The sequence below is a fragment of the Quercus lobata genome, chromosome 1 (assembly GCF_001633185.2).
Source record: "Quercus lobata isolate SW786 chromosome 1, ValleyOak3.0 Primary Assembly, whole genome shotgun sequence".
NCBI classification, from domain to species: Eukaryota; Viridiplantae; Streptophyta; class Magnoliopsida; order Fagales; family Fagaceae; genus Quercus; species Quercus lobata.
This window is the reverse complement of record NC_044904.1, coordinates 37,748,872-37,820,960: the sequence shown is the minus strand read 5'-3', so window position 1 is coordinate 37,820,960 and position 72,089 is coordinate 37,748,872. Positions and strand designations below refer to the sequence as shown.

At 34.6% G+C, this 72,089-nt stretch overlaps 5 protein-coding genes and 1 pseudogene across 5 annotated transcripts; 1 reads left to right on the top strand and 5 right to left on the bottom strand.

The window, feature by feature from the left end:
* Positions 1-3,909: 3,909 nt before the first annotated feature.
* On the bottom strand, positions 3,910-5,298 carry LOC115952931 (UDP-glycosyltransferase 71K1-like). The gene has a single exon (XM_031070338.1). It carries the CDS (start codon positions 5,296-5,298, stop codon positions 3,910-3,912), a length of 1,389 nt encoding a protein of 462 aa, XP_030926198.1.
* A 15,552-nt stretch (positions 5,299-20,850) lies between these two features.
* On the top strand, positions 20,851-26,781 carry LOC115989420 (centromere/kinetochore protein zw10 homolog). Its single transcript, XM_031113097.1, has 14 exons — positions 20,851-21,586; positions 21,841-21,978; positions 22,199-22,372; positions 22,593-22,754; positions 23,006-23,239; positions 23,326-23,475; positions 23,821-23,913; positions 24,266-24,361; positions 24,547-24,675; positions 24,798-24,875; positions 24,981-25,139; positions 25,228-25,375; positions 25,492-25,574; positions 26,314-26,781. Exons 1-14 carry the CDS (start codon positions 21,014-21,016, stop codon positions 26,416-26,418), a joined length of 2,322 nt encoding a protein of 773 aa, XP_030968957.1. The 5' UTR covers positions 20,851-21,013; the 3' UTR covers positions 26,419-26,781.
* A 1,494-nt stretch (positions 26,782-28,275) lies between these two features.
* Positions 28,276-30,014, bottom strand: LOC115989410 (UDP-glycosyltransferase 71K1-like). The gene has a single exon (XM_031113087.1). It carries the CDS (start codon positions 29,838-29,840, stop codon positions 28,440-28,442), a length of 1,401 nt encoding a protein of 466 aa, XP_030968947.1. The 5' UTR covers positions 29,841-30,014; the 3' UTR covers positions 28,276-28,439.
* A 5,925-nt stretch (positions 30,015-35,939) lies between these two features.
* On the bottom strand, positions 35,940-36,709 carry LOC115952858 (pleckstrin homology domain-containing protein 1-like). The gene has a single exon (XM_031070221.1). The coding sequence runs from the start codon at positions 36,576-36,578 to the stop codon at positions 36,144-36,146; it is 435 nt and encodes a 144-aa protein (XP_030926081.1). The 5' UTR covers positions 36,579-36,709; the 3' UTR covers positions 35,940-36,143.
* A 1,841-nt stretch (positions 36,710-38,550) lies between these two features.
* On the bottom strand, positions 38,551-41,728 carry LOC115989401 (probable NAD(P)H dehydrogenase (quinone) FQR1-like 3). Its single transcript, XM_031113078.1, has 5 exons — positions 41,505-41,728; positions 40,040-40,134; positions 39,754-39,847; positions 39,373-39,638; positions 38,551-38,903 (listed from the first exon to the last, which is right to left on the bottom strand). The coding sequence occupies exons 2-5, from the start codon at positions 40,063-40,065 to the stop codon at positions 38,660-38,662; spliced, it is 630 nt and encodes a 209-aa protein (XP_030968938.1). The 5' UTR covers positions 40,066-40,134; positions 41,505-41,728; the 3' UTR covers positions 38,551-38,659.
* Positions 41,729-44,927: 3,199 nt separating this feature from the next.
* LOC115953475 lies at positions 44,928-47,119 on the bottom strand (annotated as a pseudogene).
* Between the last annotated feature and the right edge of the window lie 24,970 nt (positions 47,120-72,089).

The following is a 72,089-nucleotide window of genomic DNA, read 5'->3' as shown; positions in this document are numbered from 1 at the left end:
GTTCAGAGATTTTTATGCTTATTGCTGTAGATTTGTTAGTTCAGAGATGCTTTTTTCTTTTTGTAAGAAACAAACACACAGACCAAGGAGAGAGAAAATGACTCTAACACAAAAGCACACTACAACCCTACTCAAAAACTATGATAATTTTTAAGGGTAAGTGAAACAAGTTATACTACAGACAACACTTTCTTAAATAATGTGGGATAATTACCCATTCTTTTTTTTTTTTCTTTTTTGAGAAACAAACACACGGACATAAAGGAGAGAGAAATTGATTCTAACACAAAGGCAAAGAGATGCTAATGCAGGATATTAATACTTGTATAACAAATCCTCAGATGGTTATACACAATACACTTATACCCACTTTCATTTCTCACTTCTCATTCTACCTCCAATATTTTTTTCAATAATCTAAATTGATTCAATTTATTGGGTCTGTGAGAAATCAACCTCTAATTCAGAGAGTAACTCACTGGTGAACTCCAGCAGCGGATGTGCAATTGATTTATGGGACAAAGGATTGAGTGTTTCAGGTTCATGGGCTGCCACAAATCGGCAATGGAAGTGTTATAGGTATGCCCTTTAACTATAGTTTTGGAGGAATCACTTAATTATTGTTAGATTTTCGTTTTTTGATGTAAAATTTTTAAATACAAAGAGCAATTTATATATTTTTTTCACCAATGAGTTAATGGTGGAGATGTGTTCCAGTCTACCAATACTGATGCCGCAATAGTTATGAAGTTATTTCTTCTCAAGTGATGAAGGGAGGACTTTAGCGAAAAAAGGAAAGAGAGAAAGCATTGGAGGAACCACAACTAAAATTGTGACAATGCAATAATAGAGAAGTTTTGTTGAATCTATGACTATATCTATTAATAGTGTTTGGGGGTTGTCATCCACCACATCACGGAATGATCTAGCAGCACTACATGTTTTTTTTTCCCCTGCTGGGGTATTGTTGAAAGCATGGGTTTGGGTTGTAATGCACGTGATAAGTCTTCACGTGTGAAGAGATTTAGGAAGTTTCTATTAACCATATAAAAGTGCTTTGACACTGTTTGCACTGTATAAATACTGTAGCGGCAACAGTGGTTACGTGAGTTTTTTTTTTAAAAAAAATTTAGTTAACCGGTAGTTACAGTTCCTAAAGTTTTTTTTTTTTTTTTTTTTTTTTTTTTTTTTTTTTTATTTATGTAAGTTGATACATATATTGTTATATTGACGCAACAAATTTTACAATACTTTCACAATTATTGACCGGCACTATAGCTACAGTTCTAAAGGTTTTTTTTTTTTCAATAATCCGTTTGTGTTTTTTTTTTAAATATTTATGTAAGCTGGTATATAAATTGTTATACTGACATAACAAATTTCACAATATTTTTACAATTATTGACGTGTCAATTTCTAACAAGTCGAAATAAAATAATAAAATATGAGACTATAACCAACCACAATTAAAAATAAATGTTTTGAGAAAATGTTACAACACTTATTGTGCAGTGCATTTGCTTTATTCAACCGGCACTGTAGTTACAGTGCCTAATTTTTTTATTTTTTAGTAATCGGTTTATGTTTTTTTTTCCTTTTAAATATTTATGTAAGCTGATATATATATATATATATATATTGTTATACTAACACAACAAATTTCACAATATTTTCACAATTATTGACGTATCAATTTCTTACAAGTCGAAATAAAATAATAAAATATGAGACTGTGACCAACCACAACTAATAATAAATGTTTTGAGAATATGTCACAACACTTATTGTGCAGTGCTTTTGGTTTATTCAATTGACACGGTACATTTTTTTTTTTTCAATGATCGGTTTGTGTTTTTTTTTTCTTTTAAATAATTATGTAAGCTGATATATATATTGTTATATTGACACAACAAATTTCATAATAATTTCACAATTATTGACGTGTCAATTTCTTACAAGTGAAAATAAAATAACAAAATATGAGACTGTGACCAACCACAACTAAAAATAATCGGATTCAATTTGTGATAGTGCATCAGGGCCATGAAAACTTGATTTAATGATAACTTTCAATCTGATGGTCTGATTAGGGCTTATGATCAGTCGATTTGATCATTACAACATCAAGATCATTTTGGTGAAATACGATTGAGGATCTAATGGCTAGAATCAAGATGCATATTCCCAAGGTGAAATTACCCTTTTACCCTCCATGTGAGGTAAATTGTGGGTCGCAAAATGGGATGTCAACACATACCAATTTTTAGTTTTCAAGTAATGTTGCTGAATAATCTTTTTATAAATAAGTTGAAAATTGTAGAGCCCATTGACAAGACTAAATTTTTTTTTTTCTCTCACTGACCTACCGCTATGTGTTTTCATATTTTAAAATATGTTATTTGAAACATAATACCAAACACATTTTTTACATTATAAGTATTTTAAACACGTGTTTTCACAACACTTTTTAAACTATAATTTTCACATCCTTATGAACAACAGTACTTGAACATCTCTCCTAAACAGGTCTCTAGTCTCCCTAGACTCAGAGCAATTGCAGCACTGCGAACCTGTAGAAGTTTTTTTTGGGGGGCTAAATGGTAAATATTTATTCAAGAAGAAGCAAGGAGATCTCTCAGTCACGTTGAGAGAGAGAATCCTTGTTACAGCAAAAAGAAAGCTTCTGGAGGGCAGCAAACTTGACTGAGGAATGAGCCACATAGTTTGTTTCCCTATTCGCCCAGTTAAAAGAAACAGCAAGAAAACATAGCAACCACTTTTATCCCAAGTTCCTGTGATTGGAGATTTTATTACCCACTTTGTAATGTCAGCTCTGTTGGTAATAGAAATCAGCTCTGGGCGTAATACCCAAAAGGTTCCAAACCAAATTGCCTGGAAATATCACATTGGAAAAAGGTATGCGGACTAGTTTCACATGACATAGAGGCAAGCTGGTGTCGATTTCTCCTACTCTTTGTGCAATGTTCTGCATGATCGGCAGACTATTTGAGCATAACCTTCAAATGAATATCTTGGTTCCTCCGTGAAGCTTCAGGCCCCACAGTTTTTGCCAATTGACATCATTATTCAGTATTGTCCTGCTCTCTTGGTTTGTCTTGTATGCTGACTTGCCCTAAGGATTCTTTATCCATATCAGCTAGGCTTGCTTTATGAATTATGATCCTTTTAACTGCTTCCACCGATTCTTCATCAAATAGTTATTTCAACCTCCCAATTTCCCACAATTTGGTTGCAAGATGAACAAGACTTTAAACCATCAAGAGATTCATTATGATGCCAAAAAAAATATTCAAATAATTTCTCTAGTAAGCTTGAAACGATTTTGATGGGAAATGTGTGCTATTAGATGGTTGCAGAATCATGAGCTATTACAAAGAACTTAAACAGAATCTGATATGTTTAGCTATGAACTTAAATATACAATGAGCTAATTGCTTCCTGCTCAATTTCACCACACTAAAAACTAATGAAGAGTACTCCACACTTTCAGTTTATGTTTTATGTCTGTTCTTTCTTATCTATTTCCTGTTTCCTACCTTCTCTTCTTCCTCCATTCTTTTCTAACATTAACAAATATTGGTTCATATCACAGACATAAATACTCAAATTATTGAATCAGATTCCAATCTAAACCAGGGAGCAAAGCACTGGTGATGAAAAGGACTGCAATCCATGCAAATGGTTTTGAGACATTTGTTGAACAAAGGGCAATTTCAGCCACAAAGTACAAAAAAAACAAGCACAACTCAACAAGTTAAGGAATTAGGGATATAAATTGCACAATCAATATTTACACAACCCAAGCTAACTGGTAAAGTCATGCATAGTCCAAGGCAATGTCAACAAGAATAAGAAATTAACCCAAAATACAGTCATGCATAGTCCATGTCAATTGCTGCCTATCATATCCTTAATTAGTTGTCCAAAAGATCTGAACGAAGATCCACCATCCATCACTGCTTTTCTGGCCGTGTCTCCCATCTCTTTCACCTTCTTCCTAACCTCATTATCACTCATCACACGTCTTACAGCTCTCTTAATCTCATCAGCCGTCACAAGATCACGACCATTCCTATAATCCAACCCCAGCTCCACTGCTAACCCCAACTCCTTCACCATCCTAAATGCATTGAGCTGTTGCTCAGCAAATATAGGCAATGTTAGAATAGGCACACCATGCCACAAACTCTCCAATATGGAGTTCCATCCACAATGAGACACAAACCCTCCTATTGCTTTATGAGCCAAGACCTCCACCTGTGGTGCCCACCCTCTACATATCATCCCCTTCCCTTTGATCCGATCCAAGAAACCTTCTGGCATGGAGGTGGATGTCCTTAAGGACCACAAGAACCTATGCCCACTGCTCTCAAGTCCAAGAGCCATCTCTTTCACTTGGGTTGAACCAAAGCTCCCCATGCTTCCAAAGCATAGAAACACCACTGATAATGGAGGTTGGGCATCAAGCCATTTCATGATGCTCTCCCGCTGAGCCCAATTCAGAGCAGGGTTATGCTGATCCTTGAGATCAAGCACCGGTCCAATGGGGTAGACTGGAGGGGTTTGGCCATCGTCCAAAAATGAATCAAGAGCATATTGCTCCAACTCTGTGAAGGTATTCACTATAATTCCCTTCGTTTCTCTGAACCTTTGAGCTAGCTTCATATAAGCAGTATAGCCATTATACTTTTTAAATAGAACTAAAGGCAGAACACTTGAAGGTACTGGGATGAAAATGCCTGGGATTAACGACTCAGGATCTGACTTCCTAAATTCAGTGCCTATTTGGTTATGACGAGTTGGAAGATAGAGCATAAGACCAAGAAATCCTGCGTTGGTTGTTAAGAACAAATAAGATGGGACACTGAGTTCTCTGCCCACATCAATCATGGACAAGCAGAAAAAGTCAAGAACCAAACCGACAACTTGGGATGAACCTGAGTTGTTAGAATTTGAGGATACAATAATGTCTGTCACAATATTTTTGACGTTGGGTATGTTTTTTTCTATGAAGAGAGCGAAGAAGTTTTCAGATGAGGTGGATGCATCATCTGATAATGGAGGACGGTCTACTTCTATGATTTGTATTCGAGGTTGTGAAGCAGCGACTGATCTGGTGTATGCATCTGTAGTGGCAGTATTAAAGGGGAACTTCATGGAAAGGATTGTGATGAAAAGTCTATCATCATGATCAATTAAGCGTTTTGCAAATTCAAGGGTCGACACCAGGTGACTAATTCCTGGCACTGGGATGAAGATCAGCTCTGCTTTCTTCATCTTTTCTCTTTGATCCTTGTTTTCCCTACCAACTCCCTCTTTTCTTTTTGTGGTGGGGGGTTTTGTAAAATATTTTTTTCTTGGCTATAATACTGATGTTTTCAATTATGACAATGTCTCTCTGGTCTTATCTTTTTGGTTCTAAGGAAAGACAAAGTAATTGTTCTAGGTTCTTGGTGCTTCTTAGTTGTGTCCAACTTGAAGATTATTGCTATAGTCTAATTTAGGGATGTTGTTCGGTAAAGAAAGTCATTCGTACCGAGTTCTACTCCGCACGAATCAACTTTTAAGGACAACGTTATTCGCGCAATTTTATAAATTTTGAGATCTTTGTAAACTCTTTTTTATTTTCCGTTATTGCTAAATTTTAAACTTTATATTATTGAATCAATACTTGTTTATATACTTTCTCCCAAAAAAAAAAAAAAAAAACAAAGAACTTGTTTATATAGCTACATTTTTTTTTATTGTAATTTACCATTTTCTATGTTTGTAAATTCCTAAATAGAATTTATTAATAATATATTTGTTACAAATTTTGTAGAGAGAAATTATGTAGAGCAGATGAGAGTGATTACCATGTGTAGCGGTTCCAAGAGCCTTCTCAATTGGGTTTGCAATTTCATTCAATTTTGCTTTAAGACAATTTGAAGATTTAAGTAGTTTCAAAAATGTTGTGGAAAAAGAGGGTATACTATTTATGTAAGATTTATATAGTAAAATATGTATAATATTGTATCCATTTGTATAAAACTATACAATATTATTATACACATTTGTTTAGTGTATAGTGTAAACTAATAATTTTTTAATTATTTGGGAGTGATTCTAAAATATATAAAAATAAAATTTATTTGGGAATATTTTGGTGGCAAAGCCTTCACAATGAGGTTTTTTTTTTTTTTTTTAATTACTATTCACCTTAAAATGGTACCCCCACAGATGTGATTTTCAACACCAAATGCAAAGGAAATACTAAAAAAGTTAAAATTTTGGAGATAAAAGCCAAATTCAGTTCTTATAATTATATAAAAAACATGTCAGATATGTATAAGTCATATGAGTGGATCCCTCTATCATCATCATATCAGTGGGTTCCAATTAGCTCAATTGGTAAAGCCTTTGATAGTTGTATAAGAAATCTGGGGTTCAATCCATGCGTACATCAAAAACTGATTAGTGTCTTGGTTTGATGATAAAGAGCTATCATCAGGAGTAGATGCCATAGGTTTTAACTCTCTCAAAAAAAAAAAAAAAATCATCATATCGAACGGCCGATACGTACATGAGGGGAAATTAATATAAAAAGAATAGAACTAAGCAACAGTAACTTCTTTTAGTAGAACTTTACTATAGCAAGTATCTTAAATTTTTAACAAATAGGAACTCGGATAAAGGTTGGTTTTTGTGGTTTAGTCTTTTAAAATAATTTTTTGGGTGTTTTAGACAACCCAATGCTAATGCTAAAGGATCACAATGTAGTTTCTCATGACCAGTTATAATATTTTTAGAGCACTAGTATCAACCCTTCTAAAAATTTTAGCATATGACATATCAAAATGTTACTTTATCTATTATAACACACTATCTTACAACTCACATTGCATCACATCTCCTATTTTTTTCACTTTTTTTTTTTCTTTTCATTTTACTCTCTCTCTCTCTCTCTCTCTCTCTCTCTCTCTCTCAACAGCCACACCCCCACAAAAACGTTTCTAAACCCCTTGAGCTATACCAATTCCTCCTCTCTCATTCACCCGCCTCTCTCTTTAGTTTCGCTAGCATGGGTAGCAGACGTAGTGTGAGTGAGTGGAGCCCAAACCAACAAAGAAGACAACCCGAACAAGTTTGCTTTGCTAATTTCTTTGCTTTTTCTTATATGGGTATTCGACTTTGGTGGTTTTTTTTTTTGTGTATAACTCTGTTTTGGTGCGTGTTTTAGTCGAATTCAAGGATTTTATCACGTGAGTCTCTTGGTTTTTATGTATTTAAGTGATTTTGTTATAGGGGTTTTTTTAATTTCGATTGTAATTCATGTGGATGTATGATTGATGTTGTTACTTTTTGTGGCGGTGGGTTGTAGGAGAGAGAAGAGAAGACATAGAAGAGAGAAAGAAGACAAAGAGAAGATAGAGAGATGAATTGAAAAAATGACTAAAAATTTTAGAACATTTTTCCATACCATCTCAAATCTAGAACATCACTATAGTCTAATGCTAAATTTTTTTTAGATTTGACACACCTGATGTAGGTAGGTTTTTTGTGTTTAGTGCGCTAAGGGTCTATTTAGGATCCTCTTATTTTGCTGAAACTAAAAACTTTTTACTGAAAGTACTATAGATAGAGGTAAAAATTAGTTGAAATAATACAGCGGCACCATGAATAGTACCCAAAAGTGCAGTGGGGCTCATAAATAGTAAGAAAAATAAGCTGAATAGTAAAATAAACTGTTTTTTTAATTTAGAGCCAAACAAACACTAAATGCTAAAATATTAACATGTAGCACACCTAATGCTAATGCTTTTAGGGGCTTTGTAGCAGGTGAGAAGAATTACAATATAAAAGCATTTACAGTAACCTTTACACAACTTTAGCTAAATTAATACAAAAAAAAAAAAAAACTCTAATTTTGCTATTTTAACAACGAAGCATCAATACTTATTTCTCCACTCTATTTAAATATTATTGTTTCTTTCATCTCCACATCCATTCACAGCAATGCCAACACCGACCCCATAGATCCACCTCAATACTCTTTCCAATCAACAACAGACAAAGAACGGACAGTTGTCAGTATTGTATTTTGTATGTCATAGATTTGTGTGCCAAACCCCCCAAAAAAATATCATATTTTTACTTCGGGATAGTGAGAATGTCTAGAACAACGTGGTTTATCTTGTTTGAGCATCAGATCGCTCGAATTACTGAGCCAAGTCAAAACATAAACTTATATAAGAATTGAAATTCTCTTTAGAAGAATATATCACCATATTTCTTCCTACAATCTCTTCTAGTTATATTTTTAAATCCACCTCTCTCTCTCTCTCTCTCTCTCTCTCTCTCCTTGTAACTTTCAATTATACTTTCCTCCAAGCTTGCATCTTAAAGTTTTGTTGTAAATATTTCAAAGTTCAAGAATATTTCCAAATTTCATATTTAGTACTGTGGTCAAATTCACATTTCTCTCCACACACCATACACAAACATATTTATTGTTGCACTTTGTTAGATCTCTTCTAGTTGATACTAGAATCAAGTTCTTCAAACACAATTTTTGTCTGTTTGGCAGAATGCAAAAAAAAAAAAAAAATGTGTGTAAGCCTTTAAAAAAAAAAAAAAAGGAATTAACAATATATATGGATCATTATCTTAAATAAGAGAGAGAAACTTGAAGTTTAATCTCAATGAATTACAATTCCAAAAATAAAAAATAAAAACAAAAACAAAACAAACTCAATCAATTATGATGTAACGGGCTCAAGCAAACTTTAGCCCGTTAAGCCTGGTGTCACAATAGGAGAGTCCACACCAAACATGGTAAGTTAGCAATATTGACCTTTAAGGAAAGCTAACCCCACGAAAACTAATAAAGTCAATAAGACAATCAAAGACAATGCATATTACCACCATGCACCATTGGCGCGATGATTACTCCATAAGTATAAGTACTTGTGGGGTGTAGGATTTAAGGGTCGGGATTCAAATCTCTAAGAGAGCTTCACACACATATATACTTATATTAGGTTAGAGTAGAATTTATATCTTGTATTAAATTTTTTTTTTTAAAGACAATTCATATTAAAGGAGAAAGAGATCATTCTCTTATATAGGAGAGAGAGAGAGAGAGAGAGAGAGAGAGAGAGAGCACAACTTTTTTTTTTTTGATGGAACCGAAATTTTTATTGAACAGAGAAACCAAAAAACAAACAAAGGCTAGCTCAGCCTTTCCTTCTTAATTACAGAAGCAAAACAAAGAGGACAGCTACCCCAATCAAAAGAACCAAAAAAATTACAAGCAAGAGACCATTTAGCTAGGGAATGAGCTGCCATATTAGCTAGCCTAGGAACCCAGACGACAGATGCATTAGAATAAGAAACAAGAAGAGACTTCAAGTCCGCTAAGATAGAAGCAATTCTCCAAGGCGGGGGTAAAATCAGCTCATGAATAGCATCATGACAAATCTTAGAGTCTGTCTCAATAATAACATTGTCAGCTTCCAACTTTACAGCCAAAGAGATAGCCCATCTCACCGCTTCAACCTCCGCCTGGAGAGGGAAGGTGGTTTTCGCTTTTTGAGAACAAGCAAAAACCAAGTCCCCTCTCCAGTCTCTAGCCACCAAAGCTAAGGAAGAATGAAATGGACCAATAGCTGCATCAACATTAATTTTAACAAATAGAGGCCTTGGAGGGGCCCAAGATTGCAAAGGATGAGAGATATTTACAAAATCAGAAGCAATCAGTCTAGAGTTTTTGAATTCCATAAATAACTTCCCAACTCTAGCTATTAGATCATCACAACTCAATGGAAGGTCTTCAAAAATGACTTGGTTTCTCAACTTCCAAATTCCATCACAAAGAATGGCCCCAAATAATAAAAGCTCATCCTTTTGACAGAGCTGGTTTGGAAACGTGGATGAACACAAAAAATGAATAAAATCCACTTCTGAAGAGAAACCAAAAGAATCCATTCTCAGTCCCCATTTACTACTAAACCAAACTGCCTTAGCAACTGGACAAAGAGCAAAAAGATGAAGGGAGGTTTCAGTTTCCATCTTACAGAGGGGACAATAAGCATTAGCAGCATCAACAAACCTGCTTAGTTTATCTTTGGTGGGCAAGCAACCCGCAGCAATCCTCCAAATCATCATTTTGTGTCTCTCATGGAGTTTAGCATTCCAAATACAGTTCCAAACGGGGTCAATATTGTGATGCACTGTTTCCTGGCAACTCCAATAAGCCGACTTCACTGACAATTCCCCTGAGCTTGTGCAAGTCCATGCCCACTGATCTTTGTAACTAGTCGGAAAAATAGGAATTTTCAAAATAAGATCAACTATGGAGTTTTCAAACCACCAATTTAGTTTATGAACATCCCAACCAGAAAAATCAGAATTAAAAAATTGAGAAACTAAGAGAATACCATTTGGGTCAACACCATTCTTTGGAGTAGGAATGAACCCGTGAAGCTCTGGTACCCAAGGATCCTCCCAAATCCTTATGGAATTACCATCCCCCACCAACATGCAAGCTGCTTTAGCTATGAGCTGCTTAACACCAGCCAAACTTTTCCAAACCGGTGAAGCATTACCCAGGAAGCAGTGGTTTAACCAATTGTGTCTAACCTTATATTTTGCCTTTAAAACATTAACACACAAACAGTTCTTGTCCAACAATATCCACCAGGCTAATTTGGAAAGCATGGCTTGATTGAAATCCCAAAAGTTCCTAAAACCCAAACCACCATCCTTTTGGGATCTACATAAAGTAGACCAAGCAATAGGAGTCCAGAAGTGACCTGACTCCGTTTTGGGGTTCCACCAGAATCTACGAACCACTGAATCTAGGTGATCGCATAACTTCCTGGGGAATTGCAAGGCAGCCATAGTGTATGTCGGAATAGATTGCGCCACAGATTTAATTAAAGTTGCTCTCCCAGCCCATGACAAATTCCTACCCTTCCAGCTACTCAACTTGCTCTCTAGTCTTTCTTTCACCAACTTGAGGTCATTGGACCTGTTCTTGGATAAAAACAGGGGAACTCCAAGATAAGTGGTACTTTGAGGAAGAGAATTCAGACCCCAGCAGCCTTTTACTTGGTGTAAAAAATTAATACTAACTCCTCTTGATGGAAAAACACCAGATTTTTCTATGCTAATACACTGGCCAGACCAAGAACAATATTTTTCCAAACATTTCTTTAGACTAACTAGCTCAGAATGCTTTGCTTTGCAGAAAATAATCACAACAAAGTCTTGAGATAGGGGGAGCTGTGCTGGCCACTTTAATTGCTGAGATATTTTTCCGATCAACTTCTCTGTTAATAAGTCTCATAAGAATCTCGCTTCCAAGAATGAAAAGATATGGCGATAGTGGATCGCCTTGCCTTAAGCCACGGCCAGGATTAAAACTTTGACAGACTCCACCATTTAGTAAAAGAGAATATTGGACTGTGGAGATACATTGATAGATGAGGTTGGAAAACTTATCATTGAAGCCCAAAGCCTTGAGAATCTTCATAAGAAAGCTCCACTCCATCCTATCATAGGCCTTTTGAAAGTCTAGCTTCACTCCTAAATAGCCCTTCCTCTTCCTAGTCTACTTGAAGCTGTGAACAATCTCTTGAGCAAGCACCACATTTTCAGTAATACTTCTGTTAGGAACAAAAGCTACTTGAGCAGGATCCACTATCTTATTCAGTAAAGGTCTCATTCTATTCACCAAAATCTTGGATATTACCTTATAACAAACATTACAAAGGCCTATTGGACGGAATTGATTAAAATTGCAAGCTCCTGGTTTCTTTGGAATAAGAGAAATGAAGGTCCGATTAAGATTCCTTAATAGCCAGCCATCTCTAAAAAAACTTTGAGTTGCAAGCACCACTTGATCACCAACAATATCCTAGTAGTGTTTATAAAACAAAGCTGGGAAACCATCAGGGCCAGGAGCCTTTAGAGACTTCATTCCAAAAATCACCTTTCGAATTTCTTCCCTAGAAGGAATTCTGCAAAGCTCTCGATTTTCTTCCTCAGATATGCAAGGGCCAATTAAATTCTCCAGGTCTCTAGGAACTTGGGGTTCACTGGTTCGATACAGAGTCTTAAAATTTTCCTCAAAATAACTCTGGATGTCAGACCTGTTAGTTATCCAAGATCCGTCCTCCAATTTGATTTCCTCTATGCGATTCCTTCTCCTCCGAATAAGAGTGGAAAGGTGAAAGAATCTCAAGTTTCGATCACCCTCTTTCAACCAAAATTCTCTAAACTTCTGCTTCAATCTTAGTTCATCCCTCAACAACCAATCATCTAATTCAAGACTAAGTGCAGCTTCCAATTCTAAATTTTCTTTTGTGGGGGGTTTTTGTTGAATTCCAGCAATGTTAGCTTGAAGCAACTTAATTCTCTCCCTAACAATGCCGAAAACCTCCTTATTCCGTTTCTTTAAGTCCTTCTTTGTCTTTTCCAACTTATTTACAAGACGGAAACTGTGAGATCCCTCTACATCAAATTGCCAAGCATTATCAACCACAACTCTACTACTATCTTGCTTCGTCCACATTGCTTCGAATCTGAAGGGGTGATTCAAAGTTTCAGACTCAAAATGAGTATCCAACAATATTGGGTTATGATCAGAATTCAAATTACACAAGTGCTTGACTCCGGCTTTAGGGAAAAGTAATTGCCATTCTTGATTACAAAGACACTGATCCAATCTCTCCTTAATATTTGCCAAACCCTCACGTCTGTTAGACCAAGTAAAGGAAGGCCCAGTAAAGCCAAGATCAATAGCACTAGTGTTTGACATGAAGTCTTTGAGGCAATTATCAGAGCTACCAGAAGTTGATCGACCCCCTCTTTTCTCATCCATTCTTTTTATACAATTTAGGTCCCCAATGATTACCCAAGGTCTAGAAAAGGAGAGCACCATGTTCTCTATCATCCTCCAAAAATTCATTTTCTTACTACTCTTGCAAGGCCCATAAACAGCAAATAATAACCAAGGGGAATTAGGAGGATCAGAATAAACAAGAGCAGCAATTAGGTTCAAGTCTGAATAAACCACTTCTAAATCAACACCTAGCCTCCAAAACAAAGCTAAACCACCAGAACGCCCACTAGGCTCCACACAATGAAAATCAACATATTTCAATTTAGAATTTATCATACCTATTCTTGGAGTTTTTGATTTAGTTTCCGACAGGAAGACTACCTCCGGAGTGGACTCACGGATCAGCTCCTTGATGGCTCGAACTGTCGAGGCTCTACCAGCACCCCGACAGTTCCATGCAAGGGTCCTCATGGCGAACTTGGGGGCATGATAAGGCCCGCCTCCTCGGCCGTCTGAAGAGCAGTGACAGAGTTATCTTCATCCTTCTGTACTAAAGAACAGTTGAGATTTCCAGAATTACTTCCTTTACCTTGCTTGAACTTAGCTTGAGCAGTAGCTTTGGCTCTAGCTTGGTCTTTTAGAGCGATTCTTTTAGGAGATTGTCGATGTGGTTATCTTGTTGGGATGGAGGTGGGGGTGGTATGTACAAGAGGGTTTATGCTAGATGGTTGAGGGGAAATTAATGTAGTGGTTTGTGAGGGTATGAGAGTAGCCGAGAACTTAGTTTTTTTGTTTACAGAGTTAGGGGTATTGGGTGGGCTTAATGAATTGAGTTTCCTTTTGGAACGTTCTGAATCTTTATGGGACTGGGTTTGATTTGGAGTTTGTGGATCATTTGTCATGGGGTTGGTAGTGGTTTGTGAGAGAGAGAGCACAACTTGAAGTTTAATCTAAATGAATTATGATTCCAAAAAATATAAAAATCTCAATCAACTATGATGTAATAGGCTCATGCAAACTTTAGCCCATTAAGCCTGGTGTCACTCTACGAGGGTCCACACCAACACGGTAAGTTAGCAATATTGACCGTTAAGGAAATTTAACCCCACGAAACCTAATAAAGTCAATAAGACAATCAAAGACAGGAGAAAGATAGAAAATGTAAACTTAGATAAGAACTGAAATTCTCTTTAGAAGAAGATACCAATACCACCATATTTCTCATATAATCTGTTATAGCCTTTCATCTTGAATCCACTTCTTTCTCTCCCTCTCCTTAGAGCATTCACATTGGAGGTGTTATTTTAGCACCCAAAAAACTAAAAACCATGCTTTATTTGATTAGATAAACTTAAAAAATAAAAAATAAAAAAATTTAGCAATTTGCTACAATAAATTGCTAGTAGTAGCAAGTCATTTTAGTAGCAACTTATTGTAGAAAGCTGCTACAGTTTTTTTTTTTTTTGAGTTTTTAATTCTCTCTCTCTCTCTCATCATTTGACTCCCACTTTCTCTATCTTCTCTCTCACTAGTCTTATCAGTCATCAAATATCCCTGCTCTCTCTCAAGTCTCTGTCTCCTTCCAACTCTCTCATTGCCTCTTTCTTGGGTTGATTTTAGGTTTCATGGGTGTGAGCAACCACAACCCCAGCCCACCAATTTTTCTCAAATTGGGCCTAACTCACATGAACGGGTGGAATCGTGATGTTCAAAATATCGAATTCATTGTATAATGTACTTCCCCCTAGATTGAGGGTTTTACATGGAGTCGCCACTTATTTAATTAAATGGAAAAATAAGAAAACCCTATCTATAAAAAGTGCTTCTATTGTACTAATATATATATGACAATTTACATCAATTTTGTAACAAGAATTTACAATACTTTTTGGTCCTAGATACAATCTAAGAAAATAAATTACATTGCTTTTGTAAGGACACGATTTTTAACGACTCAAGGATGACGTTGGGTTCGTGTGTAAAGGGCCCGAACAATATGATTTGTAGAGAGTGGGTTTGGAAAGGCCTGCCCTTGAGCGCTAGGCAGCGGTCTGGTCCTGGTTTCACGAGAGCTAATACAAAGGTAGGTTTGGACAGTATGACTAAGCCTTACATCGATATGGTTTGAGAGGTTTGGCTCCTCGGAATTAGTCCGAGGAGCATTACATTCTCACCATTCTTCCTCCTTTTTTTTCTCTTCCTCCTTTCCCTTTTATACTAGTATTCGCTTCCCGTCCTTTATCTACGTGTCCGTTTTTCCTTGTTTGGGGCAATTGCTCGTCCTATCAATCCTCACGTCAGAGTGGTTGGGAAAAGCTGGATAGCATGGTATGGAGTATGGGCTTGTCAGGTGCTGGGCTCCACATTATGGTGTTGGCAGCTTTCTCCTGCGTACTACTTTTGTACTAAGTTTGTCCTTTTCTTCATGCATTTTTATGAGGTGTTGAGTGTGAGATTGTCCTCAGCCACATCCTTGGGCCTTCAAGGAACTTTCATTGTGCGTCCTCGGCAGTAGGGCTCCTCGGCCTGGGCTTTGGGCCCTTAATTGTGAAGTGGGCCGAGATTCCAAATTTTAGGCCCTACAGCTTTATTTCCTAGTTACATTGTTAAAAATGTAAAATTGCATAGACAAGAGCCTATTCTAGAACCTTGATCTTAGTTCGGAGGCTAATTTATGAGATGGGAAGGGATTAAGCACCTATCTCACCTAGTAAAAACTAGTCTCCTAGGTTAAGGTGGCTAATATCATGTCATGTCAAACAAATGCAAACAATATATCATATAAACATGTTAATTTGCATGAATTGTAAACAAACATGTGTTGGGGAATTTAATGTAAAGAGAAACAAAAAGCAAAATATGTTAGATAACAATGTAAGGTTGCGTTTGGCTCTATGTAAATCGAATTCTGAGTGTAAAACAAATGCAGGGGAAAATGAATTCCCGTAAGGAAAATGAAATCTAGGTATTTGGTTCTGCAATGGAAAATAGTCCAAAAAACGATTTTCGGTGTTTGGTAACATTCTAAAAATGCTATTTTCCTACAAATTTTTCACATTTTCTTAGTCATTTTCTCAGCTTCCAAATAAATTTTATAACAGAAAATTTCAAAATATACACTTTAACACAACCAAAAATCAAAATAAAAACATTTATTCACAACATATACATGATATACTTGATGAGAAGGGGAAGAAAGAGTGACAGATTGAGGGAAAGAGAGATAGATCGAGAAAGAGAGAGATCAAAGTGGATGGAGGACGGCGACGGCCAGATCGGGTGGGTTTGGGGGTGGAATGGAGTGGGCTGGTGGTCGGTGGCGGCCAGATTGACGACGTTGAGTAAGAGGGAGAAGAAGAGTTGAGGAAGAAGAGAGAAAAAAGAGGAAGCTTGGCTAGAACGATCTCGGCGATGGGGGTGGCACGATCTGAGCTTGGTCGGAGCTTGGCTGGGTGGCGGTGGGGGTGGCACAATCTGCTCTCTCTTCTCTCTCTCTCTCTCTCTCTCTCTCTCTCTCTCTCTCTCTCTCTCTCTCTCTCTCTCTCTTTGGGTGTGTAGTCTGGAAATTCATTGAAGGTAAAATAAGAGCGTATTCGATTTTACAGCCAAAGGGGGTCTTTTACAGTCAAAGTGTAAAGCAATTTCTGTTTGACCATATTTTCCGTTGGAGCCAAACACACACAAGAGTGTAAAAAATTTTCCTAAACTAGTTTTCACCTGTAACAAACGCAGCCTAAATGTAGAAAAAACATGAAAATAATGGCATGTTCATACAAGAAATTAATGTAAACAAATAATTTCTAGTCTAGACATGTTCATCTAAGCATTTAAAGGAAAACAAAAATTGTCATGTTATTTATCATCAATATAATTGCAAAGAAAAAATATATAGTTTTAGGCATACCAATCATCCAAGCAATTATGAGAAGAACAAAGAAAATCACCCTGACATGTTCATCTAAGCATTATAGAGAAAATTATAATATTATTTAAACATGTTTGTCTAAGCATTTTAAAAAAGAGAGTAAAACAACTACCTAAACATGTTCATCTAAGCGTTTAAGTGAAAATTACGCATTAGCCTAGAAGTGTTCATCTAAGCTTGTAAAAGAAACATCGATGAGATATCTAGACATGTTTATCTAAGTATATCACTGAGAATTTAGAAAATTCAAATGTCACGTGTCATAGGGTTAGGGAATGTTATTAAATTAATTTCATGTGGAAATATATTGTATTACAAGAGACCAATTCAACATGTACATCTGTTAAAAATCAACATGTGTCATGAGAACAATTTCAACATATAGAGGAAAGATCAAAGATCTAGCATACAAAAGGAATTTGAGTATTTAGCATGTGATGAAGAACTAAAATTCGAACATGTTGGAGGAAAAAAAGAAAGTCAAACATATAATAGCAAACAAAAATTTGAGCATATGACTAAGAATGAATCCATCTATCATGTTGAAAGCAAATGAAGATGTTGGGGCATGTGGTCACAAAAAAATATTCTAAGCACAATTAATGATTTAATCATGGAGAACTACAAAGATTAGGGCATTTCATAGCAAACAACAATCTAAGTTTATGAAGAAAACCCAAATATTAAGCATGTGGTAACAGAGCACCAAAACTACATGTGTGAAAGATAATAAACATTAAGCATGTGAGACATCATGAGATGGTATTGAAAATTACATCAAGAGATTATGTAGAATATGAGAAGACGCGTAATTGTAAGAGAGAAACATAACATCATGAATGAAAGATATGAAACATTATACAAGAATAAAAAAAGATAACCATGTATTAAAACGTAAGCATGACTCCACGAAATTAAGAACATGAAGGACAAGATAAGTCAAGAATTTTAATGTTAAAATTAGCCCAAACACATAATTGAAAATTAAAGACAGATAATAGCATTATAAACAAGAATGGAATTGAAATAGGGAAATAGTCACTAAAAGACTAGAGAGAAATCAAGAAGTACTAAGCCATAGCCAAAGTAAGAACAGGAACTATTTAATGGCTTTTCCTTATTGCTATCTCCATAGTTTCTTAGAGGGATGGATGATTAATGCATGAAAAATAAAGAAGATAGCATAAACAAGAGCAGAAGCTTAACAAAGAAGAAATAATAAACTAGTGCAGAATTTAAAGAACATAATTAACTACTTACCAGCATAAGACACAAATTAAAGGGGGAAATGATCACTTAGGGCTAAGGAGAAAGCACGGAAGTACTAGAATACAATCCAAGTAAGAACAATGGTTGCACAACAACTTTTCTTTTCTGCTTTCTCACTAGCTCTCTAGAGGGAATGGGTTGCCAAAATTGAAGAGGTCTTCTCTATTTATAGAGGAAGTGATGGCTTTGCTTTAAAACAAAGTTGTTAGCTTTCATCTAAAGCTAAGGGAAGGGATAAGCTTATTTAGATAAGCTGGAACAGATTTGGAGTTGATCTCCATTTGAAATTTGTAAGAAAGTTGCAGATGATGCTGAACTTGTGTTATCTTTTGCACCTGTTTAGTGTTTTGGCTATAACTTTCTGCTCAAAATTCCACTTGATTCGAGATTAGTTTCTTTTGAAAGGAAATTTAATTATCTACAACTCTTCCAGAAATAGAGAAAGCCAAATTTCAATGTTTCTTGGGCCAAAAATGTGATTCAAGTTGCTACTGAAAAATCGTAACGTTTTTCGAGCATTTTTTGAAGGGAAATCAGATTAATACCGAGAGCATTTTTTGAAGAGAAATCATATTAATACTGATCGGTACTATTCAGATTCAAATTAATACCAATAAGTATTATTCAGATTAAAATTAATACTGATCGGTACTAATAATTTTTCAATTAATACCAATTGGTACTAATAATAAAACTCAAATTACCGATCAGTAATAATTGGATTTCACCAAAACTTTGTTTTATTGAAATTTTTCATGAAATTGACTTCTCCAACATATCTTTTTACTGTGCAAAATATCCAACTTGTTTTCCAAAAGATTAGATAAGGTGCCAGAAAGGTATTTATCACAATCTAATTTAAATCTCAAATTTATTATCTATTGTAAAATGTGCATATAAAAAACCCTTTTTTCTCTTTGTTTATTAAAAAAAAAAACTAAAATCCAATCAAAATTTACACTTAATTTTAAATTAATTGTTCTTGGAACCAATCAAAATTAAGTGTTTAAAATCAAACATGATTGGGGTCTATTGTGTAGGTGCACCACAATCATTGAAAATTATTTTGATGAAAACTTTTGATTGGATAGTCCGATCGAGGCCCATGACATATCATTGTGACCATTAGGGTGTCAAGATTTGTTTTATATCATAAATTTGAATATGTAATCGTTGAATTATGATTATGCCCTTGGTGCAAAATTACTATTTTGCCCTTAATATCAATTAAATGTAAGTTGTAAAAATGAGTGTCTACAATGGGTTGATTTTGGCTTTTGGTTAAGTTGTGGTGGCAGGTGGTGGGTTTGCATGGTGATGATTTTGGGTAATACTTGTTGGTGTGCTTGTATGGTGGTGATTTTGGGTGAATACTTGTTGGTGGGTTGGTGATTTATTTGAGTTTTTGTTGGAAAATTTGTGGTGGATAGCTTGGTTTTGCTAGTTTCATGCGGTGATTTGTGGTGGGTTTGGTGATTAGATTTTGTTTTTTTTTTTTTGGTTTTCTGATTATATTTTGTTTCTAATAATGATTACTGTGTGTTTTTATTATTTTGGGACAAAATATACTTGCGGTGGCGGTGGTGGTGAGTTATGGGGTGGTACTGGGTTTTATTTATTTATTTATTTTTTTATGGTTGTTGTTTGCTTGAGGAAGATGGAGATGAAGAGAGAGAAAGAGACAAAGAAGAAAAGAGAGAAATGAATAAATAAATGAGTAGTATTGGTTGTGATGTGAAAAATAAGAGATAGGATGTAGGGCGAGTTGTAAAATGGTGTGTTAAAGATCTGAGTGCTCTAATAAATTTTGATTATACTTACCTCCTAACTTGGTGTGGTGGTCACTCTACAAGTATAAATGTTTGTGAGGTGTGGGGAGTAAGGGCTGGGGTTCAAGTCTCTAAGAGGAAACTTCACACACATATACACTTAGATTCTGCTAGAATAGAAATTCTATCTTGTATCAAACAAAAAAAAAAGTTTTATCGTAAATATTTCAAAGTTCAATGATATTTCCAAATTTAAAATGCAGTATTGTGTCTCACAAGAAGACATAGTTTTTGTCTATGAAACTTGCCTTATTTTTGAATATAAGTAGTATATTAGGGACACTTTTCAAATAGTCACTCATACAGAAGTGCCTGTAGCTAGACGTATAATCCTGTAATCTATTTTCTTTTAAATAAAATTCCTCTTTGCATCACCCAAAAAACAAATGCAGTACCATGTTTTATGTACTAGCTTATTTTATATTTTATCCTTTATATTGGAGTGCTAAAGTTCCCAAAATGCTATTTTAGCACCTCCAAACTTGGGATGACAATTTAATCCCGTCTCACCTACTCTTAATATATAGGTTTTACCCGCCCCCATAGCAAATGGAGCAGCGATGGGGATTAACATTTTCTCCCATACCCACCCCATTTATATGTAAACAATCAAAAAAAAAAAAAAAATTAGAGATTTGTTTTATAAGGTATAATATGTGCTTTTAGCCTTCAAACTTTAAATTTATGCTTTTTTTTTTTTATGTTATATTATTGAATTTATATTTTTATGTTTTAAGATTTAAATTGTTTATATATATCTTTAATTATTTTAATGTTTGAATTGTTTTTGTATTTCTTAATACTTGAAATGTACCAGTATTATTATGCTTTGAGAATATTTTGTATTCTTAGAAGTTAGAACTTTTGTTTTTTTTTTTTTTTTTTTTTTTTTTAATGTTTTGTGAGTTTTAATATCACATATATAAAAAATCCGCCCCATACCTATCCCGCTATCATTCCAACCCGAACATCAAAGGGGTTTTAAATGTAAATTGAAACTAGCAGTAGTAGCAATTACTGTATCAACTTTTTTTAAAAATTTATCAATTCTCTCTCACATCTCAGGCGTGTGTAGCTCTTTTCTCTCTGTCGCGCCTGAATCCTCCTCCATCACCACAACCACAACCACAACCACAGCCACAAATGGAGGCACTCTTCGACTCAATCAATGTCCGCGATCTCCTCTCTGCCCGCGACCTCAGCGACCCATCTTCCCCGCTATCCGCACCGGATCTGCGTCTCCTCACCCAGCGTCTCGAATCCCACTCTCTCCAAATCAAATCCAAGGTCCAATCCTACATCCTCTCCCACCACGAACACTTCGCCAACCTCTTCTCCCTCTGCAACGACGCCGTTTCCCAGTCCGATTCCATCTCCGCCAACGTCGCCGATCTCTTGCGTTTTATCTCATCCGACCGTCCCGTCGATGTTGAGATTCGCGACCTCATCGACGAGGTCAATGCCAAGGTGAAGGAATCGAGGACACAGAGGGAATTGCTCGATTTGGTGAGGGCAATTGCGGAAATTAACGACAGGTTTGAGGGAGTTAGGGAGGCATTGAGGAATGGACGGTTTAGATTCGCCGCTGAGGATCTAACGCTGTTGAAGAAAGCCTTGCATGTTGATGATGATGATGCTGACGTGGCTGACCAGACTCAAAATCAGCCTCTGGTGTACGCACTGTTGAAGAAGGAATGGTCCGATTGCTTTGAAGAGGTACCGTTTTTGTTTTTCCTTAGGCTCTGTTTGGTTGTTGAGAAAATTTGGGAAAATTGTAAAAAAACTCAACTCATATGCATAGACTGATATAATAGTTTTTAGTTATTAAATGTCGACTAAATGGTAAATAGAGCATTAGGTTATCTTATTTTTATTTGTATTGAATTTTAGCGAATGTGATTGATATGTATATTGGTGATTTTTATTGAGTTTGTGATTGTTTTTTAGAGGTCTTGGATTTGGGTGTGTAGATTCAAGAGGTGCTAGTAAAGTTCATGGAAAATGGGGTGCGTTTTGAGCTGGAGACTAGAAGACTTCGCGTCCAATATCGGTTGAGTCATGACGGAATCAAGGGGATTGAGCTCCGAACAGTTTTTGAGGCCATGGATGTAAGTTAAATCAATGCATTATGTGTACTTTTGTATGTGATGATGATACATGCATGCTCACACTTGCCCGTGTCTAGTTTTCTATAAGCTAGAGATGTCTGTTAGCATTTTGATAATGGAACAATGTGGGTCGTATAAAATATTAGTACTATTGTGGGGTTGGTGGCAAGATGCTTTGCGATGAATTTGTTTCTCTAAGTTTGTTATGGGGCTTTTGTAGGTGGTTGGAATTTTGGAATATGGACTCGCTAAAGTAGCAGATTTGATAATCAAGCATGTCATAACTCCCGTGGTAAAACGCGGATCAGCTATTTCATTTGTGGAGGAGGTAAATCAAGACTCCAAAGAAATGACCGAAGCAATATTGAAGATAGTACCATCAATTGATCCTAAGGTAATAATATTCATAAAAAAATTCTAACTTTATTATTGTTTAATGCAAGTACATGTTTGTGTTTGCTCAGGTGTTATAGATTTGCATTGTTGTACAAAAAAATTTACTTTATGCATTCACTTCTTTAACCATAGTGGTATTCTGAGTTTCTCTTGAAATTTTGTGTTTGAGGTGGATTTTGTTAATTGTTTTCCTGAATTTTCTTTGTTATAATTTTCAGATTGAAAATGTTGAAGGTGAGGCAATCTATTCAGGGATTATTCAGGTCGTTAAGTTTATCTACAAATTCATATGCTTCGAAAATGGTTCTTGGATTCATTCTTTTGGAAGATTGACATGGCCAAGGATAGCAGAGATGATTATTTCTAACTTTCTTTCCAAGGTTTGTGTTAGCTAATTTTAGCATCAGAGAGAGTTGATCAACATTTTTACATGGTTTATTAAAAAACTTAGTTAGATATACTCAATTAAAGTAGGATTTTATACGGGTTGAAGAATTACCTTCTTTGTTAGATAACTTAGATTTGATAAGAATCATTTGTTTGTATATGTCATTCATGCCATTAGGATTATTTTTGGTAAATTTTCCTGCATACAGCTATTTCTTAGATTATGGAATGTTTCTTGTTTCAGGTTGTACCTAAGGATGCTTCAAAGCTTGCCGACTTTCAGAAGATTATCGAATGTACATCTCAGTTTGAGACTGGTTTAAAGGAAATGTTATTTATTTCAGCATCTGATAACAAGGATGAAAGACTGAGCAACTTTGCTGAAAATGTTGAGGTTCATTTTGCATCTAGGAAAAAGGCAGAAATTCTGGCAAAGGCTAGAAAATTGCTTCTACATTGTGACTTTGACGTTCCTCAAGTGAGCTCTTTGGCCTGTTATTAATACATTTTTTGTTGTTTTGAGATGTTAACTTTTGAATAACGAACTCTTTTCCCCTCTAATAGGAGTACACAAGGAAAGGTCCTATGTTGAAGAAGGATGGAATGGCTGTAAATTCTTATGAACAAGTTGTAGATTTGCTTTTTTTGTCTGAGAGTTGTGTGGTGTCTAAAGCTGTGACTCAATTAATGGAGCTAGTGCATCAGACACTGAAGGTATATGAACTAAAGAATAAAATAATTTGATTCTCCTTTTGTTGCCTGTGAAATTCATTAAATAGTGAAAATGTATCACAACACAAGAGAAAGAATAATGGTCTTGCCTCTTGAGATGCAAACTAAGGGATACAAAAAAAAAATTTATTTTTGGAATTTTTATTTTATTTTAAGTCATAAGTGCTAGATAGTATCACAGAACTTGAATTGTAATAAAGAACTTAGTGGTTTAAGTGAAGGCACCCTCATGAGTTATTATCTTCCTTAAAATTCTTTGGTTAAATCACCAACCAGTGTGTATTATACTTTGAGAGCTTGATTATGATTAATGCCAATTCTGTGCAGGATGTTTGCCTGTCATCCACTAGAGTTGCTCTAGAATTCTATCATGCTGCTAGGGATGCTATGCTTCTCTATGAAGTTGTCATGCCTGTCAAGGTTAGTTCATGCAGCAATAGCGTTAAATGATAGTTTAAGTTTTACACCTTTTTATGGCATAATTGTTGGGGAATTGTTGTCTGACATTAAAGGTCCCAAATGTAGATGCAAAATACAATATGTTTTGGTTATTTTTTCCTATTATAAATTTTTACCATTGGTTTTTTTTAACTTAATGTTATAAGTTTTAAAGTTATAGTGTGTAATCTTCATTAGGGCAAGTTTTGTTAGATTAAATCCTATGACTTCTCTCCTATTCACCGGTGCATTTGAATGATGTCTCTTATCCTTTTCACGATCATGTGGATTACTAGGTTAATATTCTAATTTTTTTTTTCTCTGACTTATTTAGCTGGAAAGGCAGCTTGATGGCATCAATCAGGTTGCTGTTCTCATGCACAATGACTGTATTTATCTATCTCAAGAGATACTTGGGCTTGCATTTGAGGTATTGACAAAGGGTTTCTACATGCTCCCACCCCCCTCTCCTCTTTTACCCTTATGGATTCATATAAAAGGAATTTAACAAAAAATGTTTCTTATCAAGAAAAGTAATGAAGAGAGATTTAATCTTAACTTTCATATAGGGGTGAATCTTCTGTTGGCTCATTCATTTGAACTCTGTTGTTTCAGTATCGCTCAGACTTTCCAAATTCCCTTAAGGAACATGCCATATTTGTTGATATGGCTCCAAGGTTTCAGCTTATGGCAGAAGAAATACTGCAGATGCAAATTCAACTTATTATATATAATTTAAAAGAGGTAAGAGTCTAATCTTGAATGCATATATCATTTAAATCTGGCTAAGTTTTATAACTTTATCTGCCTTTAATAAATTGTAATCTTCTATTTTATTACTTTGTCAAAACTTTATTCTATTTTAGGCTGTAGATGGTGCTGATGGTTTCCAGAATACCTATCAGAAGCAACAATTTGAATTAGCAAAGTTTAGTATAGATCAGGTATTTCTGTACAGTTAATGGGTGCAATTTAATTCCCCCTTTTTGTTATTTTCTTCAAAGCCTTTCCTTTTCCCTATTAGATGGAACTAAACATTCTTTGAGCAGGTAATTTTTATTCTGGAGAAAGTTCATATCATATGGGAGCCACTCTTGCTGCCTTCAACTTACAAGAGAAGCATGTGTATGGTTTTAGAAACAGTTTTTTCTAGAATCACGAAAGATATACTCCTTTTAGATGATATGGCAGCAGATGAAACATTACAGGTAGTCTATCAGTCTTCATTATAAGGATTTGTAACTTTTCATGTTAATGTGTTAGAAGCTACCTAACCCATCATTATAATGTTCCCAGCTTCAAAGACTGATTCATCTGATGTTGGAAAATCTATCTTCTTTGTTTGAATCCCTGAGATCTGTCAGCCAAAAGAGGCCACAAGAGGACTCTACAGCCTCTCTTGATCATCTAATACCATCTTTATGTAAAATCCGTAAACTGGCAGGCATGTGTTTGTCTCTGATGCTAAAATTTTTCTCTTTAAATTGGTGGACAACTAGTCAATGTCTTGCAACTAATACCCAATATCATTTATTAACCTCTATCTTTAATGTTCCCCAGAATTATTAGATTTGCCTCTGAAATCCATTACAACTGATTGGGAAAGTGGAGAGCTGCTCAATTGTGGTTTCACACTATCAGAGGTATGATTTGACTGATTTGGGCATAGATATTTTTGTGTGCTTGTGTAATATATTATTATTTTATTGTTCTTATTAATTTTTTGCCCAGGAGCTCTAACTCAAATGACACTTCTCCCATAGGGATGGGTAGAGGGTGAGGCTGTGGGTGTCAAAACCCACTGTGCATGTGTGTAGCATAACCAATAAAAAAGAGAGGATATATTGGCAGATAATTTAATGGAACTTCATCTATACTTCCTATTAAACTTACAAACAATGCTTTTATCAATTAGTGGGTTAACTTATGAAACTTATATATACATTTAATGGGTACCAAGATGTAATTATCAAAGGTTTAACATTAAATATGGTCAAAGAAGACTTAATGACAAAAGGTGATTCATGTATCATTACCCTATTAGTTGGGAATGAGGCTTAGTTAAGTTGGTTATCTCATCTATACTTCTAAAGTTCAAAAATTATTCAAAAATATATATATATATATATACACACACACACACACACACACAGAAGTTCAATTTAAAAATAGAAATTTGGGGATGTGGGGTGGGGAAGGTGGAGATCATTCAACGCTACTTTCTTTTCTCAATTTTGCATATATTGCTGAGTTCTTACCTTCTGTATTTTCCTTCAAATAGTTCATATTGGACAAGTTTTAAGTTATTAAACTCTCCAAAGATGGACCAACTTATTTTACATGTTCTTTCAATCTATATCTGTTCAATTGTTTTCTTTGCAGGTGGAATATTTCATCAAAGCCATATTTACAGACTCGCCTTTAAGAAAAGAATGCTTATGGAGGATAGAAAATTCCTGTTTTGAAAGCTCCAATCAATTTTCCTGAATTTTCTACTGGGAAAGGAGAAAGCAGTAAAATAAGTTTTAGAGATGATTCCTAACCGCCCTGCAGTTCAAATTCATCCACACCTTTATGGCAATACAAGGAACAGAAAACAGTAGGTTTATCAATGGGATTAATGCCTTGTCTGATTGGGAGGATGGAAAATTGAAATGATAGAAAAGGTGAAGAGGATAGAATGGACAAAACGAAAGCCGCAGTTCTTTTGTTGTTTTTGTTTGTAAAGTTCATTCTACTTGTAAAAAAAGAAACCTTCCCAGTCTTGGTTGTAAACTTTTCCAGATCTGAGATTTGTGTGGTGATGTACATGTACGACGGATTAGACAGAAAATTTTGCAGTTTTATTTTTTTTTTTTTTGCTAAATTAGAAAATTTTACTGTTGCCGAAATCAAATGCCACCTATGAATGCTATATTCTTGTAGAAACCAGAAACCTTCGATATTATTACCCCACCAAATTTTGCAGTTGCTGAAATCAAATACCACCTAATGAGTGCAAATTTTTCTGACTTATGCTGCCAATTGTAGCAGTTAATTTAACTTTAGGCATATATTAAAAAGTGAAAAAATTGTCAAAAATGGTTTATTAATGCAAATCTATAGTCACTTTTTCATTTTTTTTCATAAAAAATTTTCTAAAATGGTTTACTAATGCATATTTATGTTAGTAAAACCCAAAATCTCACTAAAACCCAAGATGATGATTTTATAAGATATTATAGAAATCATTTAACATATTTAGCCTTTTCTTTTTCATAACATGACTCTACTCAAGAATAAACCTTTATTGTTTGTGATGGTACTTTAACCTCGGACTTCCAAAGAAGGCAAAGAATTGGAGAACGTTCCTCTCGTTCGGAAGTAGAGCACGTTCACTATGGGAAATAAGTCATTTGAATATTGTAACTGTAAAATGTCTCATGGCACAAACATATTGTTCGTAACATCAAAATCGTTCTTAGACTGAAATCTCATTCTCGTTTTCTAATATTCTGCTTCGAGGTTATCATCCATGCAGTATTGTGTTGAGACATTTGTTTGAACAGAAGGGTAGTTTCGGACGCAAAGAGCAATAAAATAAGCACATTCAACAATTTAGGCATATAAATTCCACAATCGACATGACCATGGCTAAATAGATGAACTTGCTCTTATCAATTTCTTCAACAAGAATGATAAATCAACCCAAAATACAGTCATTCGCAGTATATATCAACACAGATGGAACCAGGAATTTCGTCTAGGGGAACTAAGGCATGAACAAAAAATTATTTTAAATTCAAGATGTACATATCAACATATCAACATATTTTTGAAAGTTCATCAGCTTGTCTTGATTGCACATATTTCACAATAATTGCATATGACAATTATATTTACAAGGAAATGTTTGGGCAGCCAATAGTAAATATCTAGCTGTCACAGATGAAGAGTGAAGTAAGAGTAAGAGAATTTTCAAATGATCTTAAGTATATAGTTTTTTTTTTTTTTATTTATTTTATTTTATTTTTTTTTAGCTTAAGTATATAGTATTAGCCCAAAATTCTTGATAGTTTTTGTATTTTATCCTAAGTATTTTTTGTTTGGGTTTACTAAAGGACTTTAACTGCATAAAAACCAAAATAAAAATAATAAAAATTGTTAACAAAAATTTCATTTAGAAATTTAGATTAGGGACACAAGTTATAGGTTAATTGACAACTTTCTTTTTCGAAATGTTACTTTGAGCAAATGAATTTTTTTTAATCAGTAAAACTTTATTGATAAAATAAATCTACAAGTGTTTATTATCACTAGTGACAACACAGCAAGAGCACGCAGATGTTGTCAAAGGACAAATTGCCAACAAAACACGCCAAGCAAAGCATCATCCCTATTGAATGTACAAAACATTATCTCAACTGAATCTTTTTATCTCAGCAAACTAGTAAATTTTAAACATTTATTATGAGTGGTGTAATATAACTAGTGTACAATAGAGCTGAACGTGGCTCTGTCCCTGCTTGTCAACTTGTGCCTATCATATCCTCAATAAGTTGTCCGATAGAATTGAACGAAGATCCACCATCCATCAAAGCTTTTCTGGCCATCTCTCCCATCTCCTTCACCTTCTTCCTAACCTCATGATCATCCACCACACGTCTTACAGCTCTCTCTATCTCATCAGCCATCACAAGATTGCTACCATTCCTATAATCCAACCTCAGCTCCACCGCTAACCCCAACTCCTTCACCATCCTGTATGCATTAAGCTGTTGCTCAGCATATATAGGCCACGTTACAATAGGCACACCATGCCACAAGCTCTCCAATATGGAGTTCCATCCACAATGAGATACAAATCCTCCTATTGCTTTGTGAGCCAAGACCTCCACTTGTGGTGCCCACCCACTACATATCATCCCCTTCCCTTTGATTCGATCGAAGAAACCTTCTGGCAAGACATCATCAGCCAAAGCATTGGGGGTGCGTGACCGCAGGGACCACAAGAACCTATGTCCACTACTCTCTAGGCCAAGAGCCATCTCTTTCACTTGGGTTTCATCAAAGCTCCCCATGCTTCCAAAGCATAGAAACACCACGGACAATGGAGGTTGATCATCAAGCCATTTCATGATGTTGTCATGCTGAGCCTCATCCAAAGCAGGGTTAGGTGGACCCTTGAGGTCAAGCACTGGTCCAATCGTGTAGACTGGAGGGGTTTGGCCATCGGAAAATGAATCAAAAGCATATGGCTCCAATTCTCTGAACGAATTCACCATAATTCCTTTGGTGTCTCTGAACCTTTGAGCAAGCTTAACATAAGCAGTGTAGCCACCATGCTTGTTAAACACAGCTGAAGGAAGAACACCAGAAGGTACTGGGTTGACTATCCCTGGGATAAAGAACTCAGGATCTGACTCGCTAAATTCAGTACCTATTTGGTTATGGCGAGTTGGAAGACAAAGCATGAGAGCAAGAAATCCTAAGTTAGCAGTTAAGAATAAATAAGATGGGAGATTGAGTTCTGTGCCCACATCAATCATGGACAAGCAAAAAAAGTCAAGGACCAGACCGACAACATGGGATGAACCCGAGTTGGAGGATACAATATCTGTGACAGCCTTTTTAACGTTGGGTATGTTTTTCTCTATGAAGACATAGATGTAGTTTTCGGTTGAGACGGATAGATCTAATGATGGAGGAGGGTCTACCTGAGGAAGATCTATGATTTGGATTCGAGGTTGTGAAGCAGTGAGTGATCTGGTGTATGCATCTGCAGTGGAAGTAAAGGGGAACTTCATGGAAAGGATTTTGATGAAAAGTCGATCATCACGATCAATTAGGCGTTTTGCAAATTCAAGGGTCGACACCAAGTGACCAACTCCTGGTACAGGGACGAAGATCAGCTCTGCTGCTTGCTTCATCTTTGGGTTTGAGATCCTTGTTGCTTTTCCTACCAAATTCCTAGGATGTTGTGACTTGACTTATCTTTTCCCTGCCCTCTACTTCTTTGTGGTGTGGTTTTTGTAGTAAAAATAATTTCATTTTAATCATTTTTTGGTAGATTGGTCATGGGTGACGTTTATTAAATATTATTTATGTTTTAAAAATATATTTGGAAATATAAAAGCTGGCAGCTGGAAGACTTTACGTATACAACGACTTTGTAGAGTAATTACAAGGTTCTTTCATATTACGTTATTTTCTCATCTTATGTTTATGGTGAGATTTACAGGTAGAGTACATCATAAATGTGAAATGAAAAAAATCATTTTATTATGTTTTGGGATCTTTAAAATATACATCACAAAAGGCTTTAGGAACATTTAACAATTCAAAACTACCCCAGGTTCAATTCTTAAGGGACAAGTCCGCAGGAACATTGGGGGATTTTTGTTAGATTCTCCACTTGCTGACCCAGTTAAAACTTAAAAAGAACACTCGTAATCCATTTTTCTAACTCTTTAGTGGTTCACCTAAAAATCGAACTTCAACCTACTCACAGCTAGCCATTTTCAATGTGAAATGAAAAGGAAATAAAATTATATGATCGTGTGAGTGGATCCAAGCACCATCATATGGTATGACACAGGTGCGCGAAGGATCACACTGCATGAGATGCTCATCACAGTAGACATGGGCAAAGCAAACAGGTCGAGCTCGATTGGATTTGAGTTTGATCCATCTAGATTCAGGTCAAAAATGGATTTTCTTAAACGGATTATAAAATGGGTTGTTTTGACATGTATTTTTCACATAATAATAATAATAATAATAATAAATATCAAACTACTAAAAAAATTATAAATTTCTAAAATTTTACACAAATCTTATCATCAACACAAAAGACAACAAAAATACTAGATGCTATGGATCATATTAAGTTATCAACCTCTCTTGATGCACTTGTTGCATATAAAATAATAAAAAAAGTTATATTACCTAAAACAATAATTACTCTACTAAGTATGATGTTTTCTCTTCTCGATTTACATTTGACTTATCAAAATCTCTTATTTGTGTTTAACTGTCATTCAAATCAAAACTATCTGTTGTTCAATTCATTAAGGCCTAGTTCTTTGATTCACTCTCTATAAATTTATTGCATTGAGCTCATTGGGCCAATATCCCATACGTTTTGGGGTTAGACTATAAATTGAGACCCTATAGTAACCATGTTGAATTTTTAGTAAGAGTTGTAGTCTTAGGCTACAACCAAATTTGTAGCCAAATTTTGTCTATGTTAATTATTTTTGTAAAAAATGTTACATCCACAATATTTTACCAAATTTTAGATGACAAGTTGTTTTGAATGGATATAAAAGTAAATCAATGATGAGCTTAGTTTTAAAACATAACAACTTATCACTAATAATTTTTTATGAAATTAATATAAAAGTGTTGTGGACGTATCATCATTCTATGCTTGTTGAACCCAAATCATGCGAGTTGACAAAATAGTTTAGTTTAAAACTAGTTATTTATAATAAAAAAAATTACAAAATATAAAATTTTTTAGGCAAATCAGTGGTCACTAGTCACTACTGCTTTAGCCCCATAATTTTTATTGTTATTATTTATTTTTTTTGTAACTAGTATATCTATAAAATCCATCACACGTGGGAGTGGTGAGATATCCATGTTACACCAAACACTGCCTCCCATCCTCTCCTCGACCAACTGTGCTCTTGTCTTGTCCCGCGTTTTCCCTACCTATCCCTACAAGAAAAGCACACCAACAAAGACATCCCACTTTATTTTATGCATTTTAATCATTAGAGAATTATTTCCTTTAATTTTAAGCATTGTTTTAATCATTGGAGAAAGATTTCATCTCATTACTCATTCTTTTTTTCAAAAGATGCTCAGTCTGCAGTTTCATGGTTGAGTTGCAAGCTATTTATTTCGACTTCTCTGTTATGCAAGAAAAGTTGACTTGCATAACATCATAGAGTGATTAGGCAATGAGATTAGGTGCAATATATAAGATAACTGATGTAATTACTATGAATGGTTGAGATTGATAGTTGAAAAAAATAATTTTTAATTTTAATTATTGATTAAAAAATGTTAAAAAAAAAGTAAAAAAAGTGAAAAATGAAATTTTTTTGTGAGACTAGGGATGGAAACAATTTCACCCTCCGTGATCCACTCTGACTGTTTATGTTTTCCCATCTAGGGCGAGTTTGCTCACCTTGACCCATTTTGCTATGCTCTGTCCTTAAAAATGTATATTATATGTTTTGTTTAGTATATATTTAAATTATATATGTATGAGCACGAAAATTTGGCTGTCCAAAGTTACTTAGAATAGTGAAATTTATGCTATTTAGATAAGCCCAAACCAATAGATATTTGTGAAGAGAGTGGGGTAAAACAAGTTGGGCTTAACCCAAGGATTCAGACGGGGAGGGAATGAACGAAAGTCAAAGATTAAGTATATAAATGGTTCTTTACAATCTCGTCTGAGGACGATGTTCTTGCGCAAAGAAGTACACTATTCTCTCTCTCTCAATGCAGTTGATAAAACTGTTACCAATCATTTAATGCAGCGACAGTAAGTGAGCTTTCACTAGAAACTTCCTTCACCTACTTTGACTCTTTCTTGACACCATCCTCTCCATTCGAACTTCCAGGAAGTATTTTGTCCCTTCCTCTCCTATCCTCGGGTGAATCCCCTCCTCAGGCTCATAATGCTTTTATAACGATAGTCACAACTTGTTGCATTTTTCCTCGGTTCTTAGGTCCCCACAATATATATATATATATATATATATATAATTTTTTTTTATACATCACCAACTTATAGTTTTTTTATCTCTACCTCACTGATGTTGAAGGCACTCAGGTTTGACAAAATACATTGCACATCCAACTCGTCCCAAAATTGATCTACCTCGTGTAATTTCAAGTAGTTTCGAGACCTAGCCATCTAAGTCTCCATAAGAATAAGTCTAATCATATAAATTTTTACATAACTTTTTCCTTAATTTACTAAACTTGTAAATTGTGAGCTGTGAAAAGTAAATGTGATTTTATTAATGGGTTCATATAAAAAATATTGACCGTCCACCCCTCATCACTTGACATCTCAATAAGTTGTGAAAAGTATTATATCAATAGCAAAGTTGGTCTCTAAAAAGGACAACTGAGATGGGGACAGCCCTCAAAAAGAGCTGCTCTGCCCATAGTGGCTCGCCAGAGGCGTCTCCCGCAGTCCAAGCCGAATTTTACATTTTCTCACCCAAGCAACTTCAGTTTCTTTCTCGGACCTCAAGCCCATCCCATGTTTAAACACACAGCGAAGCTTTACTACTCTACATGAGCTGTTCCTCCCAAATAAATAAACTTTCAAAAAAAAAAAAATTCCCAGTCACTTCTAGTTCTAAGTTACTATTGTGCATTATCCTTTTGTTTTTCAATAACCCCCTCCCCTCGAAGCACACTATCTTAAAAGGAAACGCAACAAGCTCTTGTAATATTTTACATATCGTATTCCCATGACCACAACAAATAAGAAGACTATTCCTGAGTCTCCTATAAGTAATGCGAAGCTTCCTTCCAACTTTATTCTCACCTGCACCTTACTTTTTTTTTTTTTTTTTTTATCCATCTTCATCTTATTTCTCTTCCTATGACCAGAACAATCAAACGGTGTTCCTGTCTTCTGGTTACGATGGATAGGTTGCAACTTTATTAAAAGTTGACATGAACAAAGTCTCCACAGATTCAGCTGATCTGTACAGAACAAAAGTCAGCCTCACAGGTCATTCTTTCTATGCCTGCCCCAACAACACCAGGAATTCTCAGAGAGAGTTGAACTCATTACCTCATGATGAGAATATTGAGACCAAGCAAGCACTAAACCAATCTCTTGGGGTTGTTAGTCATCTTTCTTTCAATCTATTAGACAGTGAAGCCTGCCCTCAATCTTGAAAAATTATTCACTCCTATGGGAGGACTCCCCCTATAGGAGTGAATATTTTCTCATCAATCTCATACTGATACCATAATCATGCAAATAGAAGCGTAAAATGCTATTTGGACTTAGCTTAGAAGGTCTGTGTCTCAACTAGATATGCCTTCCACAAATTTTGAAGGAACTGTGGCAGTTGGACTTGAGAACATGGATAAAAACACCTAGATTAATAGATAAAAAAAGAATACCATGCCATAATATAGACTTGCATCTTTTACAAACTATATTTGATTGGTTGGCTGCTCTTAGTGGACATTCCTTTTCTTCCTTAGAGGAATTTCTAGATTTATGTAATTTTGAATGACTTTGTTGAATGACTCTAATATATATATATAGGCTTGTATCTGCAGGAATGGCCCTGTCTGAGTGTAACTCAAATTTCTTGAAGTCTCAACTTGTATTTTTTTAAGCTAACACCTTGAGTTGTTCTCTTCTGTAGACTTCTTCAGTGTTTCGAGCACATACCTACTTACCTAAACCTACTTTACAGTGAGTGGTGTCAAAAGTTGTTCAGCATGAATAATAGAAGAGTGCTAACATTTGTGACTAAGGAAGCAAGAAAAAGAGTTTTAATGGCCTGTGCCAAAAATGCATGATGCTGACTGACAGATAATAGGTAAAGCCAGCAGAAATGCTGCACAGGACCAAATTATCATATAAAATGAAACATTTGAAGCATGAATGCAGGACTAAAATAGTTTAAGCCATATTAACTGTAGGATTATCCCAACCCCAGACCCCGCTTTATCAAGAAAAGTAGTATATAACTAAGCACAAACTTGATGATGGGATCCATTTCTATGTCACAAACATGATCACAACACAAAACTATTTGTTACAAGCTCCAGAGAGAAGGAAAGCTTAGGTCTATTCAAACTCCATTATTGATTCCACAACAAAGAATAACGCCTAAGGGCACGTTTGATTCACTGAATGAGGATTATAACAGAAATTGTAACCTTTATTACTAGGAATAAAATGTGTTGTAATAGAATAACCAAACCTATTTATAAGTTTAATTGTGAGTTGTAACATTAAAATAAAAATTAAGATTTATTTTAGGAAATATCTTACTCATAAAATGATACAATTATATTTCCTTAAAAATAATATTTTTTAAAATTTGAGAGAGAGAAGAGTTAATTTTTATGATTTTTTATTTTTATAATTGTTACGTGTATATGGAAAGTTTGTTTATTTTGAAATATATTAATTTTATTTGAAAATATATTACAACCCTTTTAGAGAGGAATAGTTATTCCTCATTTTGAAGAATAGTCATTCATAAAGAATGACTATTCCAATAATAAAAACATAATCAAACTAAAAAATAGCTAAACTATAAGAATAACTATTACATTATTGTGCTTATTACAAATTACTTTAAACGATAGAATTAGATTACTCATAAGCACAAGCATTTCTTTTATTCACAGGTTACACATGTACCTAGTGGATTTTGATTCTTTTGAATCCAATACCTCTCCCCCAACCACTTTTATGGAAGGTGGAAACTAGGAAGTGCCATTTGAGTCAAAGCTCATCAGCATCAGCACTCCTAAACACATCCCTAAACGTATAGTTGGCTCCATATCCCTAGATTCTTCTAGCGTACAATGAAAACAATAACATAGAAAGACTCCAAAGTTTACCCTTTAGAATGAAATTAAGTCTCATGGGAAAGATGGTTTATTTTACACACACACCAAGAAAAATAAAGCTGAACTTGGGTTGTTGGGGGAGACCGGTACGCTCCTTTGCTCTAAAAAAAAGGTCCATTGGGGACGATCTCGAATGCCATAAAAGACTTAAGAAATTAGCAAAGCCCTATTGATTTCCAAACATATCCAACCAATCATAAATGCAAACTCTAACTAACTAGACCCACAAACCTCTTCTTCCTCTAAACTCAATTAATCTATCAACCAAACAGTACCAAAGATCAACAGATATTTCCTAAATAGAGAAGGAAAACAAGGAAATAGGTTAAAACTCTTGAATTGCAATTATCCACTACACATTTAACCCAAAAAAAAAAAACACAAACGAAAAACATAGTTCATAAATAAGATAACACCGGAATTTATAATTAGCAAATCAGAGAGAGAGAGAGATCCACAAAATTACAAGCTCTTACTATACCAATAGTCGAAGACAGTCTTATAAAACAGGGGAAATGATGTTTAACAACAAAATATACACAACGTTATATAAGCTTTGCGCGCGCACCTTTGATTGTTGTGAAAAATCATGAGCGATTGCTAACGTAATCGACAACCTCAGAATCAGTGACGGATCTCGAGTGTTGGACAATGGATCGTCCGATGGAGTTGATCCACTCCTCCTTCTCTTTCTCGGAGTCAGCGATGAAGTACATCGTGTCTTGATTCGAAGACAGCTCGAACGCACAGGGCTTGTGGAGGACATCCTCGGCTCCCTTCACCGTCAAGCACGTGCCCACTGGGACCACGCCACGTGGACTCGAGGACCTTGTCACGTGAGAGTCCTTGAACCAGAGGAGCTTTCCTTGCTTCAACACGAACCAGCGACGCCGCCAAGTCTTGATGTACTCGCCTTGCTTGGTTAGCCACCCGGACCGCTCTGGGTTCGACCAGAATTCCACGCCGCTGTAATCCTCTGGGCTCGGGTCTTGACCCGTCGCTGCTCGCCATAGATTCTCCATATTGGTTCGATCGAATCGATCTAACTTGTGTTTTGGGGGTCTTGGATTCCCAAAGCTCGATGCAATTTTTGTTGGGGCTTTGGAAAAAAAAGGAATATTAGTTGGGTTTCGGTGGAGGTTGAACCTTTGCGTTTTGTAACTTTCTTGTGTCCAAAAATTGGTTTTTTATTATTATTATTATTATTTTTTTTTAATCAGAGTGTCCTAAAATTGGTTGTCATAAAAAATTCATTGTTGTAATTTCTTTTATAAAAAAATTTATTTTATTTTAATTATTTAAAGTTCTTTTAAGCTAAGAAATGAAACAATATAATAAAAATGGTGTTTGATCATTTTATTTGACAAACTAAATATGTGTGGCAATTGGCAAGATTATGTGGTAAAATTAGGTGGTAGTTTATGGAAAACATGAACGAAAAGAATTATTGATGCAAACAAAATATAATTTTAAATGGTAAAATCTAAATTTTAATGTTTAAAATTCAAATATTCTCAAACTTTAACCATAATTTTTTATTTAAAAGTATTTTCTCTCGCATTTGTTTTTAATTTTTAGATTTTACAATCTCTAAAGATTGTTTTTAGACAATATTTTTGGGTGTATTTACTTTTTGAATGTTTGACATCTGTTTAGTTTTTATACTTTCAAAATTATTTAAAAATAATGTCTTTAACATCATATTATGAAAAATTTAAATAGAAACACTAATATGTCAATACTCATCAAACCAGTTTACAAGTCCTTTTTCCCTCTAAATATTATAAATAAATTAATTGATTAATCGGTTAATATGAAAATTGATAATAAAAGATCAAGGGTCTCAATTAGTACATGATCTATTACAAATGGAATACAACTTATGACCATATGATCAAATAACATTTAACAAATTATATATAAACAAAATGAGAAAAATGTTGTAAATATTTACAAAAATATAATTGCCGAAACAAAACCTATAATGAATTGTCTACATAAAGTATATTTGTTACAAACTTGGGATATATTTAATTAATGAATTAATTTATATCACATACTTATGCAATAATTCTTTTTAAAGTTTCAGTTGGGTTAGGTTCGAGTTAGAACATTTTTCCAACCAATGTAACCAACTTGACCCATGCAATTTTTATTTTTTTATTTTATTTTTTTGATATTGACCCATACGATGAACTGTTTAGAATGATATATATATATATATATATATTAAACTTCTTTGTTTGATATTTTGAGTTTTAATACTTTGCTTAATTTTTTTAGTTTTATTTATTCTTGTGTTTTGAGACTTAGTTTTGAGTAAATTGAACTATTGGCCTCAAGTTTGTAAATTATGATCATTTAGTGAATAATGAGTATAAATAATTGAAAGAAAACCTAGATCACCAAACAATACACTCATATTATGGTGCGATCACCCTATACACTTACATAATTTGAAGGATTACGTCCTTAGCAGCAAATTGCAAACTAACATGCCAGTTAAAAATTTCTCTTGAAAACAAGAAACTAAAACATCGTTGAAAGTTGTAAATTTCTCAAGGGGAATGACTTTTTTTGCTGAAAAGAAAGATTTTATTGAAAAGAAGAAACAAGGCTACAAACAAAAAGGCTAATTGGCCTCAACCCTTGGAAAAGAACTTACAAATCTATTCCTAGGAGACCATTTGGCTAGAGAATTAGGATTTCATTGTTTAGATTATCTTGGTGTTTAGGAAAATGGAAATGCCAAAGGTTAACCAGTAATTTCAGTGCAATCCAGCCATACAAGGCTGGATACATAGTACCTTCCAGATTTGGTAGCATACTGAACACAACATCGAAATGAAATCGTTAAACAGGAAGATAAGAATATCCAAAATGCACAAAATGCATGCAGATAATGAGATTTCAGCCTCCAATTACACCTTAGTTGCAAGAATTTGGATTCTGTTACAATTTTATTGTGCCAATTCTGTTCAAGACAACACATGGTTTTTTTTTTTTTTTACACAATAACCTGTCAATGGCAACGACCAACGAGTTTGTGTTTCCACCGGTGAGCGTGAAGTGTCTTCATAATTTCCAGTTGAATCTTTATCCCTCACGAGGAGGAAAGGGGTTGATTTTTCAGCTTCTTTGTTATCTTGGCAACATATTTACCCTGGTAAAAGGCCTGCTGGAGTTCTAGCTCTGTAGGTTGACGAGATCCATCTGCTGCAAAAGTTCCAGCACCATAAGCAGAGCCACCTTTTACCTCATTTATCTCAAACATGCCGCTTCCAAAGGTATAGCCAAGAGGAACAAATAGCATACCATGATGTACTAACTGTGTTATAGCTGTCAATCTGCAAACAAAAGACAAAAATGGAAATTATGAAATGCCGAAAACCAAGCACATAAACATATGGCTCGACAAAGGGAGAAAAGTGGGTAAACATAATGATAGGAGGACTGGGCGAACATTAACAACGTGTGCAAAGAATATTATTATCCTTCAAAGATACAACAACATTCTGTTGATGTTAAAACTCATCCTGCACCTCAATTCTATTCATGAAAACATGCCAAAACGGCTGGTAACATTTTTTTAAGATGGATATTATTAAGTTTTAGTGTGATTGGATTATAAGAGGATAGACATAAAGATTTGTCCTAAACTTCATCTCCTAACCTTCAACTTAGAGCTATTAAGAATAGTTTCCAGAGAAGAAACAACAATTTCTGAAGATATTCCTTTACCAGATTTATAAGCATGTCAATTTATATAGCTCAAAGAAATGTTACCATAGGAGAAGCTGAAAGTAAGGAACTCACGCAGTAAGCTCCTGACCTCCCCCATAAAAACCAGTGCTCCAGAAGACTCCAGCAGGTTTGCCAGCAAGTGCTTGGGATGCCCACAACTCATGGGTGGCATCAAAGAAGGCCTTGAACTGGGATGCCATCACGCCAAAACGAGAAGGAAATCCAAACAGAAATCCATCAGCCTCCACAAGTTGCTCTGGCCTGATCTCTGCCACATCATTTGCTCTTGAAGGGGCCTTCACTTTTTGCAATATCGTGTCGGAAAGGGTCTCAGGTACCTGTACAGTACCAATAAAGTCAAACAAAACTTGGAACAAAATAATAGAAGCCGCCCCCCCCCCCCCCCCCTCTTCTATCTCTTTTTTTTAGGTACGCATTCTTTGCCACATTTACCTGCCAAAGTGTTGCTTCAACACCTTCAACTGCATTGGCTCCTCGCTGCACTTCCCTTGCCATAGTCTCCACATGTCCATGTAAGGAGTAATACCTGTGGGGATTTAATGTTCCCAGTTATTGTTCAGGGCAGAAAAGAAGAGAAATTTCTCATGTGAATCCAAAATCATTGCATATTACAAATGTGTGTGTGTGTGTGTATTTGTGTAGTAGTGTATCTGAGAGAGAGAGAGAGAGAGAGAGAGAGGGGGGGGGGGGTGGGGAGGGAGGGGAGGGAGATACTTACACTATATAGACCCTGGTGGTTGTCATAGCAGCAGCCTATAGTAGGATTTTGATCTTGATTTAACCTCTTGCGTATATTACTAATTTAGCCGCTCCCTGGATGAAAGCAACCCACAAAATGCATATATTAACAAAGGTCTAAAATGTATTGAAAGGTGAAATAAGACTTGAAGACTCGACCTCTCACAGACCAACATGTAACTCAAAGCCAACTTTAGTTTACTTCTTTTACTAGGTGGTGAAAAGGGGGCTAGAGAGAGTTAGTTTTCCTAACATCACCTATGAAGTGAACCTTTAAGAAAAGGTTTCTTTTCACACTCAAGACTCTCTAGATTCCATTGTCAGTCAACTGTCGAAACTGGTAATTTTTAGACATCTCCTGAGCATCCTATATTGACTTAAGAAAGGAATTGGGAACATCTTCCAGAATTACAGAGGCAAAGTACAGATCAAAAGTAATAGCAGCTGATGAACAGGGTCATGACCAACACAGCTAACAAATTTTTTTTATCAGCCAATTTATGCTTCTATATGTGAATATAGCATGACAATCAATCAGCTATATGGCTTGCTGAAAAATTCAATCTTTCATGCAAGACGAGAGCACAAGAGGGTACACAATTACTAGAGAGAGAGAAGGAGAGAGATCTCTTTGAAAATGGAAACACAACCAATCAATACAACAACAACCACAACTAATTGGTCCCAGAATTTTGGGATTGAATTTGGCTACTCAACAGACTAATCAGGGTCAGTGACATGTATTCTAAACACAACTAACCAATGGTGTCATAAGCAGCTGTTTATGTTATTGAGGGCAAGAGCTTTTAGTCAACATCACACTCTTGTAACCAAATTGCTGAGGACAATCTAGTCTCTAATTTACAAAGAAAGGCAATACCTGTTCTAAGCAGAAGTGAATTCAAACAATATTACCTGATCAAGAATGCACAGCTCAAAGTCTTGGACAATGTATCTTTAGTAAATTGGGGATAAAATAAGAGGTAATTTTCCGATTACTTTGTAGGGAGTCTGGCCCAGTGTAAAAGTGCTTTTAAGAATGACTGATAATCTATAAAACTCACTTTATGGTATCTTTGGCCATTAACAACAATTTCAGTGGTATATAAAAACTGTCCCAAAAAGAGAAATCAAAGTATAAAAAACCAAACATATAGTTAAAATTCAAACAAGTATTGCCTCAAAAAAAAAAAAAAAAAAAAAAAAAAAAAAAAAAACATCTGCATAACAATTAATCCAAAGCAAGCCTCTATCTCCAACATAATTAGTCCAAAAACTAAGGAATTCATAGAGGGCAGAACTAATCCAAGTCATTAATAAGCTGTTCAAAGAGTAAATGATTTCAGGTTTTCAATTGCACAAACAGCCATATAAGGGCATTTTTATCTAGTAAACAAAGGAAACAAAGTCTAACAAATTCATATCATAATCGAAGGAAAGCTAACCTGTGTGGATGGGATGCTGGTGGTGATGAGAGAAAAGAGGAACTGGAACCGATTATGAAGCGTAGAGGTTAGGTGTTCCATGAATGAATTTCGTGTCGGGTAACACATGTACGTGGCAGAGAGAGACAGAGAGAGAGTTATCTTAATACAACAATTCAATATAACTGTCCTTTTTGCGTTTTGGGAATAGTATTCCGGGATACCAACTAGGTAGCTACGGACAAAGCAAGCACATCATTGAAAGAGTTTCCTTGTGCAACAAACAACTACGTGTAAAACTCTCTTTTTGGTTGAGTTTTTTTTGCTATCTAGGTCTAGGTGTATACTATATATAGATAAGCATAAGATGAAATAAAGTTTCAGAAGAGTCCATTTTACACGTGCCGCAAAATTTGAGCCTCAAAATTTTTTTTTTTTTTCCTAAACAATTTGAGCCTCATTTAATAACTCTTGCATGTGACATTTTTCTTTTATTTCTACAATCTGACAGTGACACAGTGAAATGAAAAGTTGGTTGCATGGTTCATTATACGCTAGAGCATAGCATCCTTAACTTCACAGTAAATGAATCAACTTCTTCAGGAAAAGTTTAAAGTCGTTTAGTTAAAAAGTTAGTTTATGTTGATTTGTTTAGCAAAAATTCAAGCTCAAATCCAAATTTAAGCTTAATAATTAAGCATGCCAAGTTTAAATATAATAATATGTTTATAAATAAGTTCATGAAAATAATGCATAATTTAAGTATACATAATATTATATTTTTATATATATACTTGTCTAAAAATATACTTACATATACTTAAAATTTGATTGTATAATTTTGTATATAGGTTTATATGATATAAAATTATTGTTTGTAATTTATTGATAATATAATTAATCCATTCAAAGTAAAAATCTACAAATTTGTGAAGGTATAAAAAATTTTAGTAATGATTTTTTTTTATAAAATGGAAAAAGAATAAATTAATCAAGTAGTTCATGAAATCACAAGCTTATTCGAAAACAAATTGATGCAGCAAAATATATGGGGTATAATTTTTATTGTTTGTTAATTTTTAAATTTTTTTAATGTAATTTTCACTATTTTAAAATTTGGGATTTTATTTCCTTTATTTTAGGTGTTTTAAAGGGTTTTATAGTCAATATATAGTCATTATATGTAAAACAAAAATTCAATTAAAAAGTTCAAAATTTCATTAATAAAATTTCAAAGAGGTTTATTTCTTTCTTTTTTTTTGGTGGATTCCAAGTTTCTCTTATGGCTTTAAGAGCCCCTTTATGGATTTAAGGATTTCGTTAAATTAGAACAACATCTAGCCTATATTACGCTTTTCATTTTGCATCAATTAGTATCAAAGCTCATTAATTAGCACCTTGATATGAAAAAAAAAGTGACAATGAATGCAACCGCTCAACTAACGGGGATCGTGGGTGCAAGCCCTCAAAGCAATAATTCAAGCTCATAATGAGAGGATGACTAGTGGATTCTATGAGATTCATGACATATTCATCATTCTTGGTTTTAAAGCTAAAGGCGATCATGACGATGGTAGAGATATACATGTCAAAGATCATGCTCATAATCGATCTATCAACTGACACATTCATAATCTTAATGATATTTCTTATTTTTATCGGGCATCATACAAAGAAGGCTTCATATATTGGATCTTAGATCTTGAAGATTATTTTCGTTACACAAAGATCGATCCCTAAATATTTTAAGGTACAACTTGTATCGATTATGTTTGCAAACATAACACTCTATATCATTTTTTCATTATTGGTGAAATGATATAGAGTATTTAATAAAGAGAAGAGATAAGTTTCCTCTTGGCCAATAATGAAAAAATTGATTCAAAATTAATTTATTAACTCATTGATTCCATACTCAATGAGAATGTTACAAACTCATGGGTAAAATTCATTCTTGAAAACCAACTTGCAGGGGGAGAAGAGCTTATAAACATATTTAATCCATATGAGATACTAGGATCATAACAAGTTTCTTTTAAAGACGTGAAAATTAGCTTTCATCCAAGACTCGCAATTAAACCTCCTCACCTCAAAAACAACGGCATTTCCTTTCCTCTTTACAAAGACCGGAATCATTCACACATGAAAGACCTCCACTCAACCCTTTTGCTCAAAATGGAGCTATAAAGGAAATTTTATAATTGTTAAATGGAAGAAGAAAAATCTTGAACATCAAATAACATCGTTTGATAGAAAGGACAGTTCATTAAAGGCCATTTCCCGCTTTAGGGGTACATATATTTATGAAACTACCAATGAAAGGGAAAAACCTATTCCACACACGGCCAAAAAAACTGAAGTCGTATGTGATTTTTAGTGTGCGTTTAGATTATGGTTAAAAATTAAAATTATTTCACTATTTAACTTATTTTTACTATTATTTATAAGTCCTATTGCACTTTTTGATACTATTTATAGGTCACACTGTATTATTTTAACTAACTTTTACTTTTATCTATAGTACTTTCAACAATAATTTTTCAGTTTCAACAAAATAAACGATATCCAATCACACATCTTTAAGTTTTCAAACTTGAAATCAGCACTTAAAGCCACAAATTCAGATATATTTGGCAGTTGTGTGGAATAAACACGGCTCTATACGAAACAGTGTCCCAAGACTTAAGGGATTCACATGTGTAACACGTGAGATTAAGATAGTCAGAGTCGGTTAGACTTAGATTGGGTGATTGGTTAGAGTTTAGGATTTGTGAGGTTTGTTACATTTTCTTTAGCTCTAGGTAACGGCTAATTGAACAAACTATTTTACAATATTTTTATAAATTATTGATGTGGTCAATTTTTTATTAGTTTTCATTTAGGCCCATTATTAATATCATTTTTTCATTTACTAATAATCGCTCGCCACATTAATAGTTTGTAAAAAAATTTACCACATTAGTAATTTGTAAAAAATTTTGTGTCACTAACATTATTCTTAACAATAATATATAAAAGATTTTACAGGTGGATATATAAAATCTCGATCAATTTTCTACAAATGAAGACTTTGCAAGATCAATGGCATGACGGGCTAGAGCCTAGAGTTCAATTTACTTCGCATGAATGGATACATGGTAGCTTCTAGTTCTAGATTTGCTGCTAATTAATTACATGGAAATGCAATCATTAAATAGGAGGATAAGAAAATCCAAAACGCACATAATGAGATTCCAGCCTCCATTTACACCTTAGTCGCTAGAATTTAGATTCTGACACAATTTTATTATGCCGATTCTGTTCAGGCAAAACATTTTTTTTTCTAACAGAATCACCTGTCAATATCAACGAACTTTGTGTTTCCGTTTGTGAATGTGAAGTGTACTTATTTCTACTTGATTCTTTACATTGACAGAATTTTACATCATCTTGAATACGTATCCCTTATAATGAAAGTGGTTGATTTTTCAGCTTCTTTGTTATCACAGCGACATATTTACCCTGGTAAAAGGCCTGCTGGAGTTCTAGCTCTGTAGGTTGACGAGATCCATCTGCCGCAAAAGTTCCAGCACCATAAGCAGAGCCACCTTTCACCTCATTCATCTCAAACATGCCGCTTCCAAAGGTATAGCCAAGAGGGACAAATAGCATACCATGATGTGCTAACTGTGTTATAGACTAATAGCTGTCAATCTGTAAACAAGAGACAAAAAGGGAAAGAATGAAATACCAAATACCAAGCCACATAAAAGTATGCCTTGACTGTTAACGTAGCTTGTGGGTTTTATGCCCACTTTAAGATGAGTTTGGATTGCACTGAAAATAACTCACATTTGCGTTTAGTTTTTTATTTTTGAATTCCATGCACTGTTCATGAGACCTGTAAGTACGGAAAAACGTAAATTTTGCTTTAAAATTAGATCCCACGGTACTATTCATACATTTAAAAATTATTTAACTACAGTGTTTTCAGCAATAAGTTTTTAGTTTTTAGTAATAAGTGGAATCCAAAAAGATCCTTACTTGTCTTGCTTAACACACATACTTGTACAGCACACTAGCTTACTATATAAAGCCACTATTGTATATGTTATTACTTAAAAAATACAATATCATTCATTAAGTATTTGTAACATAATATCATTGCCACATCAGTTTTGCCACGGAATCATGCCACATAAGTACACTACCGGTTGGACTTGTTGACTTGTTGACCGGTGACTTTTTATTTCACCGTTAACTGTTAACTTTTTTTTGCTTGACTTTTGATAAAGTCAAAATTTTTGGAAAGAGTCTATTTTGTTTAGTTTTTCGAGTAGATTCCAATTTTGGGCTCCATTTCATCAAATTTGGATTGGTAATGTGTAATAGGCTTATGGGCTTTAGGCCTACTTTACTTGTTTTACTTAGCACATATAATTGTACAACAAACTAGCCTATTATATAAAGCCACTCTTGTATATGTTGTTAATTGTAATGTACGATATTATTCATTCAGAATTTTTTACTTTGAAAAAGGGAGAATGGTGGATTATACATAATGATGGGAGGATTGGACAAAAATTAACAACGTGTGCAGAGAAGATTATTAACCTGCAAAGATAAAAACTGCATTCTGTCGCTGTGGAACTCATCCTGCACCTCAACTCTATTCATGAAATTATGCCAAAACCACTGGTAACATTTGCTTAAGGCGGATATTATTTAGTTTTTGTGTAATTGGATCCTAGGAGGATAGACATAAGCTAGGTATCCCCCAAATTTCTGGTCCTAATCCTCAATTTATATCTGGTAAGAATAGTTTCCAGAGGAGAAACGATCATTTCTGAAAACATTCCTTTATCAGATTCATAAGCATATAAGTTTATATAGCTAAAAAATAATGTTTCCAAAGGAGAAGTAAAAAGGAAGGAACTCACGCAGTAAGCTCCTGACCTCCCCCATGAAAACCAGTGCTCCAGAAGACTCCAGCAGGTTTGCCAGCAAGAGCTTGGGATGCCCAAAACTCATGGGTGGCATCAAAGAAGGCCTTGAACTGGGATGCCATCACTCCAAAACGAGAAGGAAATCCAAACAGAAATCCATCAGCCTCCAAAAGTTGCTCTGGCCTGATCTCTGCCACATCATTTGCTCTTGGAGGGGCCTTCACCTTTTGCAATATTGTGTTGGAAAGTGTCTCAGGTACCTGTACGGTACCAATCAAGTCAAACAAAAATTGGTACAAAATAGTAGAAGCCCCCCACCCCTCTCTTTTTTTAAAGTATGCATTCTTAGCCATATTTACCTGCCAAAGTGTTGCTTCGACACCTTGAACTGCATTAGCTCCTCGCTGAACTTCCCTAGCCAGTCTCAACATGTCCATGTAAAGAGTAATACCTAGGGGGTGAAAAATTAATGTTCCAAGCTATCGTTCATGGCAGAAGAGAAAAGGAGGAGAAATTTTACTAATGAATTCATCATTGCATATGACAATTTGCGGGTGTGTAGTAGTGTATCTGAGAGACAGAGGAGCAGGGAGCAAGAAGCAGGGAGGGGAGATACTTACACTACATAGACCTTGGTGGTTGTCATAGCAGCAGCCTAGAATAGGATTTTGATATTGATTTACCGACTACTTGCGCATGTTAATTATACAGCCGCTCCCTGGATGAAAGCAACCCACAAAATGCATGTATTAGCAAAGCTCTAAAATGCATTGAAAGTATGAGACTTGAAGACGGAAGACTTGATCTCTCACAGACCATTTAAGACCAACTATTGTACACTTCTTTTACCAGGTTGTGAAAGGGGCTAGAGAGAGATGGTTTTCCAACGATGCTAATACATATGCAACAAATTTCAAAAAAACTACGATAAACATCACTTTTATTTTACATAAATCACAACTAGCCATCTTAGCAATTGTGAGAAATGTTGTGAAATTTGTTGTGTCAACTTATTGAATCTCTAGACATATCCTCATCATCTTATATTGGTGAAATAAAGGAATTGAGAGCATCTTCCAAGATTATAGAGACAAAGTATGGATCAAAAGTAATGGCAGCTAACAAAATATTTTAATCAGCCTGTTTATACTTCTTTATGTGAATATACCATGACAGTCAATCAGCAATAAAGCTTGCCACAAAGTTCATTTTTTATTTCAAGGGGCAAGCAAAATAAGGTACACAATTACTCCACACACGCAAACACACAGACCTTTGAAAATGGAAACAGAACCACCAATGGAGATTTAAAAATTTTAAAAAGAAGCTAACTTTTCAATGAAAAACTCATTCTCACCTTCACAAAATTTCAGAAGCAGCTGGTCATGTTATTAAGAAGTGGTTCAGTATTGAGGGCAGGAGCTTATAGTCAACTACTCACTCTTGCAACCAAATTGCTGCGGACAATGTGGGTATACACTGATAGTGGTAGCTCTAGTCTCCGAGGTTCCCAGAAAGCCAGTAGCCGTTCAAAGCATAAGTGATTTATCATTTTTTTTTTTTTTTTTTTTTTTTTCATTATAGCTACTAATATATATATATATATATATATATATATACCCCAACCCAAGCGGCTCAAACCCGCTTTCCCCCATGCAGAGGTGTTTTTGAGAATGACAAAACTTATTGTCTGTTTGGAAGTTTAGAGAGAGAGAGGAGAGTAGAGGGGAATGGTTCTCCTCTACCTTGTTTGGATGTTTCTAAAATTAGTAAAGGGGAAGGGAGTAATTAACTCTTCCCCTTACTTGGATGTTTTAAAAATTAGGATAGTGAGGAGAGGAAATAATTAAAATGAACAAATTTATCCCTATTTGAAAATGGGCTTGCAACATTGGTTTATTATTAATTTAGAAATGGTAAATTGAGAAATTTATCTAGTCAATAATTTTTCTACTCTACTCTTCCTCCAAATCTCTCCAATTTGGGAGAATTAAAAATGAGGGATTAGAAGTGGTTGAAACCTCTCCAAACTCCTCCCTTTCCTTCCTTAAAAAACTTCCAAATAAAGTAATTGAATTACTCTCCCTCCCTCTACTCTACTCCCCCTCCTTTTTTAAACTTCCAAACAGACCATAGGTACAGTACTTAGATGTTGTTCCTTAAATTTACCTCTTAAAATTCAGTCATATAACAATACTTGAATAAAAATATACTTTCATCCATTAAAAAAAAGCCACGTGACCGAATTTTAAGCAGAAAACCTAAAAAAAGAGCACCTAACCTAAGTTTTTTCCTGTTGAGAATGACTAATAAGTAATCCACCAATTCCAATTTCAGTATAATATACTTCAAAATTGACCCAGAAAGAGAAATCAAAGGATGAAAGACCAAGCAGAGATTATACTTAAAATTCAAACTGTTACTGCTCCAAATTAATCCTATAGAAGCATCAGAATAACATATTGAAATGCAAAACGATTGCAATACCTCTATCTCCAAGATAATCAATCCAAAAACTAAGAAATTCATAGATGACTATATTAATCCATGTCAATAAGCTAGCTGTTGCAAATGACTTCAGGATTGTACATCACTCAGTTCCATAAACAACCATTAAAGACATTTTCTATCAGACAAACGAACGAAACAAAGTCCAACAAGTTCATCAACTATATGTATATACATGTCAAAATCAAAAACAAAAGGAGCAAGAAAAAGAGAAGGAAAGCTAACCTTTGTGGATGGGGCTAGGTGTTCTAAGAATGAGCTTCGTGTCAGGAAACACATTATATACGACGTGGCAGAGAGTTATATTAGTATGGCAAATGTTACCGAGTGCCGGATAGGCGTTTGTTAAGAAGGTTCAAAAGTGGGTCCTATTTAATAAAAAAATTAAATATATAAATGAGAATGACATAAAATTAATTCTTTTGGTTATTTTAATTTTTTTTTTTTTCTCTACAAAGTTGACTCACACTGAAAAATATGATATAAAGTTGTAGAAAAAGACAAAAAATTGAAGAAAAAAAAAAAAAAAAGAGAAAAGTTGCTGTTAATATTCAATTCACGTGTCGTTTGTTTAGAATTATAAGGTACAACAACCAGGTAGGTACAAACAAAACAAGAAACTGAGCGAAGACAAGAATCTTGGCATCTCACAAACAGATTTCGCCATCCCCAGACAAGATTGATTAGAAGAGTTTCCTTCTGCAATGCGTATAAAACTCTTTCTTTATTATTCTCTATCGGATAAGCCCTTGAGTTTTGGCCCAAGAGGAAGGGGAGAACGAGATTTTAATATGCGGCAAATTTTTTTTTTTTTTTTGAGAAATATATGCGGCAAAATTTAGTTAACCAGACCAGAGCATTCCCATCCGTTTATGTTTCTATGAATCTATAGCACCACACCAAGTATTTTACATGACCACCTTTGTAATACACTATACATTACACACAACTTAACTTTAAATATAATATAAAATAACTCTCTTTTTTTAAAGAAAAATAAAATATAATTTTTTATACACACAACACTTAACTTTAAATAAATAAATAAAAATCAGATCAAAAGACCCTTACTTCTCTAAGTCAGCTTTTTTTTTTTTTTTTTTTTTTAGCCAAAATTAAATTAGGGACCATATCAAGGGCGGAACCAAAATGTTTATTTGCAGGGGCCGTGACTAAACTACAATAATAATTCTCAATTCAAGAAAAACTCATAGTAACTTCCTGCGTTAGATTTTTTCTTTTTCATTTTTTTCTTTTTTGAAGTCTTAAATTTACATCTTTCTAATCTTCTATTAATCGTACAAGAGTCTTAAATTTAATATTCTATAGACACATCTAACAAATATTCAAAAAAGGATTTAGCATCTTCCATTAAAGTTATGATCAACTATGGACTTTCATATAATAAAGTCCATCACCTATCATTTCCATGGTGAAACTTTGAGCAATTCCTTTTCAATGTAAACTACTAATTAAGCATCTTAAGGTAATTTTTTCCCATAATTTCTGATGTAGGACAACCTAGGCTTCCTACCTAGATTAGTCCCACCATAGACCTTAGGCTTCCCACCTAAGGTGTTTGGATTCACTACTAAACAAACACAATGCAATCTCTACAAATAATCTCAATAATAATAATTGAAAGTTCAAATAGTATATAAAACACCCTTGAATGTTTAGACCCCCAATTACAAAATAACCAATTCAAACTTTATGACAAACAACTAGTGTGCGGAAAATGAATAAAAGCTATAAACAGAATTGGCAAACAATCTAAGCCAATTAAAATCACAACCCACAGCAGATAATAAAAGGCAAAGATAAAAGGGAAGGAAGATGCAAACACAAGGACAACACACGATATGTTATCGAAGAGAAAACCGAAGCCCTCGATATAAAACCTCTCAGCCGCCCTCTAAGCGGTAAGTAATCCACTAGAAAATGTAGTTGAGATACATGAACAGCAATAGACCCTCCAAGCCTAATCTACCTAGTGTACCTAAGCCCTCCAAGCTTCTTGCTCCAACGAAGTTACGTCGAACCTATTTCTTTTCTAACTTCCTGGATTCCGCTACTTGACCATAGCATCAACCAATGTAGATTGGTTTCTTCCTAACTACTTCCCAGAACACCAAACAGCACTCTCACAGTGATGGATATGGTGAGAAAAGATTTTGGTAAAAAGACCTCTCAAGGGTTTAACAATGGAGAGGAAGAGAGTTGAGGAATTTGAAGAGACTCTTACGTAAAGATTGTGGATGAATCAATCTTGTTTTACTCTAGGGTTTCTCTCTCAAAATTCTCTTTAGAAGCTCTCTTTCTTTTGTGGGTATAAGGGGTATTTATACTAGGGTGAGAATGGAATGTGAAAAGTCAGGCTTTTCAAAGCAGGGGTGGCTCGCAGCTTGGCCTCGTGGCTTGACTGAGTCGCGAGTTCCAACCGCGAGGTAACTGAACGGCCAGTTGTCCTATTCTGTCCTGTAATGCTCTAGCTAGCATGACGCTTCAACTTCTAGCATGCTTGGCATGTGTGCTGCTTCTGGTGGCTTGAAGCCGTGAGTCACCCGTACGATCCAGTCGCGAGTCTCTGTTTTCTTGTACACTCTTGAGCATTTCAACACTCTATCTCACTCACTACCCTTACAATAATCTCACCTAAATACAGGGTTACTAAATGCTGAAATACAAGCAAATTTAGCACAGAATAAAGCCAACAAGATGGTTGATTAAATTCAACCTTACAATCTCCCCCTTTGGCTATTCCGTGACAAAACCCTACAACAGACTCTAGACTTAACATGTGAGTTGGGAACAATTGAGCAAAACTTACTCACACCTAACTCTAGAAACTGTGAAGCTCTTGAATCATATGAATATGAAACTCCTGAAACACAACAATACACCATGATCATTGTATGCAGAAAAATATGAAATGCATATAAAGCAGGCAATATGTGATCAAGCAAAGATAGAGTTAAGAAACAAATCATGGCTTGATCAACCAAGCAATCACTACAAGGTAGTAACCATAATGCTCATTCACACTTGGAATGAACACTTGAACAACCAAGCTAACAAGCTCAATGCAAGTCACTTGCATGCCCAACATTCAACCAATGCACAATACACTAAGTATATGCATCTAGGAACAATCCTACAAGGGCATAAGAGTGACAGTACTTAACAAGAAAATGCATGACATTTAGTTAAAAGTACTGATTTAACAAAGTATAAAAGGCTGCATAAAGCATGGTACAGACTATAAAGCCTACAGATAAAGAACATAAACTCTAAAAACTTACAAAAGAAACATAGGTACAAAACAAATTATAAACTGAATAACATCAACAATATATATATAAAGTAAACCAAGTTTAAAAAAAAAACATCCATGTGTTATAAGTTTTAACCAAACATAAACCATAACCAACAAGGTTTCAAAACCATAGAAACAACACTTATCCAAAACATACACAGAATTAACAAGATAGACACTATTTTTGATTGCTCCCCCTCAAAACAATACTCCCCCTCAAGAGCTGCTTCTCAAAAACTTCTCCCCCTTTTTGACCAGAATGGCCAAAGGGTCACTGTCCATGATGTGTGGTGAAACTGTCAAATTTTGCTGATAGAATATCAAGCTGGTCCTGCATGGCTGCTATCCTCTCAGAGTGCTCGGTCTGGACCTCTCTGATTCCATCAAGTCTTCCCAGAATTACCTGAAATGCATCTGGAGGTGTATTTGAAAAAGTTGATGCTCTAGTCCTCTTGCCACTCCTTCTGGGGGTTGAAGTTGATGCCTAACCTATTGCCTCTGCCTCAATCTCCATTGGGACACCCTCTCCTTCATCACCTTCATCTTCTTCACCTGGAAGACGAACACTTATCCTCTTAAAGGTTAGCTTGTTAATTGCTGAAGGTGTGGACATGGGACTAATGTCTCAAGGGATTACAACACCCTTCTTTCTAAAAATCCTCATGAGCAGACTAGGGAAGATCAGTTTAGGTCTAGAAGTGGTTCTAGTCTCATCCATAATAGTATCAAATATGTGGGAACTGATATCAATGAATGTCTTTTCCTTGAGCTCCATCAGAAAAATTGCTCTCGCATTGTTAATTGTAGTCAACTTCCTTATGGGATATAGGTTAAACATCATGATAATAGTGAGACATCTCATGTCCACTGGAAAAGCTGTGGTATTTAGGCATTTCCCTTCTCTCTGTCCACCTATCCTCTGTTGTACAGTTTCAATAAACAGACTCCTATCCTTGTTGTTGACAAACTCATGATCTTCTAACCCCTCAAAACCTAGCACATCATCAATGTCATGTGCATTTAAGGTGAATTCTTTACCTCTAACCCAGCAGCTTAGTTCCTCTTCCCTTATCACAGCATTGGAATAAAACTCCATAATCAAGGGTTCACACACAACTGGGAAATCACACAGAAGCCTTTCCCATCCTCTCCCTTCAAAACAACTAGGGATAAAGGTGTCTCTCAAATCCTCCAAATCCACAAACCTTTCTTGTATGATTCCTGCCTTTAAGAAGAAATCCTTGTATCTCTCAAAATGGGAAACAGACCTAAACAGATTAGGATCCATTTTCATTCTCTTTTCTGCTTTCTTGGCAGGAGTTTTCTTCTTTGGGGATGAAGGAGCCATCTTTGAACAATCAGAAAAGGCCACAACAACAAAGTACAATACATGTGTAGAACAAATCAGTACTCTGTTAGTGATAAAGACAAAAATAAAGGAAAAACCTCATAACTTAAACCAACAACACAGATGAATGTACCCAAAGATAGATACTCAAGAACAACTAGCATTTTGTAGAAGAGTACTAATGCTGCAGAGACTGACATCACCCAAAGGACAAACATATGTTAATGAGACATATAGTTTGATGAGTATGAAATGACCCAGAGAACTCAAGACAAATGCACACACTAGATAAACAAACACAGAATAAAATCAATAAAACCCAACAAACAAAACACAAACATTTTGAAACAATACATCAAAATGAGATCGGACAAGAAGGGTATAAAATAGATAACAAACCCTAAGCTAAGATAAAGTCACATGATGAAGACCAAATCCAGCAATAAAGAAGTTCATAAAAACCAAGAGCCTCTACTAGCTAAGCACGGACAGAGAACAACAGCCAAAACACAAACCCAACTCAAATCAGAAAAACAATGCAAATAATCAAGAGGGAAAAGCTCAAAAACAAGAAATACAGAGTGTGAGAAAGAAAACCCATACCTTTTTCTTGAAAATTTTAAGTAGAAAAGAAGCAACAATGGAGTACGAAGTGGGTTACACGGAGTGTTTGGGAAGTTACAGAAAAAAGAGAAAATGAACAGTCATGATGAAGACCAAATCCAGCAACCTAAAGAAGTTCATAAAAACCAAGAGCCTCTACTAGCTAAGCACGGACAGAGAACAACAGCCAAAACACAAACCCAACTCAAATCAGAAAAACAATGCAAATAATCAAGAGGGAAAAGCTCAAAAACAAGAAATACAGAGTGTGAGAAAGAAAACCCATACCTTTTTCTTGAAAATTTTAAGTAGAAAAGAAGCAACAATGGAGTACGAAGTGGGTTACACGGAGTGTTTGGGAAGTTACAGAAAAAAGAGAAAATGAACAGTCACAAAATATTCGAGGGAAAACTGAAAAAGATTTTAAAAACTGCCCTCACAGTACAAAACACGCATTTTTCGCGGCTGAGGTAAGTCGCCAGATAGTCGCCAGATACACCTGCCAAAACACTTCAAACCAAAAGTTTTGAAAAATTTTCTAAGTGTTTTTCGCGACTGGTAGTCCCACTCGTGTGGGAGTTGCGAGCTGAGCTGCGAAAATCTCTATATACCCCTCGCGACTGGACCTTCCACTCGCGAACAAGTCGCCAAAATTGACCCGCGAGCTCGCAACTGTGGCATGCGACTTGACTTACCCGCGACAGAGTCGCCAAAATAGGGCAATACTGTTTTTTGAAATTTTCAGTTTTTGAAGAACAAAACACTTTCCAAAAACACCTAAAACACTCAAAAATCTTTTTGTGTTTGAATCAACAAACATTGAGCATGTGAAAACACATGTCATCAAGTACAATCACACAAATGAATATGGCATTCATTGAACATAAACTTGTGTGTTGTGTGTGGGTATCAACAATGAGATAGTCCTTAGTCTAAATGTGAAGCTTCAGTGATCAATTCAACCAAGGTATACACAATTAGCACTAGATCATGAGACTCATCTTAATTATAGAAGTATGCATATATGACCTCTCACAAGACTTGATTACATAATTTGGAGCTTTACATTTGACTCCACTTTCAATCAAAACATTTGATCTTTTTGATCCTTTTGAGACAATCACCTCTCATTGTGAGAGTGATATTTGATATTTCACCTTGATAAGATAGCCTTTAGCTTTTTGAATAATCATTCACTTTAATTTTTGGTCGCTTTCCCTTTTTCCTAGTCAAATACTAGTATGTGCGACAGGCTTTTGCAACTGAATATCTCTTTTCATTTGGAAATTTACATTTGGTGAGCTCTTTTTAACAAAAACAAAAATAAATAGTGGAAAGATATATAGGCACAAGTCTATGCATGTCTCAAGATCAACATAACCATTCACTAATCATTCATGACAAGTTTGAAGATCTATTTACAACAGTCACATAGATTTCAAGATTTCTTTCACAGTGATAAAAGTGAAAAGGAACAAGCTACGCTCGTAAATGCACAAAGCCAATAGCACAAAGGTACAAGGCAAAACAAGTTTTGAGACAAAACTCAACAATGTCGATCAAACTTTTTGATTTCCTACTTTTTATATGATTTTTGGATTTTTGATACATAAGAAGGAAAAGATTGATAAAAAACAACAAAAAGGAATAAACGATAGAATGCAAAAATAAACAAACACATTTCAACCAACACAATTAAAAAGCAAACAACCAAACTAAGTCACAAAGTATAGGAAGTATTGATGCATGGACATGTTATAATGCTTATGCATGAGTACCATTTTTCACCCACACGTCACTTGCGTTTGAGGTGATTTCCTTATAGGATTGGGTACGAGAATTAAGGCTTTCAAACTTTCGTGTAAAGCTTTCCAAGCAGTTGGTGAAAGCACCAATCATCTTCATCACGTCCATCATTCCAGGATCACTGCTTTGATCTCTTGATGGTTCACCAGCCCAATTTCTCCTGTCATTTCTAGGTCCTCGTGACCTTGGAGTAGTTGCATTATTCATTACTCTCAGCTTTTGACAATTTGGCCAAGTATGCCCTTGAAGTCCGCAATGATGACACACATAGTTCGATCTAGGACCTCTTTGTGATCATGACGAGACTTGGCTCGAGATTCAAACTTGCCTACAGATTGATTACGAGGGTTGTTCACCATCCGTTGGTTCTCTGCATTCCTCTTCTCCTCAATCTTGGGCTTCTCAGTAGTAGGGCCAACTTCAACTGACTTTTTGGCCTTTATAAACTTCACTTCTTTAGTGATATTGCCAGATGAGCTACTCCCTCCAGTATATTCCAACCCGTATTTGTCTGAAAAGCTCTTTTGTGATGAAATAACATCATCTAGCTTTTTGGTGGTGACCCTCTCTATCGTAGCATTTGCTTGCACAACCTTTTACTCAAGAAATCTCACTTTTGTGTAGGCTTCTGACAGCTCACCGTTCAGTATTTCTATCTCACATTTGGCCTCCTTATAGCGAATTAGGAGACTTTTATAGTCCTCCTCTGCCTTCTTCATCTTTCTTACAGCTGCCTTCGCCACCCTTGTGTACTTACCCGACTTCTCTAGGAGTGAGTTATAATTCTCTTGAAGATTGGTTGTGCTTTCATCTTCTTCAGCATTTGATTCTTCAACAACTCCTAATGATTCTTTATCACTATGTTCTCCAAGTTCTCGTACAAGCAAATTTAACTCGTCTGAAGACTCAATATAGGCAATAGTCATAAAAGCTGAATAATTCCCTTCTCTGTCACAACTTTCCTCAAAATCTGAGTCGGATGAATCCGAGTCACTCAATGTCATGGCATACACTTTGCCTTTCGATTTCAAATAATTCGGACATTCTTTCTTAAAGTGTCCATGTCCGTTGCATTCAAAACAAGTGACACCTTGTGTAAATTGGGATTCTTTTCCATCTTTCTTTTTGAATTCCCTTTTCTCCCTTCCTGAACTTTGGAATTTCTCTTTATCACCAAATTTGCCATTATTCTTGAATTTCAAGAATTTTCAAAAATTTTTTATAAGGTACGCAACATCTTTGTCAACCACATCTTCATCCGATGAGTCATGGACCTCCACCTTCTCATTAATGGTCTTAAGAGCAAGAGATTTGCTCTTCCATTGATTGGGCAGCGACATTTCATAAGTCTGAAGAGAACCAACCAGCTCTTAGACTTTGATGTCATCAAGGTCCTTGCTCTCTTCAATTACTGTCACTTTGGCACGAAAACTTTCCAGCAATGATCGAAGGATCTTCCTTACAATTTTAGAATCCTCCGTTTTCTCTCCCAAATTAAACTTGCTTACAACCACCTCATTCAGCTTGCTATAAAAAGAGTCAAAGGACTCATCCTCACTCATTTTTAGCTCCTCAAAACGAGTGGTCAGCATCTGCAGCTTGGTATCTTTCACTTTCTTCGTTCCTTCGTAGGTAGTCTCCAATATCTCCCATGCTTCTTTGGCAATGGTAATGTGAGAAATCCTATGAAACTCATCTGGAGACACACCACAGAAAATTGCATTAAGTGTTTTACTGTTAGCATTAGATGCAGCGAGTGCTGCCTTATCCCATGTGGATTTGGCTTCCTCAGGCCTGGTCCAACCTATGTCAACAGCATCCTAAACAGATTCATCAATGGAGCATAGAAATACTCTCATGCGAACCTTCCAAAAAGCATAATTACTACCATCAAAGTATGGAGGTGCATTTAGGGATTGAGACCAATCCATCTCAATAGGGAGTCAAGGATCACACTATGGTAATGAAACCACTAAAAGTGTACCCGTTCTGATACCAATTGAAAGTTCAAATAGTGTATAAAACACCCTTGAACATTTAGACCCCCAATTACAAAATAACAAATTCAAGCTTTATGACAAACAACTAACGTGCGGAAAATGAATAAAAGCTATAAACAGAATTGGTAAACAATCTAAACCAATTAAAATCACAACTCACAGCAAATAATAAAAGACAAAGATAAAAGGAAATGAAGATGCAAACACAAGGACAACACATGATGTGTTATCGAAGAGGAAACCGAAGCCCTCGGCGTAAAACCTTTCTGCCGCCCTCCAAACGGTAAGTAATCCACTAGAAAATGTAGTTGGGATAAATTAACAGCAATAGACCCTCCAAGCCTAATCTACCCAGTGTACCTAAGCCCTCCAAGCTTCTTGCTCCAACGAGGTTGCGCCGAACCTATTTCTTTTCTAGCTTCCCGGATTCTGCTACTTGACCATATCAACCAATGTAGATTGGTTCCTTCCTAACTGCTTCCCAGAACACCAAACAGCCCTTTCACAGTGATGGATATGGTGAGAAAATGTTTTGGTGAAAAGACCTCTCAAGGGTTTAACAATGAAGAGGAAGAGAGTTGAGGAATTTGAAGAGACTCTTATGTAAAGATTGTGGATAAATCAATCTTATTTTACTCTAGGGTTTCTCTCTCAAAATTCTCTCTGGAAACTCTCTTTCTTTTGTGGGTATAAGGGGTATTTATACTAGGATGAGAATAGAATGTGAAGAGTCAAGTTTTTCAAAACAGGGGTGGCTCGCGGCTTGGCCTAGCGGCTTGACTGAGTCGCGAGTTCCAGCTGCATGGTAACTGAACGGCCAGTTATCCTATTTTGTCCTGTAGTGCTCTAGCTAGCATGATGCATCAACTTTTAGCTTGCTTAGCACGTGTGCTGCTTCTGGCGGTTTGAAGCCGCGAGTCACCCGCGAGATCCAGTAGCGAGTCTCTGTTTTCTTGCACACTCTTGAGCATTTCAACACTCTATCTCACTCATTACCCTTACAACAATCCCACCTAAATACAGTGTTACTAAATGCTGAAATACAAGCAAATTTGGCACGGAATAAAGCCAACAAGATGATTGATTAAATTCAACCTTACAATAATCATAGTCTGAAATCATCCGAAACTTTATATGCAACTTCTAGAAATCACAAAGATAAAGATAAACTCTCCCAAACAAATCCTAAAAAATTTCATATACTAATCTGATAATCCTAAATAATTTCAAATACTAATTCAATAATCCTAAACAAAGGATAATGATGAACAACTAATCCTAACCAACTCAAATACCAATCCAAACTAAAACAAATAACTACGTTACAATCAGAAATTATCCACTGAAAATCTAAAATGAAATATTGAAATAACATTTGGTATGCTCCTGCATTAGTTTCTCCAATTCTTTTGAACAATCATATGTCCATAACATTCATAACTAATAGTGGGTTTCAGTTAGCTCAACTGGTAAAGTCTCTGATGATTGAATAAGAGATCTATAGTTCAATCTCCGCCTACACCAAAAACCGACTAGTGTCGTGGTTTGATGATAAAAGAGTCATCATCAAGAGCGGACGCTATAGGTTAAAACTCTCTCTCAAAAAAACATTCATAGCTATTAAATATAAGTATATAACAAGAAATTAAATATAACAAAATCAATAATGCAACCATAAAATAAATAGAATTGAAATTCAACCAAACTAAACAACTATGGTCAAAAAATAAATTCAACATCACTTTTGTATCATAAGGTATTGTAAAATTTTGCAATAATAATCAGGTGGTGCACTAATAATCACTGTACTAATGAATTTTCATACATCAATTCCGAGATTTGCTTCTACAAACATCAAAGGCAAAGAGCAAAATCTCAAAAGAGCGAACTCACATGATTGTAGGTTTCAGTTAGCTCAATTGGTAAAATCTTTGATGGTTAAATAAGAGATCTAGAATTTAATCTCATCCCACACCAAAAACCGATTGATATCTTAGTCTGATGATTACAAAATCATAGAAGCGGATGCCAAAAGCTAAAACTCTATTTAAAAATAAATAAATAAATCAAAGGCAAAGACACTGTTGCTAGTTTTAACATGTGAATGAGGTTAAGAATACATAGCGTATTAATTGGTTTAATAAATTCGAGGAAAAAATTAAAATAAAATCATAAACCGATAGATAAATGAATAGAAATTAAATTAAAATATAATTGGAAAAGGATAGGAAGAATTTGTTATTTGTCCAAACATGACCTCTTAATGGTTTTACTATGCTTTTTTATTTGAACTTAATGGCAGATTATGATAAATCATACCATATCATCTCTCTCTCTCTCTCTCTCTACATATATATATATATATATATATTCTATATAATAACTAACAGCCAAAATATTTGACTTTTTATTAACCACTCATCATTACACCACATGGCTACATAAATTAATACCATGTATATATTTAGAAACACCGAATAGTTGTGCCTTTTGAACGAAAAGGTACATGTTAGCCAAAAATGTGCCTGTTAAACAAAAATGTAACTCTTAACTGAAAATATGCCTATTGAATGAAAACGTGTCTATTGAATGAAAATATATCTATTAACCGAAGAGTTGCATATTGAATGAAAAGGTACCTGTTGAAAAGTCATAATCATTTGGGTATAAATAGTGGTTCATATTCATTTGGTAACTTCTTCTCAACTTCTTATCTTTCATCTTTCTTAGAAACACTAGAAACCTATGGATATTCTCCAAAATTGCTATTTGTAAGTCGGGTTTTTTTTTGTTAAATAGTGAAAAGGACTAGAACTCAAGCCACACCAATGGTAGCAACAGTAATACTGAATGATTTCTTTACACGTTTTGTGATTGTTGCATGATAGCATTAGGTTCTGTGGCTGTCGCAATTGCTGACTATTTATGTCACATTAAAAATAAAAAATAAAATACACAAAACAAAACAAAATCAACAAGCAATCATCGGAATTTTCTAAATGAAACTCATGCCAATGAACGAGTAAAGTATTGAATTCATTCCAACAACATCACATAAGCCAAACCAAATTAGAAAAACAAATAATGCTTGACTCAAAACGTAAACGATTTTATGTTATAACTGCTAACATTATCTGAAAATCAAGTATGTTACTGAACCAAACAGAATCACAGAAATACAAAGTAAAAAAAAAACAAGAATATAAACACAGGGCATCCATATGTAAATGTATGATAATGATACATAGTGTGATAACTGTTTAAGAGTCTTCCCGGCCCTAACATCACAACCCTATTCTAAAGAAAATAGCAAGTATTCACAAAGTTTCAAACGTGGGTTTACTCAAAATCAAACTATCATATTCATATCACCCCCTCAAAGTCACATATCAAACCCTAACTTTGCAAACACGTGAAAATAATTAATAACAGCCCTAAATCAATAAATTGATTACAAACTTAAAAAACAATTTTCTTTTAAAATATATATTTGTAAATATAAAAATATAAATAAATAAACTCACCTTCATTTTGTCACCGTCTCTTTTTTTTCTATCTATGCTACTATGCGCATTGCAATTTTTTTAAGGTTTTGATCAACAGGGTCGGCTCTACCCTTTGTTCAGGGGGTTCAAATGAACCCCTGACTTCCACAAATATATATATATAAATATATATTTGCTAGTTTAATATTAATTTATTCTTAAAAATATTTTTGCACACCCTAACTTAAGTCTTATACACCCTTACTACAAATACAATTATTTCCAACTCTAAGAATACGAATAATTATTTGTGAACCGTAAGTGTCACTCTTTATTATAAATTTATATTATATGTGTGTGAGTGTATCTAATATTAATTGTGTGCATTACTTTTTGTTATAATGTTATTTGTGTAAATAATGATGTGTGTGGATATTTGTGTATATAGTATAAATATAATATAACTTTATATAATTTAATAATTAGGAAATAGAGAGGGTTTATTACATATGTGTATATTGTTATCATGTTATAATAACATATTGTTATCATATTATAATAACATTTTGTTATAAAGTCAGAAAAATTGTAAAGTTAGTGATTGTTCAAGCATTTAATTGGTTAAGTAGACACGTAGTATATTATTTTATGTATGAATGAGTGTGGTTGTGTGCGCCAATAATTAATACAAAGCCAATGAGTTAAGTTTATTCATTTAGTTTAAAATATTTTTATAAAAACAATGACAAATTAATAGATAATAACAACTGCATAAAAATAAAAATGTTAGACAAACTTAACAAAATAAAATGGTCATACCTACTCACATTGGCAATAAATACTCATAATAAACTATCATGTAACAATTCAAAATTTGAAAACTTGTAGAAAGAAATTGTAAAACTTCATTTTTTTTTTTTTTTTTGTCGATAACTTGATATATTCAAGTTCTCTTTTATTAAAAATTTTTTAATTTAAGTTTCTTAATGACCCCCTAAAAAAAAATTCATGGATCCGCCACTGTTGATCAAAGGTAATAAATAAAAAAAATTTAATCTATCTATATATAATCATTTGATATGCACCTTTTGGTATATCCAATATGAAGGGTTATGACATTTCAATAAACACCTTTTAGTATATCAAAATTGAAGGGTTATGCCCTTTCAATAGGCACCTTTTGGCATATAGAGTATAACATATCTTATATATACCTATATATTCAACACAAACTAAACTAGAGACGCAACTTTTCTTCTTTTATTTCTTCCCACAAAAAACTAATAAATAAAACAACATTACTTTATTCAGCCTAACTAATAAAACTTTGTGTTATTTTTGCTTACTATTACAACTAAAAAATAATGACTTTTTTTTTTCCTAAAACTCATTCATGTAGCTATTCCCGTGCATCACAAGGGTTAGCGACTAATATATATATATATATATATATATATATATATACATAACTGAAGCCTTTGACTTTTGGTTAACCTCTCCACAATTTTCCACATTAGCATTTTTTATTTATATGTTTTAATTTGATTTAATTCTTCCAATTTTATAGCACCAAATTGCAGAAAATTTATTAAATTTTTTTTAAAAAAAAATTAAATTTAGTTGTTTGGTGCCATACAACCACTATACTTAAAGGAAACCGAAATTGTCACCTAATCGGGGATTTTTAGATAATCCTAAAAAATTATATAACAACTCTATTAATATAAATCTATCCCAAAAAAGGGAATATAACTCCATTAATTTGATAATTTCTATGTTGATGACATTCTAAATAATAATAAATAAATAAAACTATCATATTTTCTTATATCTATCAATCACGTTGTTGATGCCCATTTTTGACAAAGGGCCCAACAATAGAAAAAGCCCAACAATAGAGAAGGTAAGAAGGAAATGGAGGGAAAAACGGTAAAGAAATAAGGAAACAAGCTCAGTGGGCTGAAGCAACAGGATTGATGGCTAGCAGACCCACGAAAATAAAAAGAGGTAAAGAAGTAGTAAATGGGTTGAGGAAGCCCAAGGAATGAAATAGTAAGCCCATAGGAACAATAAGAGGTAAAGAAAAAGTAAATGGGTCGAGGAAGCCTAGAGAATGAATTCGTAAACTCAATGGGCTGACTTAATGGCCAATAAGCCCAAAAAGGTAATAAGAGGTAAAAGCGTAGTAAAAAGGCCAAGGAAGCCTAGGGAATTTAGCAACAAGCCCATGGGAGTAAAAGGAGGTAAAGAGGTCATGAATGGGCTAAAGAAGCCCAAGGAATAAAGTAGTAAAATGGGTTGGCATGGCAAGAATATTAGCCAATATGCCCAAAAGAGGTAAAGTTGTGGAAAGTGGGCCAAGGAAGCCCTGAGCAAAGGGTTGATGAAGAAGTGGGTTGATATGGCAGGAACATTAGCCTGCTAGCCCACAGGATGATAAGAAATAAAAAGAAATGCAAACAAAATGAAGTAATATGGCAGGATTAGTGGCCAAAAAAGCCCACGGCCATAAAGAATGAAGCATGGGCTCAGCAAGAAGATGAAAGTTTTTGCCCAAGCAACACCTAGTCCAAGAAGGGATGAGGAAGAAAAAATGAGCCCAAAAGCCCACACACCCTTCATGCCACAAAAGATAAACATCAACCAATACGTACAACAGAATCAAACAACGCAAGGGCAACAGAAATGGTGTGAAGACTAGAAAGAAACAAATTCAGACGGAGTGGAGCATGCACAAAGGGCCAAGACACCACCTACTTGTACCCAGCCAATACATGGGAGGTGGGCCACGGGTCAAGTTATTCAGAAGGTGTGGTTTGGCGATGGGGAGAAGAGGAGGTCTATTCTGGGGTTCCCGCTCAAGCTTCTTTAGGTGAAATGTCCTGCTAGGATGGCATCTCACACAAAAAAGGTAAGTATGGGCTAGGACCACTTGATACATGTCATAGAGGTAGGTGGTGATGTAGTTTAATCCTTATCCAGATAGGTAAAACAAAAACTAAGAGAGATAAGAAACAAGACAAGTAATTTTGTCTGGGAATGGAGAGTGGTGCAACCAACACACTCTGAGCAAAGGTAGTGGCTGGGCAACTGGTAGGCTAGTGGGTAGTCCTAGAGGAATACCCATAACAAGCCAGAATCGGTTGAGAGACAAAAAGGGTAAATACCACAATGGTAGATGGTATAAAAAGGAGTAGCCTTGAACAATGAAAGGGGATGGATGGAGAGGTAGAAAAGAAAGAATAGGAAAAAGAAGGAACAAAAGAATACACGAGGAAAAAAAAAAAAAAAGGAAAGAAAGAAAGATAGGAAAGAAAACCAGAAAGGAAAAGTGAATGGTAGGAATAGAGGCATGCATCAATAGACCACATTTTCTCTCCCTCTTGACAAACCCACTCTCTAAAGATTGAGAACCGAAGCTGAAACCATTTAGGCTATTTTCTCCAAAGTGTGTAACGTCTATGGTAGGAGCCTTTCTTAAGATTACCCACGTTGGAGATTGGTTCCCTTCTTAGGTCTACTTTTGCTGAAAAGTTTGGCCTATCATGCAACAAACAAGCTTTTTTTTTTTTTTTTTTTTTTATTGGTCGTATTTATTGGGTGATGTTCCCACTGCTCAGCTATTGAGTTATTTACTTTTTTTTCTACTATAGTGTTATTTTTATTTGCTGTATTATTTTGCCATAACATTGTTAACTATCTTCTCAATATTAGATTTATTTATTCCGTTTAGTATTGTAGTTATCCTACTATACTGTATTCTTGCCATAACACATGTAACAGTTATTCCTACTGTGACCACGCCATACCCTCAACCCACAGCACTCATGCCAAGACGCATCTACATCAGGTTAGCTCAACTTGTGCACAACCTAGCCTGAATCGTTGCCTCAATAAGGTCAATCCCAACTCTCTTACCTCAGACTAATGGGCCACAACGCGGCAGCAGGGATTGAGGCCCAACAGTGCAAAAAGGCCCACCACACATATTTTCTTTCTCTTATTTTTTTTTAATATTAATGTTGATTAGAAATTATAATTACAATAGGATTTAAACTCTATAATTATATCAAATGAGACTCAACAAATATATATCTTTTTTAATTTCAATAGGATTTAAATTTCATATCAAATGGACTCTACCATTATATTCATCCTTTAAAAAAAAATTATATAATCAAATTTGATTGGGAATCCATAACCCTAACCAAATTTGATTAGGAATCCATAACCCTATATTATATTATAAATAGTTATTTTTTAGGGATTATTTGTTACAATTTCAACTCAGCTTTTCATTCCTATATTATATTTTAATTTTTTTTTTTTTTTTTTTGTGATTATTCTTCCAACGCCACTTTGTTGTATAGTCTCTTGCATTGATTTTGGTTCTTGGAGCGCCAACTTCAAAACAAAAGGTATGTAAAGTTTTCTTATCAGGTTTAATGTTAACATATATGAAGATATTTTGGTCAATTAGAAAAAGTTTGATGAAACATAAACGGAAAAAGAACTAAAGAACGCACAATCTAAAAAATAAAAATAAAATAATGATTGTATTAGGTAGAGGCTTTTGGAGATTGTTGTTTTTATTTTTGGAATTCTTTAGGTTCATGTGCATGTATGTATTGGGTTTAATTGAATTGGAATTATCTTCGAAACTTTGGTTTAGATAGAATAATGAAAATGGCAAAAGAAGTATGTTCCAATATTTGGAGTCTTCTGTATATGTGTTATTGTCGTTTAAACTTGGTATTTGAATTGTTAAATTGTTAATTCACAGTTTTATTGTTCATCTATTAATCATGAATAATAATATTGCTATTTGCAATCATCATGATATGGTATCAATGATGTAATCATTCTGAATGCTTTTTTTTAGAGTTTAGATAGAGTCCATTTTATGATTAAAAAAATTTACAATTAAAAGACTTTTGAAATTACATTTTTTTTAAAAAAAATCATTGGATACGTTGGATCTTAAATGACTTCTATTAAACTCCATCTTTTATGGCATTATAAAAAAGAAAACTCATATAGATAGGTATTAGGATATTATTTGGAACTATCATAATGGACTAACATAGTACACATGGTATGGATCTAACTGTAACATCCTATACTATAAAATAAAAATTGGGCCTATGGTTATCTTCTCTTTGGCAAAAATGGTTAAATTCTCATTAATTGTGATAGTTCACTTTTAGGTAAAATAGAAACTCTATTAACTAAGTTTTAAGAAATTTAAAATTCTATTTCAAAAAATTTCCAAAACATTAGATTTTCTTTTAATTATTTTACTAATTTTATATTGTAAAAGAATAAAATCTATACATTACATACAATCATTACTTCAGTTACCTTCTAAATGATGGTGGATATGAGAATGCAATTTGTAGATCTACTATCAAGATAACATAGATTAGATTGGTGGTGGATAGTAGATTTAATTGCAATTGAGTATTGTGTGAAGTCATCACCATAAAATAGCTCATACTGGGATGTGTTATGTGGAACCAATGATATGAAAGAAAAAGAATTTTTCTAAACCATTATATTGAACAAAAAATTTACTTTTTTTCATTCATTTTAAAGTTATACATTTTTTTAAGTCAAGTCATAGATCTTTAAGCAAAATAAATACTTTTAACTTTTATTTAACCATCCCGTACATCACACGGGTTAGCGACTAACATACTATATAATAAAAGTTTGGCTTAAAAGCTGTGGTTACGCCAAGTGGCTGCACCAAATTGCAAAAAATTTATTAAATTTCTTTTAAAAAATATTAAATTGAGTTAGTTGGTGGCATACAACAACTATACCTAAGAGAGACCAATCAATTTGAATAGCAAAAACTAAAATTGTTCATCTATAACCTTTCTAATTTAACATCTCATGGACTCCTTTTTTTTTAACTATTTTTTTCCTTCACTTTTTTATTCTTTGGATAAACTTCAAAATTTAGTATAGAGTTCTGATTAACGCTAATATAGATATAGAGTTCTGAATACATGAGGCCAACGTCAATTGATATACTAAAATTTTTCATCCATATCTTTTCTAATTTAACATCTCATAAACTCCTTTTTTTTAAAACTATATTTTTCCTTCACTTTTTTATTCTTTGGATAAACTCCAAAATTTAATATAGAGTTATGATTAACGTTAATATAGATATAGAGTTCTAAATACATGACGTCTACGTTAATTGATATACATGTGGCCTTTTAATCTAAAATTTTTCTTCAATTTCTCTGACCTAAAGAATCTGTGTTTTTTCTTTGGTTTCTCAATTTTTCCTAAAGTGTGAACTTAACTTTTCATCACCAAAACTCACTATAATCATACATCTAGAATGGGACATAGTTTAGAGTTATTATTAATTAATTTGATCTTTAGTATTCTTTTAGCCTTTATTATTTAGTATAAAAAGATTGTTGCTATGTTGTTTTTATTAAGGCAAAACTCCTATTTTGGTCCTTATATTTTGAGATCATGGTCAATTTGGTTCATATATTTTGGTATCAATCAATTTTGTCCCCATTATTTTCAAGTTGTAGTCAATTTCTTTTAGTAAGTTGACGGCAATGACCAAATTGACTACAACCAAAATGTAGGAACTAACTTAATAGTAACCCCAAAATATAAGTACTAAAATGGTATTTTCGCCTTTGATTAATGATATGTTATTTATGATGACCAATGTCTATCTATATGTCCGTTAGCTGACTGATTTTTTGCAGAGGTCGGTTAAGCTTTTTGTTGTGTTTCCAAGAATCTCTAGCACACGAGATGCAACTAGTGAAAGAGGATTAGAGGGACTCGCTGTTGTGGCTGAATTCAGCTGCACTAGCATATAGCTACTCAACTTAATTTAATTAAGCCTTAATCCCCATTAAATTAAGGGTCTTTTTCGCTCAAAAGTAACATTAACATGTCATGAATGATCGTAACTATATAGCAAGCAAATACACTACAATGACTATAGGTTAGTAACGGTATAGCAAATTAGGCCATAGGACTAACTGTGTTAACTTTCTATTTGTATGAAATTGTTGATGCAACAAGAAAGTAAGAGCAAGTACTAGCCTACTTACCGATAAAATCTATTATAGTTGGCCATCACCAAACATTCTTTGAAGGTTGTCCAAAAAAGGTTTCACTGTTGGGTTTATGAACCTCTCCCAAAGTTATTGAAGTGCTCCTGTGCCTAAGTTTTAGTATACCCAATGTTGTACATTATTGGAAAATCACATCTTTGTAGACCACCACCACCCACACCAATGCCGGCAGTCCCATCAAGCCCACAACCAAGGGCACCAACACACAACATAGTCTCACCGAGTCCATGCTTGTCCTAGCAACATCCTTTGGATGAAAAAGTGTGCACTCCCATCATTAGCAGAGAAAATCAAATTGAAATTGCTACCTTCCCCTTATTTATTGCAGTGCTATTTCTCTGCCATTCTTTTTTTATAGGTAAAATTCTATTATAGATTTTAATCTAAGTCCATTTATTGTCCATATTTCATTTCTTAGACTTAGAGTTTTATTTCCTGTGTAGTCCTAAAAGTGCATTAATAGCCATTAGTCTTCTTTAGACCGATGTTGAGATTCAAGCTTGACTCTCAAAAACAAACCCGAGTCTAGAAAGGCCATCTCTTTAGCTTGACATATGACTTTGCACAAAAATAACTCAAAAAAGGATTTTGCCAAATATTTTTAAAACAGTAACAATTTCCCCATTTTTTATTTTTTAAACCACTGCCCCATGCAAAATTTCATCGTCGAAGTACCAAAATCTAACCAAACGATTACTATTGGCCAAAATTATACAAGTGATGAAGCAAACAGTTGTCCCATTTGAAAATTTTATTTAGTTTTTAACATATTACATTAGACATTTTGATTCATAAACATTAGAAACCATAATAGTCTAGACATCAACAAAGGGGTAAAGTTCGTATCTAACGTTACAACTGCCACTAACAGGCACGTCTTACAATCAGGACCCGAGAGGTCCCTGGTGCCTTGAGCCAAACCAAGTACACTGCTCGATGAATCAAGCTCTATGTCCTCGGTAGCATAGAATTTTGGATCGGCATAAGCTTTATTAGATAAACTGTTTAACAGCTCCCTAACTTTTAGACTGAATGTAACGGGATTGTCTACATCTTGGGCGTTCGACGTGTAGAACTTGTTTTTGTCATCGATTTTTCCGAAGAAATTCATGTTCGAGTGCTTTAAAAGGCTGTTATTGTACCAAATTATAGCTCCTTTTTTATTAGGACAACGATTACCAGGCTCTTTGCCTGCATCAACAACACAGGTCTGACAATTTGTGGTTGAAACATCGCCTCTGCATTGGGCTAAACCATTTGCTTGGTCTTGGAGCCGAGCCCAAACCCTGTTGAAGGAACTTTGATGGACAAAAGATTGACAAAGCCATTCAAGTTTGTACCATAAGGGCTATTGGCAGAGTAGTTTTCCTGGCTAAAACAAAGATGGTTTAATGGGTCGGCACAATTAATTGGCTGCATGGAGGAAGAAGCTGAATAATAGAAAGCTGACAGCAATATATTTTGAGCACAACTTTTCGAATGAAATTGAAGGTTGGTTTTGTGGGTGTGTAATTCTCTCCAAGAACTGATCTATAAATAAACGAAACTTTTCGAGTTTTGGCCAAATATGGAATTGAAAATGCTGACTTTTTTCTTCAACCTCATCAATCCTAATTCTTTTGATAAATAAAACTCAAAATTGCACTCCGACTTTGAATGTACTAGAGTGGAGTAAATCTCACACAAAATCCTACTTTTACAATATTTCCACAATACAGTTTATAAAATATTACTAGTGCGTAAAAAGATAATTTCAGTGATGAACTTAGATTAAAATTAATGACAATTTTTCACCTAGGATTTAATTGTGAAAATGTTATGGAAGTAGCATTTCTCTTTTATTAATTAGCTTATGAAAATGCTAAGGAAACACTCTACATGATCCATAATTATAAGCTCTAAACTAAAGACCAATTCAAATTAGTGAGGGACCAATGGAATTAAAGTCAAATGTTGAAAGATATCACATGTGAGGGGGAGTATTAGAAGTATGTGGTTAAATTAATAAATTTACTATATCTCAATAGCTTAAGCTTTTGGCATCATCGATAATTTAACATTAGCTGATTGATTTTTTCTGCAGTGATTGTTTAAGCTTTTTGCTATGTTTCCAAGCATCTTTAGCACACGGGATGCAGTTGATGAGAGAGGGTTAGAGGGACTCCTGTTGCGGCTGAAATTCTAACCAAGTGAGTCCAAGTATGCACTCCGGTACTGTAACTTATGCTCTTCGGCTGTACTACATATAGCAACTCAACTTAATTCAATCAAGCCTTAATCCCAATTATATTGAGGGTGGACTAGCCGTAGCATTAACATCTCTTTCGCTCAAAAATAACATTAACATGTCATGAATGATCATAACTATGAAGCAAGTAAATACACTACAATGATTATTGGTTAGTAACAGTATAGCACGTACATTAGGCAACATGACCAATTGTGTGTACTTTCTATTTGCATGAAATTGTTAGTGCAACAAGAAAGTAGGAGCACGTATTAGCCTACTTACCCATAAAATCTACTATAGTTGGCCATCACAAAACATTCTTGAAGGTTGTCCAAAAAAGATTTCACTGTTAGGCCTATGAACCTCTGCCAAAGCTATTGAAATGGCTTGTGCCCTTGTGTGTCCAAGTTTTAGTCCCCAATGTTGTACATTGTTGGAAAATCACATCTTTGAAGACCACCACCACCACCACCAACACCAATGCCGCCAGTCCCATCAAGCCCGCAACCTAGAGCACCAGTACACAACATAGTCTCATTGAGTCCATGCTTGTCCTAACAACATCCTTTGAATGAAAAAGTGGACACTCCCATCATTAGCAGAGAAACTCAAATTGAAGCTGTAAAATTGAACTTCCCATCTATTTATTGCAGTGGTATAAATAAGAATTTTCTCTGCCATTCATTTTTATAGGTAAAATTCTATTACCAATGTTACTCTAAGTTTGTATACCTTCATGTATGACTTCAGTCATGCGGCAAATGTTGATTTTTTTAACAAGTTGAAAAACTTATTATGTTCTATGAGAATGATAATACCTTGAAGATATGAGAACCTAAACTATGACTGAAACTTATGTTATGATATAATACTTGAATTTTTTGAGTAGCTGAATCATGCTTTTAAATTTATAAATAAATAAATAAACTCTTGAGTAGCGCATCTTGATTTTGTAAAAGAGAGAAGAAAAGACACTCTTCCATTAAAAAATTATAATAATTTCTTTTATTGTCCATATTTAATTTCTTAGACTTCGGGTTTTATTTCTTGAGTAGGCTTAAGAGTCAAGAGACTCAAGACTGCATCAATAGCCATCAGTCTTCTTTGGGCTAATGTCAAGTTTCGAGCTTGACACACAAAAAGAAACCCGAGTCTAGGTCATCCCTCCGGTGGTTGACACGTGGCTTTACACAAAAAGAACTCAACCAAGGTTGAAGAAAAATTCTAAAAAAGATTTTGCCAAATATTTTTCAAACAGTAA

Bases quoted from the DNA above. Each gene is read 5' to 3' on its own strand.
- LOC115952931 (XM_031070338.1), bottom strand. From the start codon at position 5,298: ATGAAGAAAGCAGAGCTGATCTTCATCCCAGTGCCAGGAATTAGTCAC.
- LOC115952858 (XM_031070221.1), bottom strand. From the start codon at position 36,578: ATGGAGAATCTATGGCGAGCAGCGACGGGTCAAGACCCGAGCCCAGAG.
- LOC115989401 (XM_031113078.1), bottom strand. From the start codon at position 40,065: ATGACAACCACCAGGGTCTATATAGT. The intron at 39,848-40,039 runs GTAAGTATCTCC...AAATCCCCACAG, and splicing joins ACCACCAGGGTCTATATAGT to GTATTACTCCTTACATGGAC. The intron at 39,639-39,753 runs GTAAATGTGGCA...GGTACTGTACAG, and splicing joins TTGAAGCAACACTTTGGCAG to GTACCTGAGACCCTTTCCGA.
- LOC115989410 (XM_031113087.1), bottom strand. From the start codon at position 29,840: ATGAAGCAAGCAGCAGAGCTGATCTTCGTCCCTGTACCAGGAGTTGGT.
- LOC115989420 (XM_031113097.1), top strand. From the start codon at position 21,014: ATGGAGGCACTCTTCGACTCAATCAATGTCCGCGATCTCCTCTCTGCC. The intron at 22,755-23,005 runs GTTTGTGTTAGC...TTCTTGTTTCAG, and splicing joins TTTCTAACTTTCTTTCCAAG to GTTGTACCTAAGGATGCTTC. The intron at 23,476-23,820 runs GTATATGAACTA...AATTCTGTGCAG, and splicing joins TAGTGCATCAGACACTGAAG to GATGTTTGCCTGTCATCCAC.